The sequence below is a fragment of the Bos javanicus genome, chromosome 16 (genome assembly GCF_032452875.1).
Source record: "Bos javanicus breed banteng chromosome 16, ARS-OSU_banteng_1.0, whole genome shotgun sequence".
In the NCBI taxonomy this organism is placed as follows: Eukaryota; Metazoa; Chordata; class Mammalia; order Artiodactyla; family Bovidae; genus Bos; species Bos javanicus.
In genome coordinates this window covers 75,687,520-75,759,608 of record NC_083883.1, presented here as the reverse complement: position 1 = coordinate 75,759,608, position 72,089 = coordinate 75,687,520, and positions in this window count along the sequence as shown.

Below are 72,089 nucleotides of genomic sequence, written 5' to 3'. Positions count from 1 at the left end.
AACGTGGTTCAGTTGTGCTTGAGACCGAACCTTTGCCCTGCATTTCTCTCAAAATTTCTTCAGCACTAAAATCCAGTGGTGACTGAGCCTGGGGTCAAGACAGGCCTTGAACAAATGGCCAAGTGAGGGATGTGGTTGTTGCTGTTTACCTTTGCCTCCCCACCTCATCTACCAAGGCTCCTTTCCTGTTGCAACGCAAGACTCATCCTATGTCTTATCAGCTTTCCTCACCTGGGCACCCAGTACCTAAATAACCCTAGCTGTCGGTCCTGTTCCGCGTGCCTCAGGTTTGTTAGGTGGAAACCTGAGAGATCGGAGAAGGAAATGGCAACCCACTCCAGTGTTCTTGCCTGGAGAATCCCAGGGATGGGGGAGCCTGAAAGGCTGCCGTCTATGGGGTTGCACAGAGTCAGACACGACTGAAGCGACATAGCAGCAGCAGCAGCCGCAACCTGAGAGATTAGAGACTGATTAAAGCCCGAAACCAAATTCCTTCTTGTACTAGTTTATGTCTTTATATCAGACCATTGGGTAACAATATTATTACTCAAAGAGTGATGCTATTATGGTGGAAATTCAGACATCACAGAGAACTGGTCAGGATGTCCTTTTGACTTGGTTTAGCAGCAAAGAGAAGTTGGGAAGTTCTTCAAATCACTCCAGGTAAAGACTCACATCCTTCTGTCCGTGAGACCAGATCAAAGTGTCCAGTTGGGCAGCCTTTCCCTGCCCCACACCCTGGAACCCTCCTTTCCTTGGCAACACGCTGAGCACAGGACAAAGGTGATGCTGTGACACCTTGACCATGAAGAGGGGTGTGTTTAACATCCACACAAAACACAACTGTGTGTACTTCCAGCTATTTCCCCTGAAACAGGTGATGAGATGAAAGGTCTGTGTCCGAGTGGGATGACGCCTGGGCAGGCTTACAGCTGCCATTCTTACACCTGTTCTTGCCCACCATCTTCCAAAGAACAGAAAATGGTATCGCTAAGAAGTCCCGCCTGATCAGATAGGATTTCAAAGCGACACTGTCACAGACAGGCTTCGAGCAGGGGCTGGGATGTGTGACCGGGTGCCTTGGCTGATCGGGAGGCCTTGGGTGTTGCTGGAAACTCATGTGGATCCCATCTCAGGGTTCCACACTGGCCACTAAGGCCTTGAGCTAGTAGCCAGTCCCTGGGGACTTGGGAAGGCTCGTGAGTTACTCACAAGACAGAGGGACTCTTCCTAAAGCCGTGTAGACCTGATTCCGAACGCAAGTGTAGGTTGGGAAAGTGGAGAAAGGGATGCTGAGACTCTACCATTTATTAGACCCGTCTGCCTGTCCATCAGTGTTGTTTTTCCAAAAAAAAAAAAAACACATCCCAAAGATGATGAGTTGAAATGAATGGAGTTTCCTTGAATTTTCTCCCATTTTTCAATGGTCCGGCTGCTACCCTTTCCTCTCCTCATTGTTATAATAAGTTCAGTTGATTTTGGGTAGACTTGTTGCCTCAAAGCAGCTGACTCTCCAGGAGGAAGGAGAACAGATATCCTTGTCTTGTTCCCAGTGGGACTTAGGCATCTTTTGCAGTGACTATGGCCCTGAGGCGTGGGCTCCTGTTTGCTGCTGCTGTGGTATCATTAATGGGCTGAGTTCAGGACGTTTTGAAAAAAGTGCAGTGCTGAGCCCTGGTCGTACATTGTTTAAGACAAAAATATCATCATTTATAGGCTATGTTGGAGAAGAAAAGGGCAACCCACTCCACTATTCTTGCCTAGAGAATCCTGTGGACGGAGGAGCCTGGTGGGCTGCTGTCCATAGGGTTGCACAGAGTCGAACATGACTGAAGCGACTTAGCATGCATGCCTGCATTGGAGAAGGAAATGGCAACCCACTCCAGTATTCTTGCCTGGAGAATCCTGGGGATGGAGGAGCCTGGTGGGCTGCTGTCTATGGGGTTGCACAGAGTCGGACACGACGGAAGTGACTCAGCAGCAGCAGCAGCAGTATGGTCTGTGTTCGGGAAGGGGTGCAATAACTCTATGCATATTGTTTTCTGGCGACGCATAGACCCAAGTTCTGGGAAGTGACTGGTAGGCTCTGTGGGATGGAGAGAAAGACCTCCCTAAGCGTCTCGCCCTTTCAGTATGGGAGTCTTCTCTGGGCACACCACCTGATTCTTCAGAGTGGTTTTGACCACGCACGTTGTTCACGGCTGTTATTTATTTGAGGTGCCTCTGGGTGATGCTGAATTGGTCTCTTCGACACCATACACTTGATAACTTCTAGGGGAATGAGGTTGATAGGGTGCAGGGGGCGGGATCACCCATCAGCTTCACCCTCTCAGTGTCAGGGTTCTCAGCAAACCTTTTTTAATAGGAGGGACCCTGGAAGAAGCTACGTAGGGTGGTGTCCTACACTGGTCCAAAGGACTCTCGAGCCCATCTCTCTTCCTTCCCAAGCAACTGCTTTCCCCTCACAGCTGATTAGGGCTGTGTCAATGCCCACCTCTTCCTCAGCTCCCTAGATTCAGGATTTTCCCTGGATTATTGTAAGAACCCCCTGGCTGCTCCCCACCTCCGCCTCCAGTCCTGGACTTTTTCAGTCCGCCTCATAATTTAACCACGACGGTTGTTTTAAAATGTGGACCTAGCTCCACGTGCTGTACAGCATGTCCTTGTTATTTATTTTGCATACAGCACTGGCGTGTATCTGTAAATCCCAAATCCTCAATTTATCCTTCCACCTGTCCTTCCCCTTTGGTAACCGTGAGTCTGTTTTCTACGTCTGCAGTCTACTTCTGTTTTATAAACAAGTTCTATTTGTACCATTTTTTCAGATTCCACAAATACATGATATCATATGATATTTGTCTTTGTCTGACTTACTTCAATGTGTATGTATAATTGAATCACTTTTGTGTACATTTGAAACATTGTAAGTCACCTATACTTCAACAAAAAATTAAGTTAAAAAAACCTGAATCTGACCATTTTGGCTGCTGGCTTAAAATTATCTTCATTAATCTTGGGATAAAATACAAATTCTTTTGCAAACCCACCCTGAAGCCCTTTATAAAGTGTTCTTTTCAGTCTCACTTTTTATCACCATTCCCATCCTAACTTCATACTGTTTTACTTACAGCACCTCTTCGTTACCTGGGAATTCCTCAAATGCACTCCATCCTCCTTGGAATATTCTCTGTCAAACTGCTTTCCCGTTTTCTGGTTAGCTTCTATTTACCCTGTAGGACATATTCAGAGATTGCCTTCGCATTGATGTGCATAGTTGATTGCCATGGATCAAGTCTGAGATAGGTGTTTGTTCTTGGTGTGCCTGTAATGTTTGGACTTGCTTCTGACACAGCAGTATCTCCCTGATTTTATGTTTTCTCTTTACTTGCCTGTTTGCCTACAATAAATTAAGTTCTTGAGGCAAAGACTGTGTCTTAGTCATTTTTGTAACTTTAGTACTTGATCAATAGAGTAGTTTCTTAGCACATGGTAGATGAATAAATGTCTGACCTATGCCAGTATAAGCTAATCACTCATAAGAAAGCTGTCTCCTTTCCTCCTTCTTTTCGTCCTTCCACTCTCTTTCTAGTCTTTCTTTACTTCTTTATTTCTCTCCTAGTTTGGGAGGGTTTTTTTTTTTTTTTTCTTGGTGCTACGTATGGAACTTCACTGGGCTTAGCAGAGCATCATTTTCTGGATGGATATAATTTCCACAGTCTCCCCCAGGTAAATCTGTTAAGAGATTCTGAGCCCTTGCCCAGTTCCCTCCCAGATTTTATACTCTTATTGCCAACCAGACATGTATATGATTACCTGTAAGATAGCTATATCTACCTAGAGACCGCAGCACGGCCAAGATAGCCCCGTTCTCTCGCACATTCTCTAAGTATTTCAGTAGAAAGTTGGAAGGTTCTGCTTCTCCTTTCCTGAAAACAACAACATCAGAACCCTTTATTAAGTTCCTGTGGAGTGGAGCAATGGAGCAAATAGGGGATGGAGGCCTGGGAGTGAACCCGGGGTGCTGCTTTCACTGGGTAGAATCTGGTAGGGAACCATTCTTTCCTCTCTCCACCCCCATTCCTTTGGAGGCTGGGGAATGCACAGAATCTTTGGTAGTCACTCAGTTCAGTTCAGTCACTCAGTCATGTCCGACTCTTTGCAACCCCATAAATCGCAGCACGCCAGGCCTCCCTGTCCATCACCAACTCCAAGAGTTCACTCAAACGTCCATAGAGTTGGTGATGCCATCCAGCCATCTCATCCTCTGTCGTCCCCTTCTCCTCCTGCCCCCAATCCTTCCCAGCATCAGAGCCTTTTCCAATGAGTGAACTCTTCACACGAGGTGGCCAAAGTACTGGAGTTTCAGCTTTAGCATCATTCCCTCCAAAGAAATCCCAGGGCTGATCTCCTTCAGAATGGACTGGTTGGATCTCCTTGCAGTCCAAGGGACTCTCAAGAGTCTTCTCCAAAACCACAGTTCAAAAGCATCAATTCTTCAGTGCTCAGCTTTCTTCACAGTCCAACTCTCACATCCATACATGACCACTGGGAAAACCATAGCCTTGACTAGATGGACCTTGTTGGCAAAGTAATGTCTCTGCTTTTGAATATGCTATCTAGGTTGGTCATAACTTTCCTTCCAAGGAGTAAACGTCTTTTAATTTCATGGCTGCAGTCACCATCTGCAGTGATTTTGGAGCCCAAAAAAGTAAAGTCTGACACTGTTTCCACTGTTTCCCCATGTATTTGCCATGAAGTGATGGGACCAGATGCCATGATCTTCATTTTCTGAATGTTGAGCTTTAAGCCAACTTTTTCACTCTCCATTTTCACTTTCATCAAGAGGCTTTTTAGTTCCTCTTCACTTTCTGCCATAAGGGTGGTGTCATCTGCATATCTGAGGTGATTGATATTTCTCCCGGCAATCTTGATTCCAGCTTGTGTTTCTTCCAGTCCAGCGTTTCTCATGATGTACTCTGCATAGAAGTTAAATAAGCAGGGTGACAATATACAGCCTTGATGTACTCCTTTTCCTATTTGGAACCAGTCTGTTGTTCCATGTCCAGTTCTAACTGTTGCTGCCTGACCTGCATATAGTTTCTCAAGAGGTAGGTCAGGTGGTCTGGTGTTCCCATCTCTTGAAGAACTTTCCACAGTTTTTTGTGATCCACACAGTCAAAGGCTTTGGCATAGTCAATAAAGCAGAAATAGATGTTTTTCTGGAACTCTCTTGCTTTTTCGATGATCCAGCGGATGTTGGCAATTTGATCTCTGCTTCCTCTGCCTTTTCTAAAACCAGCTTGAACATCTGGAAATTCATGGTTCACGTATTGCTGAAGCCTGGCTTGGAGAATTTTGAGCATTACTTTACTAGCGTGTGAGATGAGTGCAGTTGTCCATTAAGTTCTTTCCAGACTTATGGCAGAATTTCACGTACTTGCCCAAACAGAAATGGAGGGTGACTTCCAGACCGAGGCTCCTAGAACTGAGGCATGAGCCGTCCTTCTCAGACCCTGGCCACTCCACCAGCCTGGTCTGAGGGCAGACAGTGACACTCAGATGCAACCTGCGCTGGGTGTGCCCAGCACTGAGGGTAAAGCTTCGTGTTAGTGCTGAGATCTGCAGGCTAGCGGTCCCACAGGGAAACCTGGTCTCCACTGGTTGATACAGTCACTGAAATAAAATGGTCTCCTCACTTAAAGTCTTCTGCTGGGGATTCCGTGGGAAGAGGGAGCTGAGCGTCGTGGACGCTAACACTTCTGCAGCTCTGCTTGATCTGACCCCCGTCATCCTTACCTGATCTTCCCACGGTGCTGCAGTCAGATGGGCCTTGAGCTGTTGTTTTGCCGCAGTTGACATTTCTTGTTTAATTTCTGCACCATCTGTCCCACCTTCCTGCTAAGATCAATTCCCACTTCCTTTCGGGAGGTGCTTCTGATCCACTTTATGATTACAATGGGCTGCTGATCATGACATTGAGTACCCCTGACTGCAGTAATGGACACAAGACATACTCGTCCTGACCATTCATCCTTCCACAAGTGATTGGGTCAAGAGGTGGAACTATGAACCGCATTGATTTAATCGGAAAACTTCTTAAAGCAGAAGTTTTAAAGTGCGTACATTAAAGTGCGCACGTAAGAGGCCTCTCTCTCCTTCAGATTCTAAGAGAGGCTGGTTTGAGTGCAGAGCATGCTTCCTGCTGCAGAGCGTTCGTGTGCGACACGTGCCGATGAGCATTGTCAGCACACACAGCAGCAGAGACGAGAGCTGTAGACAGAGAAGCCTGCCAGTTTTGTGAGCTAACAAATCCCCTCCTTGTTCTATCACTAATCCAAGTTGCTTATCTGACAGTCTTCACAGAAAAAAATTCTTACAGATTCACCCAGAAATAGTCAATCTCCTCTTTCTGAGTGATGCGTGTGTTTTCCACGTCCCTTCCCTCCACGCTCTGGTGGTAAATACATAAGTGACCCTAGGTCCTTGGTCCCATCTTTCTGGTAAGCAGGCCCTCCACTCTGAGAGCCTCAGGGCTCTGCAACCATTAACCTTGTTTAGCCAGAGGTCAGATGGATGTCCTCTCCAACTTCCTGACCCTGCTGGAAACAGAACTCTGAGCTGATAAACGTAACTCACCCTCAGTCTCCTGAATATCATTCCTGGGACCGTCTATTCAGAAACTCTCAGAGGTGATTTCCTCATGTTGTACTTCCAATTATCACCTTCTCAGTTTTCTTCCACCTTAGAATACTAGCAGTACATCATCAGAAAGGGCGAGGGAGGTGGTGCTTTGTGTCCTATTGGCAGGAAGTGACATTGGATAGTCAATTCAAAGAGAAGCTTGAAACACAATAAACAGCAAGAAAAGTGCCTGAGCCGGGTCCGGCAAAGGTCAGTGACAAAGACTGTTTCCTGGGAGCGGAGCCCAGAGCACATCACGATGCCTCCACTGCCCCTAGAGCTTCCTGCATAAGCAGATGCTCCTAGTGCAGACCCTGAGACAAGGCAATGATAAACTATGCTTGAGTTCCTTGGTTTTCTAAGGCAGGGACCTATAAAATTCATTAAAATAGTACTAGGATTAATTGTCTCAAATACTTGGCATTCAAAGAGTTAAGTTCCAGTTTTTTTTTCCTAGAAAATGTATTTATGTAGAACAGCCCTTTCTCTGATCTGGGTCGATAAGGTGTGCTGTGTTGTTTATCAATATAAATAATTTGCAGTGTGGATATCTCCGTTTTGTTTATATGCACACTCTTTAGTATGTGATAATGTTGGTGAAAGCATTTTGTAAACAGTAAACTGCAATGAAACTGTTCTTTATCGCTGTGCCTCATGGGCAGTCCTGAAGGGCACTATTTCTGGCTTCTCCCTGGAAATTCCTATACTAGAGCCAATCTCAAAGTTTAGTGCAATCAAACTCTTCTGGGAACCTGTTAAAAGTGCAGATTCCTAGGGCCCGTTCTCAGATAATTCTGATTTAATGGCTGTAATGTGGAACCCAGAAACCTGCATTTTAATAAAAGGGGCTCCCGTCGTCCCCCAGGGACTCTCACACAAGTAGTTCAAAACAAACCTTTTAAAAATAATGCTCTCTGCTTCTCTGGAGCCTCCAAGTGCCCTGGAATGCTTTCATTCCATTTCAATGGGTCTGAGAAGACATTTCTTCTGTGCTGTATCCAAAGTCAGAACCCAGACCTGAATCATTGCACAGAGGCTGGAATCATAAAATAAAAGAGGATCTGGTTGAGGTGACTGAAATAAGTTACAGGAAAAAATAAAGACTTCCTAAGTCAAGTTTTAGATGGTGGTATAATTAGAATTATTATCCATTATTTATGTGGCAGATGATGTTCATGACGTGCTTGATGACTCTGTGTTAATAGGCAGTGTCTTTGCTGAAGGAGAACGTGACATTGGTCTATCTTTTCTCTCTCCTGCTTCCCTCCCACTGTATCTCTGCTTCTGCTGAGCCCCAGCCAGTTCTGATGGCATTCCGGGTTTGCCACCGGGTAGGGATTTGTGATAAAGAAGCAAAGCCACGGCTAAGAGTCTGATGTAGAAACTGGACCTCCTCCTACAGGGCGTCAGTTGTTTGGTGATGGCTGCTACCATCACCAAAAGGTAGCTGCTACTGTTCCTTTCCCACCCTCTTCATGCTGGACATTTGGCAAATTGATTGCATCAAATTCTCACAACAGCCTTGCAAGTAGATGTTGTCTCTTTAAAGATGAAGAAGCTAAGGTTCAAAGAGATTAAATGACCAACTCGTGACAACACCACCAGCGAAGAGTGGACCTAGGTGACCCTGAGTGTAACTCCCAGGGCTTTGTCACTATTTTTCAGGGCATCAGGGCTCCCAAGGGCCCTCAGAGGGAAGCGGGCTGCCCAGCTTGTTACTTTGGTAGCTCCGCAGCGTCTGTTTGGTGTTCTGCCCTCCCTACGGTTAACAGCGATCTTTGCCAGGTCTTATTGACTTTAATTAATCTTCCTTGGGTTCTTCCAGCACCAGAGCCTGGACTACTTATTATTTCCTAAAAGAGCACTTTTGGTAGAGCGGGATCGATCTCAACCTGAAGGTTTCTGAGAATACAAAGTACCTGGTCCATGTGATCCTAGCTCTGCAGATAAACTGCATTAGCTCCATGATTGCCTTTGCTGTGCCAAATTACTATTTCTCTTTCCTTCACTTGGATATCGCATTTCAAGAAGTCAAGACCTATCACATGAAGTTGTATGTCCTAGGAGGAAGGGGAAATGCAAAGTTAAGCACGGCCTGTCAAGACAAGGGGCAATTGGGCTTGAAAAATCCCTGCTCTTCAGGGGCACTGATACCCTGCTTTATTGTAATGAAAGTTCTCGTGCCCAGTGTCCTCTGACAATCTGACTTTAATGGGGTTACTACAGCTGGGGTAAAGCATTTTATATGGAACCAGGTTTACATTATCCTACTCTTTAGAGATCTTGCTTGCAATGCTGTTCAAATCCTTTAATCCATAAATAGGATTCCAGACAGCGCTGGGCTTCCTTCCAAAACTGTAATCTTCCAGTATATGAATTATTACCAAAAGATTAGGGTGTTTCTAGTAATAACATTTCAAATAAATCAGCTTTCATGGAGGAACAACAAACTAATATTGGAAATAACAATATAAAGACATTTATATAGCCACTTGCTAGAATAACTTCCCTAACCAGGGGCTTCTTTTCTCATTTACATTCATTCTGTTTGAAAAGTCTTTTTTCATTTATCATCAGCTACTGGCTTTAGCCTTAAAGCATGCCACATGTTCCCAGGTCCTGGACTTTCTCAGTCCCTTCTTTGAAGCCTATGAAAGGACCAGATCTGTTTACCCAGGAATGGTCAGAGGTGTTGACTACTGTCCCTAGAAGCCCCAGATCCCTTTGGATTTTCCCTTTGGCTCTGAGTGAGGGTGTAGGAGGGAGGTATAAGTAAATTTCAAGCTGAGAAATACTCTTGGGGGGCTTGTATCAAAGTTCATGAATGAGACCATGGACTAGAAGAGAGGGTTCCTTGAAGGGTCTTAGAAACTGAGTCTTTTTTGGTGACACTAAGATCTCTGCTGACCCCACATGCAGGCACCATGGTGATGACTCCAGGCCTGTGTGAGATGAGGTAAGGGTACCTGGTTTAGACCTGGATGAATTCTGGCTTCATCATCGACAAGTCTGGAATCCTAGACAAATTCTTTTACCCTTCTGTTCCTCCATTTCTCATCTCCTAAATGGGGATACTTACTATCCCATGGGATTATTGAGAGGATTAAATGAGCTATCAGTGGTACCATTAGCTCAATATGAGTTCTATCTCTCCTTTCTATTGTTCTTTTTACCCGTTTGAATTCATGGCAAGTGGGCTGATGAGAAGCGCTCCCCTCTCTTAGCCACAAATGGCTGTTTTGAGAAATGCCTCCAGCCTAGAAGCTGGGATACCTGGTTCAACTTCCATTTCTGTGGCTAAGCCACTGTGACCTTGAGTGAGCTGTCATACTTCCAGGGCCCCGTTTCATCTTCTATTAGAAGAAAAGTGTCTGGCTTCTCCCTACCTTGTAGGGTGAGAAAGGAGTAAAGCCAATATACTTATATGAGATAACTTTTAAAGGAGACATTTAATAGTCATAGCACTATAATGTTAGAAGGGGTTATCTATCTAGGAAGGGAGGGAATTAACAGTCATTAAAAGTACTCACCATGTTCAAAGTGCTTTATACGCAGTGGCATATTTAATCCCAGCAAACCCATTAGAGAGGTGGGTTATGCCCAATTTACAGAAGTAGAAGCTGAGACTCAAGGAGTCGCATTTAGTGACTTAAACCCCTGGTGAACACAGATAAAATGTGGCAGAGGCAGAACACAAACCCAGTTCTGTAGGACTCCAAAGCCCACTGTGTCCCCGCTGAACCATGTTTCCCATCTGTAGTTCTCATTTTACAGGTGATAGAACTGGGAGTCAGTCGATGTCAAATCAGTCATCTATGGACTTAGCTGGTTAGTGAAAAATTCAGGACCAGAACCCAATTTTCCTGATTGCTATTCTTGAGACCTCTCCTGCCCCCAACAAAGTGATATGAATCATGAAACCTAAGCCTCTATCTTTCATTATTATTTCAAAGATGTTTTGTTTTCATTTCTGATAGATTTTCAGCAGACAGAGCCTCCTAACATTTTAGCTCTCAGAACTCCCTTCTTATATGAAAAGGTTGGAATAGTTGATATCTTTGGTTCCTTCTAGCTCAAAAATTCTATTATTCTTATGACCCTCCATTCCCCAGAGCAGTTAATGATCTGTAAAGAAACACTTAAATGCGCAGGTTTACTACCCTCTCACTCTGCAAGCTAGAGGGAAGCCAGCTATTATTTTTCTTCTTCAAAAGGGAGATCTGAGACCCACATTGCTTGAGCAACTAACTCAAGGACACCGCTGATCACCGGACTGAGCCAGGCCTGCAATGCTTGAGGGAGATTCATATTTTCTTCACCTTTTAACCTTGATCTTTAGCAGAGGGTCTTGACATAGTTTGTGTTGGTTTAGAGAACAAATAAACTCATGCCTTCACAGGTAAGTTGAACCCAGGCTTCCCTACTCCCAGTGTAGATTATTAGCAGCTCCATTTACCCACAAAAGCTTTTGTAATGGAGACAACTTGCCTATTTTCTGAGTGCTTCATATAGTGGGCTTTCCTGAAGCAAGGTAGACCTGACGGGGTGTGGGGAGGATTTCAACAGGAGGATGTCTTACTTACGGGTCCTGAGCGGCGGGTCTGAACACTGACCTGGGAGGGTGCATGGTGCAGTCTACTCCGACTCAATTTAAGGCTGCATTAGCGTCCTCTTAATGGAACGCGAAAGGGGAATGCCTGGGGAAGAGATGTTTGTGAATTGTCTCCTCAGATTAAAGGGCCTTTGGAGTAGAAAGCATTGGCCCTTTGATTAACTGAACCCTGCACTTTATATTTTTGGGCTTTTAAATGAACAGGGAAAAGAAAAGAGGAAAAACACCACTGTGTTTTTGGAAGCTCGTGTCATTTTTTTCTCTCTTTCTCGCCCTCCGCTTAGCTGCCCCCAAAGGCAATGATGAATGGCGTGAACTACAAAAGGGAGCCGCCGGGCACACAGGGCCCCGTCCTGTTTCCATCAGGGCTGCTCAAAGGGAAGTCTGCACCACACGTCGTGTCCCTCTTTCCTCCCTAAACAAATGTTGTTTTACTGAAGTGGTGACAGTCTGATTTAATTACAGGGAGAAAGAGAAAGTTCATTCTTCTCTGTGGACGGCGTGGGTAGGTTGGGAACCAGAATTTGCCAGTCTCCAGGGCCCCCTGCTCAATGGCACATTCTACCTTGGTTTCCCCATCTGTTTAAAAGGGAACAAAGCTTTCCTAGCTGTCTCAAGGGGAGGGAAAGGACTGCTGTTTACAAATTGATCTGATGGCCAAAAGTATGGGAAAGGGGAGAAAAGGGCAGGGGAGGGGCTGTGAACGCATAACTTTATACACTTGTTTCCTATTAGAAGGAGAGGTGGCGATGGGGCCAAATAAAGGAGATGGTTGGGACATATTTCTCCTTGGGGAGTTTTTGGAATATACCAGCTGCCTGTGGCCGCTTCCTCCAACATTTGCACAGATATTTTTGTTGAGATGATATTCAAAATCCTAAAAGCAGAGGGGTGGACTCTTTGACCTAGAGAAGATCATTTCAAACCATGATTCTGGGACACTGATCTTTGCTTTGGGAATTGAAGACAATGTATCTTCATTGAAAGGCTCTCGTCCTCCTCCCAGCCCACCGCACAGGGATGGTTCCACTCATTAGAGGGCAGGCCTGTTTCTCAGGGACCGGCCCGCGCTTCTTAAACAACCATTGTCTCCTGTCCTATTCAGCTGTCGGCTCTTTTCCCATGCTGCTGCTGACTTTCAGTCTGAAAAGAGCCCTCTCCCTGCTGGGCAGTGAAGCAAGTTTCATCCAAAAGCGCTGTGAGCCCCCCACCCCCACCCGCACTGTGGACCATGGCGAAAGAGCAGGCCTCCTCCTAATATCAGCTGGCCCCAGTCTTGTGAAAATAAGGAGACGGAGGACGAGTAAATGAATAACTCTTATCTCTATTTCTAGACATTCTTGGTACTGGGCAAAGAGATTATGTGGAGTCAAAATATGTTCAGCCTAGGAACTGAAAAAAAAGAAAAAGAAAAAAAAAAAAGATGAGAAATTGACCTAGGATAAATTGGACCATACGTTTATGTTTAGAAATTAGGCAAAACCCCAAAGATATCATGTCACATCACCTGGGGGAAGTGCTAGGACCAGGAGTCCAGATATTCAGGTTCTGGTTTCAACTCTGGAGCTAACAAATTAGCTTATCTGAATCCAACATGCTGCAAGGCTAGTGAATGACAGTGAATCAGTTGACCAGAGGGTGAGCTTAGCTGACTCTCTGTATCTGTATGAAAACAGATCTGTTCATAGGCACGGAGCATTCGATGGTACATAAAATAGCAGTAGACTTACACATGGAAGACTAGGTATTTCCTGCATTCTCTAGACATGTCCATCACAAGCGTGAAACGTCTTTACTCTTTTGCCTTTTGGACTCTAATTTATTTTGAACAGATTTAAAACAGAGACGAAGGAGAAAGAAAATTCTTTGATTTTGTACACAATAGAATTTTAATTATTATTAAGGAAGTACTCCTCAAATATGAAATATGATACACTAGAACCCCTACCCAACACCAGTCACTCTTTCCCTTTCTCCTGGGGTGTCTTAGGGTGAATCTCATTTGGAAAGTTCCAGAAAGGACAAGCTAGCACAGAATTGCTGTGGCTCCTGTCCCAGGGTTGCCAGTGGTGGAGGCAAGTAGAAATTCAGCTTTGGAAAAAAATGGAAAGGTGAAAAGTTCATGAGATGTTTGAAGCTAAAAAATGAAAATCGTATATCCACTAGAGGAAAGAAAAGAGGGAGTTTCTAAAATTGCTAATGGGATTAATTTGCCCACTCTCCCTTGAGAGGCTGGTTCATCCCACACTTCAGGATGTTGTGGATCTCTTGCATTTTCCTGCTGTCTTATGAGTTTTTTTGTCATGTGACTTCCCCTTTCTCCCTTGCTCTATTCTTTGGCATCCTTTCCCTTCACCTCGGGCTTCCAGATAATCAGCCCCATGACGCCAGGTGTCTTGCTCCCGTTCAGCATAATTGAGTTTTCACATTCACCTGAAATTTGGGCCCCTTCGGAGCCGGCCAAGCCTGGTAATTAAAATGTCCCCTTCATCTCTAATTGCTTCATTTAGCATCTAGTGCAATGGTTTAGGAGCACGTGTGCCCTCCACAGCGATCGGTTGTGCCCTGGATAACTGTGTGGCTCTTGCCCTGGCTATGGAAGGTTGGTCTATTCCGGGGTTGGGCAGTTTTGAATCTCAGCCCTCTTCTTTGACCCACTGTGCTCTTCTCACTTGTTGGAAAGCATATTTTTAATATCTCTGCCTTCCTGGGTGTCAAGAGGGGCCAGTCCATGCCTTCCTCAGAGACAAGCTATTACATCTCCCAGCAAACCTTATGGCAGAGGCCACATTCTCACCTGAGCCAGGTAAGGAGGTGGGGAGAAGCTCTGGTCTGGGAGGGGCAAAGTCAGAGTTTGAGTCCCAGCTCTTCAGGCCCTGGTCTGTAAGTATCTCATGGCGACCTTGGCAAAGTCTCTAGATTGAGCCCAATATGACCCTGATCTATCAGTGTCTCATCGCGACCCTGGGAAAGTCTCTAGATTGAGCCACAAGATGACCCTGATTTGTCAGCGTCTCATCGCGACCCTGGGAAAGTCTCTAGATTGAGCTGCAAGATGTCCCTGATCTGTCAGTGTCTCATTGCAACCTTGGCAAAGTCTCTAGATTGAGCCGCAAGATGACTGTGGCAACCGAATGAGGGAGGTTTTGGAATGTCTTAAATGATAAAGACTTTATGTTATGATTGTGACACGGAGGCTATCTGGGACCTCGAGTGTAACACACTTCTCTCACTTGCAGCCTCTGAGCATGGCTGTTGGGGAGGTGACCACACCCCCTAGACATGAGTTGTATTGGGCAGGAGGCGGCAATGATGGTTATGTGGATTTGGGAGTGGGCAACGCTGCTGTAAGAAGTGCCAAGGCTATGATTCTGTGCCTCTCTTCTCTATATTGCTCTTCCCAAAGAAAGTGTGGTTGGGAGGCAGGGGTAGGTACTTCCCACTAGAGGGATGCTGTGATGTCACCGCTGTCCTGCTCAGGAAGGGTGGGTAGCAGGAGCTTTTGCTCATAATTGGAAGACTTGGCCAAAGTAGCAGATTCCAGTTAGATTTGCTGGAAACACTTTCAGGTGTTGGGTGAAGTCTAGCAAAGTGGTCTTTTCTGCTCAGTGCTGGTGATATTAAGACTTCTCTCCACTGAAAGTGAAGGAAAAAAGGTCAAAGCATTGCCATTTCCACCCACATTTTTTCAGTGAACTGAACAATGCTTTGAATCTAGTAACTTGTATCTCGTGAGCATCACAAAGTAATAGGGCTTCCTTTCGTAGGATGTATGTGTGTGTGGATGTGTGTTTGTGTCCTTACATATGTGTGCCTGCGCACTTGTGGGTAGACGCAGTATGGAGTGGGGGGAAGTCATCATCTTCTCATGGGGTGAGATACTGTGAGAAGAAAAATCCCAGAACTGGACATCTGAAACTGGTTATTTAGGGGAAAGCATATCCTTGTTGAGTACCAGATTTATCAAATAAAAATACATGATGCTCAGTTAAATTTGAATTCCAGATAAACAATGAGTTCTTTCTTTTAGTATATATGTGTACAATGCGCTATTTGGAACATACATTATAAACAATTATCTGTTGTTTATCTACAGTTCAGATTTAGCTGGGCATCATGCATTTAATCTGGCAGTTCTACTTGTGGCGGTGTGGTAGGCAGTATCAGAGTCTCTTTGGGTCATGAAGAAAGCACACAGTTGTTATTGTTTTTCCAAACTTCACAGTGCCTGGGAGAGTCAGAACCTTGGGGGAGGAAGTTAAAGACTTTGTACCAAGTCAAGTGTTTGGCAACTTCTGCTGTGTAGCTTGAAACAGTGAGAAAATCACCCAGTTAGTTATTCAACATAGGGTCTCAGGACTCTGTGTTTATTCAGGATTAATCTTTTTTATCCTTTCATTTGAAAACCACTTTTTGAGCACCTACTGTGTTCCAGATACTGTGTCCCTGAGTAACCACAATGGAAAACTAATTATAATACTGTGTTGTTGGACTACCTGGATTTCAAGGGAAAAGAACAGATATATTCAAGAAAGCTCAAAATTGAAGAAGTAAGTTTTTCTATCAAACACTGCATGTTTATCTCAGATTTTCTGTAAGTTTCTGTTCTGTTCTCCATTTTACCAGCCACCTTTTTCTACTTACTAATTCCCCATATGCTACTAAATGGCTTCCCTGCCACCTAAAATTATATATCCTTTCAGTTCCAAAAGTGCTTCCCTGGTGGCTCAGACGGTAAAGCGTCTGCCTGCAATGCTGGGGGCCCGGGTTCAGTCCCTGGGTCAGGACGATCCTCTGCAGAAGGAAATGGCAACCTACTCCAGCACTCTTGCCTGGAAAATCCCATGGATGAAGGAATCTGGTGGGCATGGGGTCGCAAAGAGTCAGACGTGACTGAGCGAGTCCACTCACTTCAGTTCTAAAACTGTCCCTCAGTATTGTATCTCTGTGTATCTTAAACACTTGGGAAGAATTTGACTGGCTAGCTTGTCTTTCAGGCACTCATCAGTCTACGCCATGGCTGTTGCGTCAGATGTTCTCCTGAGGTTAAGTCAGCTATGGTAGGATTGGGGAAGAGGCAAGAAGGACTTGCAAAATACCTAGCATATTCTGTTCCTGGTTTTCTCTCTTTTTTTTTTTTCACATGCTTATTTCTCAAAGTATCTCTGACTAAATAAATTATTATTTGTAAAGCTTAGTAGTGAAGGGGCTTCCCTGGTGACTCAGATGGTAAAGAATCTGCCTGTAATGCAGGAGGCTTGGGTTCGATTCCTCAGTTGGGAAGATCTCCTGGAGAAGGGAATGGCAACCCACTCCAGTAGTCTTGCCTGAAGAATTCCATGGACAGAGGAGCCTGGCGGGCTACAGTCCACGGGGTCTCAAGAAGTCGGACATGACTGAGTGACTTTCACTTTCACAGTGGTGAAGAGTCTATCATCTGGAATCAGACAGATTGAGTTTGAATCTTGGCCCTACCATTTCAGTTTTATTATGTCCTCAAGACAGTCACTTAAAATTTTCTATTTCTTAGTGTTTCACCTCATAGAGCTGCTATGGATGAGAAGCCGAGCATTTAATGCATGCATGCTCAGTCGCTTCAGTCAAGTCTGACTCTGAGACCCCGTGAATTGTAGCCCGCCAGGTTCCTCTGTCCATGTGATTCTCCAGGCAAGAATGCTGGTGAGGGTTGCCATGCCCTCCCCCAGGGGATCTTCCTGACACAGGGATCAACTTCGAGTCTCTTACATCTCCTGCACTGGCAGGCGGGTTCCTTACCACCAGTGCCTCCTGGAAAGACTGGGCATTTAATAAATGGTAGCGATGATTGTTGGTGTCATCACACATGCAGACACGCATACCCAACCTCCCCCCTTCAGAAGGCAATACAATGTCATAACCCGCTATTCCATCCAGAGTTGATGTCAAAAGAGCCACCTTAAATGCTCTGTACAGGTTCCTGGTCACATCTGTTTCTTCTCTGGTTATATTCCAGTAGACTTAAATATAAAACTTAATATAAAGGTAGACATAAAAAACCAGAAAATTATGATAAAAATAAAAAAATACAATGCAAATTATAATGATGATTCCTACTCAAAATAGGAAGAAGAGGAACTTTGTAGAACATGCAGCCTATCTTGTAGGAAATCCCGTTAGCTATGTAACACGGGGTGCCCTTCCTGACCCTTTTCTAAGTATAGCCATTTGTATTTGTGGGTGACAAAATATCGGCGGAGGCCTGAGTAATCTATGCCTCTTTCTAAGACCCATTCAGTTTGTGTATGAAAATTACAGCAACTCTTAAAACGGGCCTGAGCCTTTTAAAAATAGCCTGGTACCTTTAACAGAAACCAGCCACTTGCCCATGAACACAGGCACAAAAAACTGCTCTGCCCTACAAAGGTTAAATCTCCTGTGACCCACACTTACCGAAAGACAGACTTGTGACACCTCTAAATCTCCCGTGACCCACACTTACCAAAGGACAGACTTGTGACACCTCCGCGCCTGCTGCATAGAAGCATCTCCAGCCTCTCCATGCGTTACTGTGATCTCTAAGTGTCTGCTGTGCCTATCTCAAGGTGGGGAAAAGAGGGCTTATTGACTTCCGTTGTAATGGCACAAATGCTTATCCTGGTGGGGCTGCTTGAGAGTCTATGGTTCTAAGACTTTTGGAGCGTCCTTGCCCTGGGTTTGGTACTGATGGGAAATGGCATTTATGTCCTGAGACAGAGGAGATGGTTACATTTCTGTAGCACTGGGAAAGGAAATGGCAGAGTCAAGGCTGGATATCAGGAAAAGGGAAGAGAGTTCCCAAGGTACTTCTTGCCCTTTCTGAGTCCCCTCTATCCCTGGGGCAAGGGGACATAAGAATACAGTATCTTCCAAAGTCCTAGGGTTCAATAGTAAACATAGTGGGAAGTGATCATAGCCACATGGGCGTGATCTAATGTTCACCTTTGGGTCAACTAACTTGTGTTGAGGTCTACCACAAGTTTGGTTCCCCTGGTGGCTCAGTGGTAAAGAATCTGCCTGCCAGTGCAGGAGACATGGGTTCAATCCCTGGGTCAGAAAGATCTTTTGGAGAAGGGAATGGTTACCCACTCCAGTATTCTTACCTGGAAAATCCTATGGACAGAGGTGCCTGGTGGGTCATAGTCCATGGGCTCACAAAGAGCTGGACGTGCCTGAGCGACTAACCAACAACACGACCACGTGTTGAAGGAGTTCTCCAGCCTAAACGTCAAGAAACTTTGGTTCCCGTCAGAGCAGCACACTTGTGTGCGCTCCACACTTGCACACATAACCCTCCCTGTCCCCTCTCCCACAGCATGCCTGTGCTAGGAACATGGAGCAGATTTCTAATGCAGAGACCCTTCAGAGAAGAGTTAATGCTGGTTTTGCCAAAGCCATCACCGAAGGTTTAATGAAAGTGACATCACTGCAGCACTACATTAAATGCTTGATGGCTTTTAAATAATTTGGGAGAAGAGAATGAGCATTACAGGCTGGGGGTGGGAACAATTTGGAGAGAGAGAGGCGCCAAACCATAACCTGTTAAGCTACTGAGGAAAGAATGAATAAAATGTGTGTGAGTGTGTGTGTGGGTGTGGGTGTGTGTGTGTGGGTGTGTGTGTATTTGGTGAAGGGGCAGTAACGGAGGAGGTGTGTAAAGACACCAGGGTAGAAACACGCGTATTTTTCCCGTAGTTATAAAAGAAAGGCTTTTCGTGCCTCTCCTATCTGACCTGTCCTGGGTGTCTGTGATGCTTGTAATCACATTTCCACACTTAGGGAGAACATACATTCCACAGATGCCTTTTCTTTGTACAGGCAGACTCTCCACACAAATTCCCAACCACAGAAAATGCTGCATTAATTTGATTCAGGAGCACCTTTCATGATAACATCTTTCCAAAACACACAGACCGGCTCCGTCTCCTCTTTCTGCCTTTGATGTATCAGCCTGGTGGGACTTCTGGGAAAGCAGACCCTTCCACAGGCTCAAGGGCCCCTTGCCACTCCTCTGCCTCCTTGCCACTTAACGCCTTCCTTCCCTTCTCCAACTGGCCACTTCAACCCCCTTCCCCGTGAGAAATACATCGGTTTGTCTTCATCTGCGGCATGGAGGTCCCTACCGCCTACGTTCAGGGAGGCTGCATACCCTGCGCCTCCCCCGCCTCCTCCTGACAGAGGCACTGGGCCCAGGCAGGCCTCTGTAGCAGTCTCACAGAGTCTCTGTGATTCTGGGCTCTGCTCTGAGAAGAAATCTGACTAGCGGAATGCTGGACTCTGTGATAGTGATGCTAAGTGAAAATAGATTTTGGAGAAAGGATATCCCGCCAGGGTGGGATACAGTGGCCAAGGAAAGCGACATGGGAGAAGTGGGGTCTGAATTGCCTTTTGCAGGCTGAGGAGAACTTGGGTTAGTTAGAGAAGAATGAGGGACTTCCCTGGTGGCCCAGTGGTTAAGACTCCAGTGCTTCTAATACAGGCGATGCAGGTTCAATCCCCGGTCAGGGAAGTAAGATCCTACCTGTGAGGATAACCAAAGAAACAAACCAAGCTGAACGTTAAAAATTAAACAAAATGTGTAAGAACATGGTACTACATTTTTTAAAAAGAGCAGAGTGGAAGGCATGATGGAAATTTTGATAATGCCCTGGCCATTGATGATACAATGCCAGATGAGATCAGTATAGGTTAGGAGTGCATTTCCCTGCAAAGTCCTTGGCTTGGATGCTTGGAGTTTGAAGGGCATCCTAGGCATGTTTCCACCTCTCATCGCCCATTCCCTACTGGACTAGCCATATCACCAACATTAAGCTATAAAGAGATTTCTTTCAGCAAGGAGAACTCTTTCCTAATTCCAGCCTTTTCTGAAAGGTCTGATCAGCTTCCCCTCTCCTCTCCTCCCCAGGGCTTTTTTTTTTTTTTTTCGCTCCAGGTTGATGGACTCCCCTGATATAAGAGGGAGAGGGAACTGCTAAAGAGTTGTTTGCTGTATATCTTCATCAATGTCTGGGCAGGCGAAAAGGGAGAGGCTGACTCAATTAAGTGGAACAGCGATGGGGAAAGGGGTGTGGTGGGTAGGGTTTTAGGAAAGGATGGTGCTAAATCAAGCACATAATTTCCGAAGTGCCATCAGTCAAAATCAGCTCTCAACAAATGTGTGGTCAATTTTTAAAAGGACATTTTAATGATGAAATGACCATCTTTGAGACTATTTTGTGAGTAATTGAGTAAAATTCCCTAGTGAAAAATGTTTGGCATCAAGTTCTTAAAAATGCTTCCTCTTCTTTGCTCCCTAATGGACAGAAGCACAACCAATCTCTAATCACATGAAACACAGCTCTCCTTTCCAGCCTGTGATTACGGAGGGGTCCCAGAGAGATGCTAGTTCAGGACTCTGTCAACTTGTCCATTAAAAGAGCTGGAGTTGTGTGTGTTTTCTTTCTTTAATTTTCCTTTATTGTTATTATTATTTTTTTTTTCTTTCCCCTGAAAGAGTTCAGATCACAACTGTTTCCAGTGAGGCTGAAGCTTTGACATAGATTGTCAGCAGGGGAGGAAATTATCCTCCACCAACTTTGCACTTAAAAAACAAAATGAATGCCGCTTTGATTGGAGGGGACCAATTGGTTCTCTGACCTTACTGTGTTCCAAGATTCCTGCTGATTTGGAGCCTGGGTTTAGGCTTGCTTTAGAGTTGCCAGGAAAAACAGAGGCACTTGGCATCTTGCTTTGAGGTGACAGGGAAACAGACTCCAGCGTTTCACGCCTGACTATAGTTAGTTTATCCCCACCCCCTTCCTTCACTGCGCTCCTAGCTCTCCTACTGGTTACCGACAGTCCTCGACTTGGGGACAATGCCAAGTTTACAACTGAAACGTTCCTCAGTTGAGGAAAAACTGAATGCCAAGGATTATTATTCAGAAGCATTTCTCCTTCTGTTCTTTTCCATTGGAACTGCTTCTGTTCTAGACCTAAATGGGAAACGTGGGCTCTTTAAGGAGAGAAGGATGGATGTAACGGCTAGAAAGGGCTTCAGAAACAGGCTAATCCGTGGTCACTCTGGGTCAAGTGTTACCAGATCAGGAAGGCAAAACCCGACAGGGAAGGTAAAACCCTGAAATTCTTTTTATACGGAAAAGAATTAGATCACTTATGATGAAATGGACGCAGAGCCAACTTGGGTCTTGTGGATTATGTGTTGCCCGATTTGCTCCCCTCCCCCAAACGGGAAGTCACCCCATGTGCACAGAGTAAAGAAGCTTCTCATCCTGGTGGGACTGAGGACAATGCAGGGCAGGGTGCCGCCTGCCTTTCCAGTGTCACTCGCTGCCACTGCCCTCATCACGCCCGCCCCAGCGATGCTTGCCCCCTCAGGTTTCCTGGCCCAGTCTGGCCCCCTCCATGTTCTTGCCCGTGCCCCTCCGCTGACTCAGAATGCTTTTGTCTCTCGACCCTGCTTCATCGCCTTGGGGATTAGGTTTTTCAATGTGTGAATTCTGGGGAGATACAAACATTCAGTTCATAGCAGATGGGTTAACAGACTTAGATGACTGAATGGAAGGGAGAGATGGAAGGTTTCAAGGTTTCAAGCTTAGAGAACAACTTAGAAACTAGTTCAGAAATCTGTGTTTTCCTAAGGGATACCGTCTCATTCTCCAAGACTCAGAGATTCTGAGTAGGTCTCCATGAGGAAATAAAACCCACCCAGATACCATCCTAGTGTTTATAAAGTACCCTCTCCCTCACGTACCCTCTCCTGATCTGACCAACTCTAACTCCCTCCCTCCTCTGAAGGCCTCCAGGTCTTTCTTCATGGACAATGTGTATCCTTGTGTATTTGCCATACTTCCTTCCTATACTGCGGGGTTTGACTTACATTTGTGATGACAAGACTTCGCCTGATATTTTAGTGTGGGAGGTCAGTTCTTTTTTGGCTCAGTTTGAGGAGTGTTCTGATTTCTTTTCACTTTCAGTGGGGTTTCCGTTGTAATGGAGGATCAGTTCTAATGGAACATCCCTGAGAAGTAGGGAGAACAAACTGCCTCCTTCTTTGTCCATTTTCAGGATTCAAATGAATCTCTTTCAGAGGAAAATCTTTCCATTCTTTTCCTGGTATTTTGAAATTCCTGGACCAGTGAATCAGGCTTCTGGTTCCCCAGTGAGAAGCACAGCTTACATACAAATACAACTAGGAGAAAGATTAGAGGTTATTTTGAATCATACTAAGGGTAAGTTACTGTTACAAATTACATGTTAAAAACATGTTTTGATGGTGACTGGCTCTGGAGAGGTCTACAAATGAGAGGAAAGTGCCGATATGAGAGCAAGTGCAGAATTTGGGGGTGACTGATGAATAAATTAGGTTCCTCACAGTTTAGCATCGAACTAGGTTGAAATCAGAGATTCCTTAAGTCACTAGGAACTACAAATCTATACTGCCCATTTCCCACATCCTCTCAAATCTGAATTCTCGGGCAGGGCTGGACAGAACGCTACACAAGCCTATGAGCTACTTTGCAGAAAAGGGCCTCTGATAACCTACCTCCTGCCTCGCTCAGTTACCGGGCGGCTTTGATCTATATTCAAATGAAAATGCCTCAATTGTCTTAACCTTCGTGAAAATAAGAAAGCAATACTTTTTTCTGGAAAGAGGTTAAAAAGGAGGGAAACGCTAAGGTTGTTAGGCTCCCAGAGGAAGAGAGGAAAGAAAACCTCATTTTGCCCTGGGCTGGGTGAATCCCTCTCCTCCCCACCCCTCCATACGCCGTATCCCCGTAACCGTGGCTCCACTGTTTGTCTTGTAGCCCTCATTGGCTATGCTCCCTTCCTTCTGTCAAGTTCCCACTCCCAATTCAATTTCAAATTAAACTCCCTCCCACTTTCTCTTATTCTAACCCAGAGGAGATGGAGAACAGCTGGTCACCATCTTCCTTATGATAACCCTTCAGATGGTGTAATTTTATTTCCTTAAATTAATGACAGTGTGTTGGGCGTCTTCCATCCCAGACACGTTTTAATAGATGCTTTTAACATACGGAGAGCCGAGGGACAGAAAACAATGCTTCTGTCGTGTTTGGGCACATCCTAGATCTGAACATGGCTGACTCTCAACAAAGCTAGTGCCTTCTGATTTGGAGACAGAATTTAGAGATGTTTACACATCCAAGAACCCCTGTGAACAGTCAGAACGGCACAACCCTGTTTGATGTGTCCTTGGGTGAGGTGTGATGGGCTGTATAACTCCAAAACCTCCGTATTCATCTGAGATCAATTATTTACTGACTTTATAATATTGTTGCTGTGACAGATGAGTCCTAGAGTGAAAGCAATCATTCCCTACTTCCCCCTTGCTAGCGTTCTTTTCTCACAAGTCAGGGGAAAATGGCAATGGGTGCATTTTGGTCCCTTATGGAGACCTGCTTATAATCTAGGGAAAGGGATGGTAGGCTTAGCAAAACGCAGATTTTTGAACTATTTTCTGTTTTCTAAGCTTGAAATCTCAGGATTCTAATCCCCTCCATCTCGTTCCATTTGATAATCAAAGCCTGTTAAATCATCTGCTATGGACTAAATGTTTCTGTCACCCCGGATTCACCTGTTGAAACCTGTTTCTCAAGGTGATGCTAATGGAAGGTGGGGCCTTTGGGAGGTGATTAGGTCATGACAGCGGAGGTCTCGTGGATAGGACTGTGTGTGTGCGCACTTGGTCGTGTCTGACACTTTGCGACTCCATGAACTGTAGCCCTGCAGGCTCCTCTGTCCATGGGATTTCCGAGGCAAGAATACTGGAGCAGGTTGCCATTTTCTTCTCCAGGGGGTCTTCCTGACTCAGGGATTGAATCTGTGTCTCTTGCATCTCCTGCATCAGCAGGGAGGTTCTTTACCAGTTGAGCCACCAGGGAAGCCCATGGATAGCATTAGTGCTCTTATAACGGAGAAGGCAATGGCACCCACTCCAGTGCTCTTGCCTGGAAAATCCCATGGATGGAGGAGCCTGGTAGGCTGCAGTCCATAGGGTTGCTAAGAGTTGGACACAACTGAGTGACTTCACTTTCACTTTTCACTTTCATGCATTGGAGAAGGAAATGGCAACCCACTCCAGTATTCTTGCCTGGAGAATCCCAGGGATTGGAGGAGCCTGGTGGGCTGCCGTCTATGGGGTCGCACAGAGTCGGACACGACTGCAGTGACTTAGCAGCAGCAGCAGCTCTTATAACAAAGAGCTGCAAGGACACAGAGAGAAGACAGTTGCCTGTGAAGCAGGGTGTGAGTTCTCTCCAAAAGCCAACTGTGCTGGTCACCTCATCTCAGACTTGCAGCCTCCAGAACTGGGAGAAACAAATTTTTGTTGCTTCTAAGCCACCTGGACTTACACTGTGTTACAGCAGCTCAAATGGACTAACACATCACCTTTCCAGAATTTCCATTTCTTCCTACCCCTGCAGTTACCACTTTGACCAGGCTTTAATTATTTTGCTTCTAGACTTTTGTAGTGGCTTCCTAAATGGTCTCCCATTCTCTGGGAATTTCAATTTTTTTTCTTTTAATTCTATCTCTCTCTCTTTTTCTTCCAAGCCCATCATTTTTTCTCATTTTTCTTGCCCTCTGTCTCTTTTGCTTTATGCCCTTTCTAGTATGCCATTTCTTTACCAAAGCGTGGGTTGCAGAATTTGTATCCCAGCCCTGCCAGTTACTAAGTGATCATGAATGAATTACTGAATCTCTCTTTGCCTTGATTTTCTCATCTGTACAATGAAGCTGAGGATTGACCCTCTAAGTAAAGTCATAATTCTGATTTTTCTGAGAATAATTATTATTATTTTTTTTTTGCACAATCCTTTCCTCATGAAATCTTTCAGTTCTTCATGATCAAACTCAAATGTCACCCGTTTCCTTCAGGCTTTTCTAATGGATCAGTTAATGAACGTTTGCCCTTCTCTGAATTGTGACGTCATTCTTTAGTGGATATTGTCCAACTCTTTTCACTTTCTGTTTATATTATGCTCTATTTTCTTAAGGGGAAAGACTCTATACCTTGCCCATTTTATATTTTAGCCCTTCTCTCTATGCCTGGTCCCATGCCCTCTTTGCTGTGGACACTCAAAATAGCGTTGATTTTCATGAATGGCAGACAATAACCCTGGGGTTTTGGTGTAGACGTTAGCAAGGGGAGACAAAGGCCATCAGGAGCACCTTCACTGGTTTGGGCCATAACCGGAGGCTCAGTACAGGGCTGGAGGGAATGAGGTAGTGAGTTTAGTGGGAGAAACTTCAAAAGTGCTTCTACCTGTACCAACAGAATGCTTAACACAGAAAGTGTGCTCAAAAATGTTGTATGAGTGAATGTGGAAAGCAGAGATGCGCAGTGCCTGACATTCATAATTTATTTATTGCTTTACATTTCCAAACACTCTTCAGTTTTGTTCTCATATTTGATCCCCAAATACCAAACTGGAACATATAATAGGACAGATATTATTACCCCTACTTTGGGGATTTGGACGTTGGGTACCTTAGAAACTTGACCAAGGTCCTGTGTAGCACCAAGATGCTGGATACTGAGGGTTGAAAGAACAGACATAGTCCTGGCCATCTGTGGGCTCATGGTCTTGAGAGGAAGGAAGATGGATGGGTAGATGAGAAGCAGTCATGACCTTGTAACATTATCTCACGGTACCTGTAATGGGAGCAGACCAGGAGGACAGTCTGCATGGATGAAGGAAAGATTCCAAGAGTGGAAATGCCTAAGAGAAGTCTTAAAGAAGGAGTAGAAGCCAAGAATAGGAACTCAGGAATCCTTAACTCCCAGCCTAGTTATCTTCCTTTTTGGGTAGAGAAAGGTCCAAGTTCAAAACTGTTTTCTAACTTGCAGCTGAGAGCCACCCTCCCAGCTGCAAAAGCCAGTAAGTCTCTTCTTTGTGTTATGGGAAAAGCAGTACCATACAGAAAAAAGGACAAACACACAGGTAGCATTTTCATGTAAAATTCATGGCAAAACTGCAGAGACAGAAAGGGCTCCCCAAGGCCCGTCCTCCTTTGTAACCCAGGCCACTGTGGCACTGCGGGCTGGGGAGACAGCCGGAACAGGCTGGGCTGCAGCTGGTACGTGTCTGTTTGCTGGGTCTGGTTGCTGCCGGCTGGGCTGCTCAGACAAAGGGATGAATGGCCTAAGGTCTGCAAAGGTGGGAAAAGGGAGGCAGGCAGAGGAGGGGCTGGGTGGCGGGGTGACTGACTAAGTGCTTTGTTTGGTGGCGGAGGCCTTTCAGCAACCACAACGGCTACTTGAGGCCCATTGCTTAAGTGCTTTTCATCATCATTACCTCCTGTCATTAGTCCCATAAGCTGCTCCCATCAGCTCATTGCTAGTCAGGGGCCATGCATGTCACCAACTCGCTCTTGTTTGCAGATCTCTTTCTGCCTTCATCCAGAGAGAGGCCCTGTTCCTCCAAAGTCTCTCTCTCTCTCTGGCCGCTGGGGCCCAACCTGTTCCCCTATTTCATGGGTCCATCTGTTAGGAGGCCCGCTGATGGCTGTCCATGGACGTCTGTGCTTCGCCTGTTGGACTGAGGGCAGAGCTAGGTCTGTGGCTGCCCAGCACCGACCCTGCGGCCCTCTCCTCAGCGGTGACTCTTATCCTGCTGTACAGCACTAAATCTCTGCTGTCACAGGTCCCTGCTGTGTCCTGGCCTCATGAGGAGCCAGGAGGGCGCTGCTTTCTCTAGGGACCCCAGAGCGAGTTTTTCTCTCTTCAGTCTAAGTTTGTATACCTAGTCTGTATGAGGATTGCCACTGATTATATGGGTCGTTAACTGAGGGCTGATACCTACCAGAGAGCATGCTGGGAACTCTATGTCTGTTTGAATCCTCTGAGGACACAGGAGATAATGCTATCTCCATTTTACAGATGAGAAAACCAAGCCTCAGGGAGGCTGAGTAGCTTAATTGAGATCACATTAGCATCACCCTACGTTTTATGGCTTCAGAGTTGTGGTTTATTCCTTGATTAGCCCTGTGGAAAAATGCTATGAAGGCAAGATTTGGAATCAAACAGAGTTAAGTTAGGTTCCCGCTTCTGGCACATAATAGGTGAATAACTCTTGGCAGATAACTTCATCTTTTTGGCTCTCAGTTTTCTTATCTAGAAAATGGAGATTTAACTTCACCTTATTACTGTTGTTAAAGGGATTAAATGAGAGAATATATGAAAAGATGTCTAGTATAGAGTCTTTGAAAAATGGCAGTATTACGTAGGCTGTAATTGCTAACAAGGATCGTGATTGGGAAATACCACTGGGCATAGCAGATTGTTTTACTTGAATCGTGGCTGTTCAGTTCATGTTTCTCTATACCTTGTATTTGTGTATTAGTCAGAATAAACTGCGTTACATTATGGTAACAAATGGCCCTTGGAGTTTACTGGCTTACAACAGCAAGGGTTTACTCCTCCCTCTCTGCTATGCATCCCTATCTTGAGTTGTCTGGGGCTCTGTTCCATGTTATCTTTACTCCACGTTCTTTACTTTGGACCTCTGGCTGATGGAGTATTCTCTGGCTAAGGTGGCTCAGTTGGTAAAGAATCCGCCTGCAATGCAGGAGACCCCAGTTCAATTCTTGGGTCAGGAAGATCCACTGGAGAAGAGATAGGCTACCCACTCCAGTATTCTTGGGCTTCCCTTGTGGCTCAGCTGGTAGAGAATCTGCCTGCAATGCAAGAGGCCTGGGTTTGATCCCTGGGTTGGGAAGATCCCCTGGAGAAGGGAAAGGCTCCCCACTCCAGTGTTCTGGCCTGGAGAATTCCATGGACGGTATAGTCCATGGGGTCGCAAAGAGTCAGACAGGACTGAGCAACTTTCACTTTCACTTTCTTTTTCAAGGTACTCTTGGTAGTGGTTGCAGAGGGAAAAGGACATGGTGGAGCTCTGAGAGCCTCTGCTTGGAAGCGATGTCTATCGTGTCTGCCTACATTTCATTGGCCAAAGCAAGTCACATGGTCGCTCAGGAGTTGAACAGAGCTGGTATGTATCATCGTCTCACAGGGAGGCGCACTGCCGGGAGTTGAAACTAGAATATTTAGCAATGAGTAAGGCTATCAGCCTTCCCTGGTGGCTCAGAGGTTAAAGCGTCTGCCTGCAATGCGGGAGACCTGGGTTTGATCCCTGGGTCGGGAAGATCCCCTGGAGAAGGAAATGGCAACCTACTCTAGTATTCTTGCCTGGAGAATCCCATGGACAGAAGAGTCTGGTGGGCTACAGTCCACTGGGTCGCAAAGAGTCGGACACGACTGAGCGACTTCACTTTCACTAAGGCAATCAGCCACAAATGGGGCTGCAACTGATTTTGACAGTCTCACAACTTACACGAGTGAGTGAGTGAAGCCACTCAGTCATGTCCGAATCTTTGCGACCCCGTGGACTGCAGCCTACCAGGCTCCTCTGTCCATGGGATTCTCCAGGCAAGGGTACAGGAGTGGGTTGCCATTGCCTTCTCCAGGGGATCTTCCCGAGCCAGGGATCGAACCCAGGTCTCCCGCATTGCAGGCAGACGCTTTAACCTCTGAGCCACCAGGGAAGCCAGAACTTCCATATTTTGGTCTTATTTCATGTACTGCTCAGATATGCCCAAGAGTGTTCAGGTTTGTTTTTGTCAGTTTTGATGAACCAAGATATTGCCTAAAATAACAAAATACACTTAGACCTAGTAAAAACATTTTCAATTGCTGAAATTTCTGGAGGAAAAATAACTATCATTATATCTAAAAGTGTCTAGCCTCAACTATCTTTTTCCTTCATTAGAATAATTTTTGTTACGCTACTTGTGATGATGTGATATTTCTTAAGAATGCAATCATTATTTGATAGTAGGAAACAATACTTTTCCCCCCTATTATTCCTTAATTTTAGCTGTAATAACTTTTGGTTGTCCATGTCCCAGAAAAGGTAAGTTTAGAAGATGCATCCGACGATGCGCCCAGCCAAATACATAGTTTTTCTTATTCACACATCTTTGCCTCCATCTCTCATGTAGCATTTATCCTGATTCTGCTTTATTCAGAATTATTTACTTATATATCAATTAATCATAGTTTGCTACTAGATTGTCAGTTTATGGAGGGTAGTGACTCTTTCTTTCTATCTCTGTGTCCCTTCTGGTACCTGTTTCTGCTTTCCATAAGGTTTCTTGAGCTGAACTGGGTGGAAGACAAGAATTATTTTCAAACATAATCTAAAAGGATAGGCTATTACAGTAAAAAGCTGTAAGATTGTTTTTTCCTCCAGAGAAAATAAAGTAGGGTCTTGCTAACTATTCCTAAGGGTTACCTCTAATTGGCCTTAAATTGTTCTTTCTAAGCCCAGTGCCAACTATGCAAGTGAGATGCTAATAGTTTTTCTTCTCTTATCACCCCATCTAATATTTGCGTATGCAGCCCACCTTTAGAGACATTCTAGCTATCTGTGTTGGTGAGTGGGAGGGAGGAGGTAGAGGGAGAGGGAGAAGGCAGGAGATTTGGAGCGAAGGCACAGGCAATTGTGAAACAAAGAAAGAATTGTATACCTTGCTGTTTGGGGAAAAAAAAAAAAAAAAGATAAGAAGCATGAAGTCCTGATAGAGTCTGTTGTATTAAATTGAGAGGAAAAAATTCTTGCCTCTGACTTTTTTTAGCTGAGACTTAGGTCAATAGAGCAGAATGTGATGTCGCTGGTAGCTGATTTAATATTCAGCTTTTGCCTATAAATACAAAAGCAAGAGAGGAAGAGTAAAAGACTGCTATACAGGGTGGTGCTGTGACCCAGCTCCAAACAGCAGGACCTGAACACGGAGGATCCCACTTACTTAGTTGATAATGAGTTTGTGAAAGCTCCTTAAAGAGACACGTCAACTGCCTTGTTTACCAAAGTGATGCGTGGAGTTCAGCACAGAATTCTAAGGACTAAGTCTTTTTGGGCGCGTGACCTGGGAGCTTGCTTCCCTCTGCTGCTTGGGATTCCTGGATTCTTTGCCCATGTGTCCAGACTACTACACCTTGCTCATTGGATACCCTGTTCCAGCCTTCTTGATACTTCCCCCCATCATGAACATATATTCACTCCTCTTTATAGTCTTGGGTTCCTGGGCTAGCTAAAGTAGACAAGAACTGCTTATAATTTTTTCAGTTCAGTTCAGTTCAGTCTCTCAGTCATGTCCGACTCTTTGCGACCCCATGAATCGCAGCACGCCAGGCCTCCCTGTCCATCACCAACTCCCGGAGTTCACTCAGACTCATGTCCATTGAGTCAGTGATGGCATCCAGCCATCTCATCCTCTGTCATCCCCTTCTCCTCCTGCCCCCAATCCCTCCCAGCATCAGAGTCTTTTCCAATGAGTCAACTCTGTGCATGAGGTGGCCAAAGTATTGGAGTTTCAGCTTTAGCATCAGTCCTTCCAAAGAACACCCAGGACTGATCTCCTTTAGGATGGAGTGGTTGGATCTCCTTGCAGTCCAAGGGACTCTCAAGAGTCTTTTCCAGCACCACAGTTTAAAAGCATCGATTCTTCAGTGCTCAGCATTCTTCACAGTCCAACTCTCACATCCATATATGACTACTGGAAAAACCACAGCCTTGACTAGACGGACTTTGTTGGCAAAGTAATGTCTCTGCTTTTCAATATGCTATCTAGATTGGTCATACCTTTCTTTCCAAGGAGTAAGCGTCTTTTAATTTCATGGCTGCAATCACCATCTGCAGTGATTTTGGAGCCCAAAAAAATAAAGTCTGACACTGTTTCCACTGTTTCCCCATCTATTTCCCATGAAGTGATGGGACCAGATGCCATGATCTTACTTTTCTGAATGTTGAGCTTTAAGCCAACTTCTTCACTCTCCTCTTTCACTTTCATCAAGAGGCTTTTTAGTTCCTCTTCACTTTCTGCCATAAGGGTCATCTGCATATCTGAGGTTATTGATATTTCTCCCGGCAATCTTGATTCCAGTTTGTGCTTCTTCTAGCCCACCATTTCTCATGATGTACTCTGCATATAAGTTAAATAAGCAGGGTGACAATATACAGCCTTGATGTACTCCTTTTCCTATTTGGAACCAGTCTGTTGTTCCATGTCCAGTTCTAACTGTTGCTTCCTGACCTGTATATAGGTTTCTCAAGAGGCAGGTCAGGTGGTCTGGTATTCCCATCTCTTTCAGAATTTTCCACAGTTTATTATGATCCACACAGTCAAAGGCCTTGGCATAGTCAATAAAGCAGAAGTAGATGTTTTTCTGGAACTCTCTTCCTTTTTCCATGATCATAATCTAAATACTTTTGGCAGCAAGAAGTAGGTGGGAAATAAGAAAGAACCTCAGACGGGGGAGATGAGTTAGTCTTCTGTAGCTTCTACTCATAAAGTATTCTGTAAGTCCACAAAGACTTTGGACATTCATTTTATTGTGATGGTATGCTGCTGCTGCTGCTGCTGCTAAGTCGCTTCAGCCGTGGCCGATGGTATGGCAGCATGCAATTCTGCAACGTGATCCATAGACCAGAATCCCAGCCCTACTTCTGACTCTTCTAACTCATTTATTAAATATATTTTGAGTGCCTTCTACACTATGCAAAGCTCTGGGGGATACAAAGATGAAAAAGCCATCATCTCTGCCTTTGAGAGATGCACCATTTAGTAGAGAAGCTTGTAAACATGCAAAAAGTGTGATAAAAATACATCGTGGTAATGCATGTAAAAAGGGACAGTACATGGCTTTAGATATACACCCAGAAAATGTGAGCAATCATCAGGACTATTGCTGTTATCATTATTAAGTGATAACAGTGGCATGTTCAATGTCTTACAGGATCATTAAGGAAAAATTATACATGGGGTGCTAAGTGGGAACACAGGGGAAGGCCTCACAGGAGAAATCACTTTTGACTTGCATCTTAAAGAAAGATCGGAAGATCATAACTGAGTGGGCTTGGGATGGCAAGCTGGGTGGGGGAGGGTAGGAGTAGGGAAAGGCAACGTGCATGGAGAGAACCATGTGCCCAGTGCGGGAATGCGGGGGACAGCGGCTGTGTGCACACGTGTGTGCATTTTGGCTTGGCTAGAGTGTAACAGGGAGGCCGCTTGAGGAGAACGGAAGGTCTCTTCTGGTTGAGGAATTAGATCTTATCTTCTGGGCTGCAGGAATGAAAAGCATTTCATAAACTTCAATCAGATTTTCATTTCAGAAAACTAACTCTGGCCCTGGTTAATCATCTATACACAGAATTGGGATTCATAAACAACATCTCTGCTGCTGCTGCTGCTGCTAAGTCGCTTCAGTTGTGTCCGACTCTGTGAGACCCCATAGACGGCAGCCCACCAGGCCCCCGTCCCTGGGATTCTCCAGGCAAGAACACTGGAGTGCTACATGCATCAAAATGAGGAATAAGGAGGTGAAGGTCTCTTTGTTCACAACATTATCTTTGGTGCATCCGACATGCGCCTGATTACTTCTGGGTCTTTGCTTATATTTCCTGCCTCTTCCTTTGCCCACAGCATAACTGCTTCCCACCCTCTTTAAACTTCTTGAAGTTGTCAGCATATTCTTCTGGGCTCTGCTCAAGTTATTTCTGGTTGAAAAAGACGTCTGCTTTCATCTTCTATTGCTGAATTAAAAATTCCCACAAACTTATTGGCTTAAAACAGCATTCATTCATTATTTCACATTCTCTGTAGATCAGGAATCCAGGCACAGCTTAGATAGGTTCTCGGTTGAGGGCCTTATCTTTCCAGAGTTCAGGTCCTCAGGCTCACAAGGTAGTTGGCATAATTCAGCTCCTTGAGGTTGTAGGATGGAGGTCCCTACTTTCTTGCAGGAGCCCCTCCCAGCTACTAAAGCCTGTCGGCCGTTTCTTGCCGTGTGACCCTCTCAACAACAGCAGTTTGCTTACTTGAGGCAAACAGGAGACCATCTGGTGCAGCTTGGAATTGCTGACTTCTTCTGTCTCTGACCTTTAGACTCTTCAAGAAAAGGATTCACTTGATTAGGTCCAGCCCACCCACACTCAAGGACAAGGGATTAAGCAGCAGCAGGCGTACCAGGGGATGAGGTTCCTGGGGCCTTGTTAGGAGTCCACCTACATACCTTCCCTTACTACCCTACGGAAGAGTTCACCTTCTTGAAATTCTTAAACTTCCCCTGTGGTCTGTTACCATCCCCTCCATGTAAATAAACACTCGATTGTGTTCTGCCTCTTATTGCACTTGAGCTGTTGCAGGACCAGTCCTTTCAGCTGCCAGAGCCAGAGAGATCCTTTCTTTTCTTTTCTTTTCTGCATCTATTTGCACCCCGACTCATTGCTGGGGAGACTAGAAACTTAAAAGATGCTGGTGTTTTTTGTTCATTTTTTTCCTCTTGTCCTAGACATTGTCAAGCCTGTGTTCTTCATCGGCATGCTAATAATACACAGAGCGATGACCTTGCTCAAGGCCTCAGGAGAACCCACTGAAATCCCACACCACTCAGTATCTTTGGGCAGGCTCTCAGTGCAGTCCTGCACATTGGGAGACCCTGAGTCTGGGAGTCTTAAGGTAAATGGAGAAACAGCCTTGTTTGTGAACAGAAGTAACTTCTCTGCTTAAAAATAATTGTATTCACTTTCGGTTAATGTCTAGCAGAAGCTTAGCTGAAGCCTAAGTTTGCTCTGATAGGAAATCTACCTTTGAACTCAGTCTCTGTTTTTACTTTGGAGACTGGGCTTTAAAGGAGAACAACTTGGTAAGCCCCAAATCAACCTCCAAACATTTCACCTCCTGGGATTAACCTTCCAAAGAACAGGTGTAGTGTGTTTGGAAAACAAATGCCTAGCAAATGCCGTTTGAGGCAATCCATGTCCACCCAACTAACTGAGCTTGACAGGCCCTAAGAGATGATAAAGCATATGAACTACTTTCCACAGAGTAAGTGAGAGCGTAGAGCTTTTTCTGTGGTTACCGCTACCTCTGGCTATTGCACAGCAAAATCACTCCATAACTTTTGATGTAGAGTTTGGTGGGGGGGAAAGTTCTGTCCCTGTTTATTTTTTTCACATTTGCTGTAATGGCAGATTGTCAAGACAGGACTATTAAATATGTATGGGTACATGGCCTGGTCAGGTCCAAACTCAACCCACCCACCTTGTACAGACAGACTGGTGTTTAAAGTTGGACGATGGCTGTGTATATCCAGGGCAGACAGATGTATTGTGTATATAGAGAAAATGTATACAACAGACTGCATTTCAATGTATACGCTGAGAAATGCGGGCTGCTTGGAAGAGCAGAGCCGAGAGTGGGAGGACGAAGGACTCCAGCCTTTTTGAGCCCTAGTTACTATTCTGAGAGGCAGAAAATGCTCGGCGGATGAAAACCTGTCAACACTTCTTCCTGAACGTAATAGCCTCATTATCTCCCTAGAGTCAGTCACAAGCATCTAGATAACCCAGGACAGTTGCGACCTGTCCCTGGCTGGTCCTAGTGGTGATGCTGACAGTCAGAGCCCCACAGTCAGTGCCAGCCAGGCGTGAGGTTGCCCACACTGAGTAAACGCGTGGATGGATTGGTTGGCCAGGGAGAGAGAGGTTAGATCATCGCTCTTTTCCCGTGAAGACCTTATTAGAATTCAGAGGAAATTAAAACTGAAAGCAATTCTAGAGATCGCCTCACCAAACCTCTCGTTTTGAAAATGAAAAAGCAACTGAGATTCAGAGAAACTGAAAATAGCTTGTACGAAGGTCCAACTGCTGAGAATAGCCCGGGACCCAGACCTTCTGGTTCCTCATAGTAATATTCTTCCATGATCACTCACACAGAAAGACCTTAGAGCCTTCAGCCTCACGTCACCCTTAAAGCTCTCACTAGGTGTTCACTGAGTGGCTGCTGGAGCAGGCTTTGTGCTCAGCGTGTAGAAAGTAACAAACAGAAGACTTTTCTTGTTCCACGTAGTGAAGCAACTTTCATGGGCTGCAGGAAGTTTCTCTTACTCCCTGTTGTTGCTAGAACTCCGCCACAGTGCTGCATTCCTTAGCTAAGACTTAGGTATCCACTGAAATACAGGTGTCTCTGGCAGAGCCATAACCTTCACCCACTCCCTTACTCCCAGGAGGAATGATTTTATGAGACTCTCTTCTGATGTAGAATGGAAGGTGGGGAATGTCTAAGAGCTGGAGAGAGAAGAGAGGCATTGAAAAGAAGGTTGTTTATAAGGATGGGGCTGAAGAACAAGTTTCATTGGATCATCATTTTCCCAGGGTCTCAACCTAACAGTGAAAATTGTATAATATGGTGGGATTCCCTGGGTGTAGGAGTAGGAAGGTTGCAAAAATGGCCCTTGGTTTTCTTATCCTTAGAATCTGGGCTGCTTTTGTGACTTGATTTGGCCAGTACAATGTGGCAGACATGATGTTCTGGTTTTGAACTCAAGCCTGGAGAGGCCCTGCATTCTTTATCCTTCTCTTCTGGGATGTCTGTAATCACTGTCTTGTGGACAAACTCAGGCTAGCCTTTTGGAGGATGAGACATCGAGTGGAACAGAGACCATGAGGCCAGCTGACACTTCTTAGGCTATCTGGCTGGTTGCCGACTGTTACGGGTTGAACTGTGTTCCACCCCAAATTTATATGCTGGGGTCTTGACCCCCAGAATCTTAGAATGTAACTGTATTTAGAGATAGGTCATTAAAGACATAATTAGATTAGAATTCAGTCTTTAGATTGGGCCCAATCCTATATGAATAATGTCCTTGTAAGAAGAGGACATCTATACACAAAGGTGTGTGCACAGAAGAAAGACCATGTGAAGATACAGGGAGAAGATGGCCATCTACAAAGCAAGGGGAAAGCCCTCAGGAGAAACCAAACCTGCTGATACTTTGATATCGGACTTCTAGCTTCCAACCTTGTGAGAAAACACACTTCTGTTCTTTATCCCAATCTGTGGTCCTTTGTTGTAGCAGCTCTAGTGAACCAGTACCTACCAGCCTAGCGGATATCCACAGATGCGTGCACACGTTTTAACAGCGTCAGCCAAGTCTGGCTCAGGTTATCAGCCCCCAGACCCATCCCAGCCAAAATTGCTCATCCCTAGAACTGTGATACAAACAAACGATTGTTCATTTAAGTCTCTAACTTGGCGTGGTGTTTCTAGCAGCCATGAATAACTGATACAATGGATAAGGACCCCCCCTGGTGTCTTGCTGCAAGTACTTACCTGCTGAGTTGGTCCCCAGAATCCACAGCATTTCCCCATTCATCCCTATGTGTGTGTGCACGTGTGTGTGAAAGCCCTTTATTAGGAAGGAGTTTACTCTTTATTGACTGAACCCTACCTATCCTCTCATCCCAAGCACCTACTCCATCAGTAACAAGAGCTGAGTTAATCACTGCTGCTCTCCTATTCTCTAGCCTTTCCCAACTGTGCCCACCATCCCTTGGCATAAAGAGCTTCTCAACCAAGAGTCAGACAGCTTATTTGAGTTGTGCCAGAACAACCACCAGAGGCCGAGTTATTATTCTCCAGTGAGACAGGAAGAGCAGCCTGACATGGTGGTGCGAGGAGCAAAGGTCTTGCATATTGGCGCTAAACGCCTCTGGGTTGGATTTCTAGGTTGGCCAAATTATGCGTCTTTTGGGAAGCTCTGCAAGCAGGTATTTCCTTATGGATACAGTGTGGATAATAGCACGTACTTACACGGTTGTTATATAACATTAATTCACGTAATTTCAGATAGCCCAGAATTCTGTATATAGTAGACAGTAAATACATGTGAACTTTATTTCTTCCCCACTGGACCACTATTAGGAGGCTCAGATCCACTTATTCACTAATGTTTTTGTTTAGCGCTGAGTGCCACATACTGTTCTAGCGGTAAGCCAGACAGATAATGTCCCTGCTCTTGTGAAGACTATGTTCTATTTGGGAATATGCAGACGTTAAAATCTGTCTATCCATCCTCTCTCTGTCTGCCTATCAGTCTACCTATCTACTAACTATTGATGAGTCTAGGAGAGATCACAGAGTGTTCACTACTTTTCTTCTATTCCTTTGTCTTTCCTCAGAGCAGCTTCTATTTATTTTAGAAATTGAGCTTCTGAGTAAGGTTTGGCTTGAAGAAAGGGTTATCCAGTTGGGGAAAGAAGTTTGGAAAAAACCTCCATTGGTTCATTTGCCTTTAGGGAATTCCACGTTTTTCTTCCCATAAATGATTTTAAAAGTTAACGCAAGCTTACTACTTTAACATGGAAACCTTGCAAGAGTACATAGATTATAAAAAGAACATTTTGTAAATATTGTAAAGCTCTCCCTGACAGAGTATGCTGAGGATAGAGTATGTGGAACATGGAGCAGTTTTCTTAGTGGTTTCAAATAATCAGCCTCTTTGAACCATTGGACAACACTGACACCCCACTCTTCAAAAGCTTCCTAGGTATTCATACACTGAATTTTTCAGTTTGGGGCCCACTTTTTGGGACCATTTTCTTCTCAGTTTCCTTAACCTACTCTTGTTATTCCTTCTACCCCTTAAATGTCACTGAAACTTTTCTCCTATTTTTATTCTTTCTCAAAATAATTCCTTCCCCATGTTTCCAACAATCTTCTCCTTGCAGATGGCAAATGACCCCAATTTCATATTTCTAAGGCCATTTCTTTTCAGAGAGCAAAACTTGTCAGGTTCTTATGGGGCAGCATGGCCAGCTAAGGTTTTAGGGGTTTTACAAACACAGGCCCCAATCCTGAATCACAGGTTTCTTAGAAGCAGCTCCTACCTTTTTATCTTTTATCTGAGCTGTGGCATGGCATTATCAAGCCTGTCAGTCACTGGCTTAGAACCTTGGAGTCTTCATCATTTAAAGTTGCCCCTTCACCCCTGACCTCCAGTAATTTTTAAGATCTGTTGATTGAGTCCCACAAATTATGACTTCTTTTTATTACCTTGGTTCAGCACCCAATTTTCTCTCACTTGTAGTGTTGAAACTGTCTCCTAACTGGATTCCCTAACTTTATTATCTGGCTTTCAAAGTTATCTTTATCTATTGCTTTTAAAGTACTCTTCCTACAGCAGAGCTTTGATTATATCAGTTGCCTATTGGAAATTTTTTATGACTTCCCACTGCATACAAAATAAATTCCAGATTTCTGAGTATATCACCCTCCTTGACCTGGATCTGAATTGCTTTCTTCATTATCGAAGTATAGTTGGTTTACAATATTGTATATGTCATTTCCACATGTACAACTTAGTGATTCAGTACTTTTATGAATTGTACTCCACCTACAGTTCCTACAAAATAATGCCCCTGTTTCCTTGTGCTGTAGACTGCCTGTTGCTCACTTATTTTTTCATAGTGGTTTGTATCTCTTAATCTCACACCCCTATCTTGCCCCTCTCCTTTTCTCTCTCCCAACTGGCAGCTATATCGCCACTGTTCTCTATATCTGTGAGACTATTTTCTTTTGTTAATACATTTATTTTATTTTTAGATTCCACATATAAATGTCACATAGAGCTTTAGTCTTTCTCTGACTTATTTCAACAAGCATAATACTCTCTAGGTCCATCCACATAGTTGCAAAAGGCAGAATTTCATTTTTTCAATCTATGAGTAATATTCCATTGTGTGTATATATATATATGGCGTGAGTGCTAAGTCGCTTCAGTCCTGTCTGACTCTTTGTGACCCTGTGAATTGTAGCCCACCAGGCTCCTCTGTCCATGGGATTCTCCAGACAAGATTACTGGAGTGGGTTGCCACGCCCTCCTCCAGGGGATCTTCCTGACCCAGGGTTTGAACCTGCATCTCTTATGTCTCCTTCATTGGCAGGCAGGTTCTTTACCACTTGTGCCTCCTGGGGAGCCCATGTATATTAGCACATCTTCTTTATTCAGCGCAGGAGATGCGGGTCTGATCCTGGGTTGGGAAGATCTCTTGCCTTCTCCTGGAGAAGGAAATGGCAATCCAGTCCCGTGTTCTTCCCTGGGAAATTCCATGGACAGCAGATCCTGGCAGGCTACTGTCTGTGGGGCTGCAAAAGAGTTGGTCATGACTTAGCAAGTAGACAACAACACCAACAACAGAGGCCCATCACAATTAATGTCTATTGAGCATCATATCAATGTATAAACCTGTGGTTGCCTGGGTGCCTGGGACTAACTTCAAAGGACATGAGGGACCATTCTGGGGTGATGGAATGATTCTCTTTTTTGGTTAGCACTTACAAGAAGGTATACTTTTGTCAAAGCTCATTGGGTACATTATATTGTTTCTAAATTACACCTTAATAGAATTGATTAATAAGTTAAAACATTGTTATACTTTATTTCTGCCATTTATGAATAGAGAACACTTTAGGTCCTCTGGCTTCCCTGGTAGCTCAGCTGGTAAAGAATCTGCCTGTAATACAGGAGATCCCAGTTGAATTCCTGGGTCGGGAAGATCCACTGGAAAAGGGATAAGCTACCTTATTCTTGGGCTTCCCTGGTGGCTCAGATGGTAAAGAATCTGCTTGCAAAAAACAACCTGGAGAGATGGGTATTATTAATTCCTCTTCAAATATAAGGATGGTAGCATCAGAGAGGTTAAATAACTTGCCCAAGGCCACACAGGTACAGAGAGAGGCTGGATCTCAACGCTGTCTTAGGGCTTTGTAGTTTTATAGACCTATTTGCTTCTATGCTAACAAGCCTGTTGTAGCTTTATTTTGTGTCTTCTTGAGTTTAATTTTTATGTTTTGCTGTTTTCTTTTCTATTCTACTTTTTAATGCTAGACTTTTCTCATTATCCACGTACCTGAGAATCTAGAATCCAGCAGTACCCCCTCCCTATATATAGTCACTTGCCTTTTTTGATAGCTGTTGAGGACCACAAAATTATATAAATGGCTTTGTTGTGAATTTTATCTAAAATAAGAATATATCTATTTGAGGGAAGGCAATAGGAGTTTTCTTATATATATATATAAATGTATAATTCTAGGGCAGGAACTTTTCTAAAAACTTAAAAAAAATTGAGGTATAACATACATCCAAGTGTACAAATCATAGGTGCATAGCTCCATGACTTTTTACAAAGTAAATATCCATACAACCGCCACTTAAATCAAGTTGTAGATAATTGCCAACAGCCCAGAATCTTCCTTTGTTTTGGGCAGGAATTTTTTCACAGATATTATGATTCAGTGTTCTTCTTTGCGTATGCCTCTGTTCTGGATGGTTGCACCTCTGAATAATAAGTTAATATTATTCGCTCACTTTAAGAGTCTTATTTTTCGACTGTACGCTATGCCTCTGAGGTACACAGACATGGAACCGTGGCTGGGCCCTCCCTCCATTTGGGTACTGCACTGAGGTAGGGGTGGGGGCGTGGAGGGTGGGTGGGCCTGATGAACTCAGCACTCCCAGCATCGGCTCTTTTCTGTGCATCCAACTCACTCCGGTTGTCACGAGTCCAACCTCTACACCGACTGAGCCCTGTGTGCAGATTTTTGCGTTTCCCGAAGCCGGTTTCTGGCCACGCTGTTTCCTAGCCTCCAAAACACCTCTGAAAGCAGCTGGTCTTTCTGTGCGGGCATCATGTCACCTGCACCAGCCCTGGGACTGTGTTTCTTTCGTGCTCACTCTGTCCCTCTGATCTGCTAAAAATGTCCTTCTGTAGACTTCTGATGAAGACGAAATTAAACCTGGGGATTAGGGCAGGAGAGGCTGGGCCAGAGCAAGAATGTGTTGCCTGAGGCCTTGGCTGGGCTGTCTTCCAGCGACTTTGGAGAAGTAGCCCCAGGAAAGGACTGGCTGATGAGCTCTGAGCAAACCCCAGCTCCCGGGGCAGTGGGGCCGGACGTCCGGGCTGCATTTTGAAGATCAGCTACCAACGCTGCAGGAACTGGGAGGCAGAGGAGCTAAGGAGGCCTCAGGGAGGCTTGAACCACCTGTCCCCTTCTGTAATTAATGACCTTGATGCTTTTTTCTCATTTTTGTTTTCATCTGATGATTCAGTGGTGAAACTAGGAGGCCCTGGCAAATTCAGGTGTGTTTTAAGGAAACTGTATCTATGAAAGGGTTAACTTTATGCAGAAGTCAAACCTCGATCCATGAAGATTAGCTCTGGAGAAGGAATCATTATGTGCGAGGGGCCACAGGTCAAGTACCATACACCTGGCCATACTTGGAGTTTTCTTGCTTTGAGATCTCCCAGACATTGGTCTACTTGGCTGGCTTGCTCTGTGTTTCTTATTTGGCCCCAAATGTCCAAGTGCCTTTGCTGGAACTCCTACCTCCTTACAGGCAAGATGAAATTTCAGCAAGGCTTTACAAAATACCGAGAGAGAATGAGACTGAAAGAAGCCTGGGAAATACAGGCTTATTTTTAATGTCCTGGCACTATTCTGAATGGGTACCTGATGCTGCCTTAACCTGCCTGAGGGCTGTGGCTTCTAGCCTCTAGTACCAAAGTCCTTGCAAACCTCAGATGGCCCTTTGCCTGGAATTCTGATTTCTTAGATCTCAGTCTGCATCAGCACGGATAGAGGGGATTTGCTGACCTTCCCAGCTGAGTGGTAAAGAACCCGCCTGCCAATGTGGAAGACTCAGGTTTGATCCCTGGGTTGGGAAGATCCCCTGGAGAAGGAAATGGCAACACACTCCAGTGTTCTTGCCTGAAGAATCCCATGGACAGAGGAGCCTGCTGAGCTACAGTCCATGGGGTTGCAAAGACTCAGACACAACTGAGTGACTGAGAATGCACCCAAGCACAGAGAATGAAACACTCATCTCTTATTAACCTCTGCTATGGGCCAGGCAGTTTGTAAAGATGTTTGCATGCATCATTTCATTTCCTCTTTTCAACTGTTCTATATGATGTGCATTATTAAGCCCATTTTTCAGGTGAAGAAACTGAGGCTCAAACAGATTGACTAGCTCGAGACCACACAAGCTAGTAAGTGGTGGAGTCAAGATTCAAATGCTGGTTTTGTAATGCATGATCCAGACCTCTTTCCTAAACAAGGTAATGCTTTCATGATCAAATCTGAGAGAAGACTGTTCTATTGTCTCACAAGACTCTCTCCTCTGCTCCAATCTCCAGGCCGAGGACTCTTCTCCTGGTAATTGCCCCATGAAGGACATGGACTCGTGTCACAGGTATATCATTTTGCATTTTGATGCCAACAGTATAGGCCCATTACTATGTATTATCATACCCCAGCATTCATAAAAGAACTGCATCAATTAATTAATCGGGGGTCACTACACCATTGAATGATTTTATGTTTTACAAAAGGCTTCAGCGTTAGATTCTTTTATCGAGCAAACACAGCAGTGCATTTCAAATATGGACTGATTTGCATTCAATCACTCAGGAATACAATTATGCAGCAGGAATAATCATTATTATGTAAGAACAGCTACAATTTATTGAATACCTACTACATACCATGTGCTTTCTATTTGTGAGTGTTTGTGTGCCAAGTTGCTTCAGTCGTGTCTGACTCTTTGTGATCCTGTGAACTGTAGTCCGCCAGGCCCCTCCATCCATGGGCTTCTCCAGGGAAGAATACCAGAGTGGGTTGCCATGCCCTTCTCCAAGGGATCTTCCTGACCCAGGGATTGAACCCGGGTCTCTTACATCTCCTGCATTGGCAGGCAGGTTCTTTACCACTAGCACAATCTGGTAAGCCCATGCTTTATATTCATACTTTATTTAGTCATCAAAAGTTGGCAAGAACATATATCTTCCTCATTTTAGAAATGAAGTTACTGAGGCACTTTCCTACACTTATAGAAGTAGAAAGGAGCAGGAATAGAAACCCACTAAAGACCGTGCTCCTCACCATTCCAGAAGGATGTGTTAATAAGAGTGTAAATGTATCCCAACAGCCCATCTCACCCTTCTATCATTAGCACAAGTAACTTTTTCTTTCTTTTTTGAATGAGGCATTCAATTTCACTTGCTGGCCTGCAATAAAATCTGTTATTTGAACCTGCTTCTTTCTACTTTTACTTTCTCTAAACTCTTCTCCCGAGTCACCAAGCTCCCTTCAAATCTCACTTTCTCTTTAATCTAGACCTCTTGGTACATCTTACCAATGACTCTCTTCCCCCTCAGTATTTTTGATCAAATAGTATTTTTGGTCAAATAGTGTGTGCATGCGTGCTCGGTCCTGTCTGACTCTGTGATCCTGTGGACTGTAGCCCCCCAGACACCTCTGTTCATGGGATTGTCAGACAATATTACCAGAGTGCATTGCCATTTTCTCCTCCAGGGGATCTTCCCAACCCAGGGATCGAACCTGCGTCTCCCAAGTCTCCTGTATTGCAGGCGGATTCTTTAGTCCTGAGCCAACAGAGATGCCCTAGTCTAATAGTATATTTGTTCAAATAAATCCAATTGACGCTTCATATATTCCTTGATGGCTTAGTTTCTGCTGATCCCTCAGAATATAATGAGGAGGCAAAAGACTGTTCCAGGTCCTCAAGGGTCTTATATTGAATTGGAATTGTCAGACGTTAAATAGTTAATCATATGATTATATATAAAATATAAATTGTGATAAATGCTACCATGGCAAAATACAGTAAAAAATAGATATAGCCTCCATCCATTTAATATTTATGGCTATTGGGAACTGTTCCGTGCACTTTAACTGATTTTATTTTCTCACTAATACTTTGGGCAAAGAGGCAATGTGTTCAAAGCCCTACAGCCAGTGAATGGTGGCCCCAGGTTTTGACTTCAAGAAATGAGGTTGCAGAGCTGGAATTATTCATCAAGGCACTGTAAGAAATGCATACTGGGAGTACTGACCCAAGGAAGTGATGTTTCAGTGGACATGGGGATGGATGAAAGGGAGGGACAGAAGAAAAACAGAGGGAGAGGCCATATGGACTCCGCTCGCACTCTTGATCTGTGCGCCTTCTCCGTTTTATGAACTTTGATGCACCGGCCTTCTTCTCCCACTTGTATATAGTCTTCCTCTGGGATCCACGGGGAAGTGGTCCCAAAACTGCCAAGAATGCAAAAATCTGAGTGTGCTCAAGTCCCTTATGTAAAATGGCACGGTATTTGCTATAACCCACACACGTCCTCCCATACACTTTATTTTTTAATTAATTTGGTTTTTATATTTATCTATTTGGCAGCCCCAGGTCTCAGCTGGGGCACTCAGGCTTGTCGATGTTCACTGTGGCGTGCAGGATCTGTGCTGATGGCCTGTGACCTCTTTGTTCTGCCACGTGGGCTCTAGTTCCCAGACCAGGGATGAAACCTAGGCCCCTGCATGGGGACTGGGAGGTCTTAGCCACTTGACCACCAGCCACCTTCCTGTAGACTGTCAATCATTTCTAGCTTCCTTATAATACCTAATGCAACCTAAATGCTATGTAAATAGTTGTAAATGTAGTGTAAATGCTATGTAAATAGTTTCCTTTGCACGGCAACTTCAAGTTGTGCTTTTTGGAACTTTCTGAAACTGTTTTGAAAAATACTTTGTATCTCTGGTGGGTTAAATTTGCAGATACAGAAACCCTGGATACAGAGAGCCAACTGCATTTCCAAAACTGTCCAGTCTTCTCGTCCGTTTCCCAGTGACTCTGAAAAAATTCTTAGGTGTCTCAGCTTTTAAAAGCAAACAGACAAGGCAGAAGCAAGGCAGCATGGTCCTGCGTCTCTTTCCATGCCCTCTGCTTCATGCTTCCTTCCCAGCCAACTTCTAGGAAGAATCCTCCACCCGCTCTCTCCACTTGCTCACCCCCTCCTTCAGCCCTCAGTCTCCTACCCTATTCTCGCTTCGCACAAATCTCACCAGGGACCTCCCATTTCCAAACAACAGAGTCTTCACGTCTCCACTTTTCAGGCCTTTGTGTGGCAGGTGAGGTTATCACCCCCTTTTCCCTGAATCCCTGCCCTCCCCTGGCCTTGGAGGTGATGTTCTTGTTGGGTTGTCTTCACTGTCTTGACTGTTTCTCCTGAAGCTTGTCTTTCGTGTCCTCTTCTTTCATCTACTTCTTAAACGTGGGTGTCTTAGGTTCTTACTTGATAGAAAATTACATGTATGTCCAAGTTTCCACTTGCTTCCTCTGTCTTGGTTTCTGGCACATCTATGTCTCCAGCCTGGGTCTTCATTCCGAGCAGTCCTGTGCACTAGACGTAACACCCCGATGCCTCACGCGTCCCTCAAATCCATTGTGTTCCAAACCAACCAAGTGGTCTTTCCTCTTAAACTGCATTGTTCCTTTTAATTTCCCCTTTGAGTAAATCCCTCCACTATCTTCTCTTTGGTTTCAAAATCTAGGATTCACCCTCTCCTCTTTCTTCTCTGTTACCGTGTCACTATCTAAATAGATGCGGACTTTTGGAGACCCCATCCGCAGCCTCACTTATTTTTCTCTTTCTCCTCTCCTGACGTTTTAAGCAGTTCTTGCCCCAGTTCGGGCTGCTATTCTCCCTTATCTGGTCTTCTGCAACAGACCCCTGATTGGTCTCCCTACCTCTGTCTTTCCCCTCCATCCATCACACGCCCGGCTGGTTCCATGGTGACTTTTCTAAAGGGCAAACCATGTTGTTTCCTTGCTTAAAACTCCAGAAATCACTGCTACAGAATGAGGTGCAAACTCCTCTGTATGCCATCCATGACCTTTTACATTCTGGTCCTTACTTATCCTCATCATGGCCCCCTCACCTTAAGTAAACTCTTTGAAGTTCTCTGAATATGCTGGATTCTTTTAGATCCTTGGATTGGCTCATACCATTCTCTCTGCATGATGAGTACCTCCTCAGTCTAGAGTCTGGTCTTCTCCTCCTTTCCTACGTGGGCTTCTGTGTTAGCATCTGTAACACTTTGCGTTTTGCACTTATTTATCAGCCTCCTTCAGCCCCATTCATTAGAGGAAGGTCCCTCCCCTAGTTTTCCCCCACTTTCTTCTGCATGTGCCAATAAAATATATATTTATGAATGAATGAAAACATCTTGCATGAGTAGAGAAGACATAATTTCATCATGTTACAACAGGCATTCTGATGTGGGAAGCAGGAGGCTGTGACTTTGGGTGAGTTAATGAACTTCCCTGAGGTCAGTTTTCTCGTCAAGCAAATGGATTTGTAGGAACTTCAAGACTCAGAGACGGGTTAGATAGTATTTTGAGGTCTTCCTAAGATGTAAGTTCCTTTTAGTGTGCTGTTCACTAAAAGGTTTAAACGCTGAGCAGTGTTCCCTGTTCAGGATGTATTAGTTCTGATTTTCCTTCCTGCCTGAAAGTGCATGTATGAAATGAATTTTAAACATTATTGGAATTTATTGAGAGCCAGTTCTATTACATGATGGTCTATGCAGAACCTTAAAAGGGTGAATGTTGTATCATCCTCACAACAATGTACCCAAGGGCATATCTTCGTTACTCCATCCTGCAGATAAAGAGACTGAGGCTCAGGGTGATTAGCTAGTAGGTGGTGAAGCCAGGATTCAAACTCAGTCACTTCCACTATTATTAATCTATGATTCAACCCTTACCCTACACTAGCTCCATTTTTGCAACTGTGGTGGGGGCGTCAAGCTTCATTTTGTTATAGTATCAGCCAAGAGTTGCAAGCTTTCGCTGTGAGGGGCTGGATGGTAAACATTTTATGCTTTTCTGTTTCCTATTCTTCACGTTGCTGCAGTGGAGAGGTTTCTTGGTTTTGTTTTTCTTTAAAGATAATGTAAAAGCTCAAACAAAACAAGTCAAATGACTTTGTCTTCAGTCAGGTCTGCCTTTTTTCTACCTGAGCGTACCAAGTCAGGACAATTTTTCTCTTAGACCATGGAAACAATACATAGAATTAACCAGCGTTTTATTAATTCCTGTTAGATAAAGATCAAGCCATGCAGTTCCACAGCAAACAGATTGACAGTCCCAGTCTCCCTTGCAGCAGCCTACAAAGGTTCCAGAAAATGCTGACCAGCCAGACCAAAAATGTCAATTGTCTGCTCCGTGAACTCTCTGTGTTATAGAATGTCAGGCGCTGTAGGGAGTAAACAGCTTAACTTGACCATTCGTATCTCAATCGTTAACATCAGGGTTCTCCCCCCAAAAATCTGTGGTGAAGCAGAGGAGGGGACTTCAGTTCTTTGATGTCTGGCCTTAAATTTAAATCAGTCAAAAGTGAAGAGTTTATTCAACCTCTCCTCCCTAATCACTAATGTTATATCTGGAGCAGAAGCTCCCTTGAGAAATTTTAAATGCTTAGCCTTCTGAGGATGAGACACCCCTCTGGGTATTGAAAAACCCCATAGAACCTGTGCTGTCCTGAATGCCCAGGCGAATACACACAACAGTTGGCCTTTGTGTTCAGGGGAGTCTTACTTATCCAGAACGCGATTTAAAACGTCCTGTTTCAACACTTGAAAAACGAAATCCCTAAGTGTGTGTTATCGATCGAAGAACCAGCCCTCTCCTGAGCCAGCCCGCCCACCTGCTCCTCGGTCAGCACCATCGCTCAGGCACCAGTGGAAGAGATTCCACCTGCTCCTCGGTCAGCACCATCGCTCAGGCACCAGTGGAAGAGATTCGTTTCCTCCGCGCTTCTTCTGCCTGTGTCCTCCGGGCTGATGAGAGCCGAGCCTGGCGCCCCCGAGGCGCGCGCCCCTCCGTCCCCTGCTCCTATCGCCACGTGTCACGTTTCCCAGCCAGCGCATCTAATGGGAGGTCACGGTTCCCTAGCTCCCGGTTCCCTCGGAGTGTTTACCGCAAGTGGAGGACGGCCCTTTGGGAAGACGGGAAGTGCAAGCTGTTGCCTCAGACTGCTGCCCGGCGCAGCATCTGTCCAAACTAAATTTTAGTCTCCCTTCCACGTGCGACCTTTGGAATGCAACCACCTGACTCCCGGTGAGAGGGGGCGAAGCTGGCAGAACGGAACCCGGAACCCGGGGTGAGAGGATTCTGCGGGCTGTCAGCGGTTACGCCTGGCGTCAAGGACGTGGTTGCAGAGACGGCTACTGATGTGTGGCTCTTTCGTGTTTAGCCTGATGGCTGCTGTAGTGGGTTGGATGGTGTTCTCTAAATCTTCATGTCTACCTGGGACCTTAGAATCTCACTGATTGGCAAATAGGGCCTTTGTGGATGAAATCATCTTGGATTTAGGGGTAGCCCCTAAATCCGGCGGCTGTGTCCTCATAAGAAGAGGAGCAGGCCCTGAGACGGAAGGAAGATTGCTGTGTGAAGACAGAGGCAGAGATTGGAGAGACGTTGCCGGGAGCCTGGAGCCACCTGGAGTCACCGGGAGATCGAAGGGACAAGGATGGATTCTTCTTTAGAGCCTTTGCGGGGGAGCCGGCCCTAGTGACACCTTGATCTCCAGCATCAGTCCTCTAGAGCTGTGAGAGAAGACTTTACTGTTTTTCTAAGCCACCCCGTTTGCGGTACTTTGTTATAGCAGCCTTAGGAAATGGACACGCTGAGTTCTAACTGCTGTGAATGACTGATGGGCCAACCTCTTCACGGTTGGAAATCCTGATTCCTGGTGATTCCTGGTGTAACCCGAATGATGCTCGTGGGGAAATGACAGGGGTCTGGAGCCTCTGATTCAAGGGACCTACAGTTATTGGATGTGTGATTGATTGTTATTGGATGTGTGATTGACAGATTCAGCAAATCGGAGGACATGTCTCTGTGCTCCTTTCTGTAATTTGGTATGGAACCAAACTCTCCTTACTTCTGCCTTCCCACTTGAATTTCTACCAGAACTTTAGAAATCCTGACAACTTTGTGAAGAGATTCACTGTCCACCCAAACATAACCCACTCTTTTCTTTCTTTTATTCACTGTCTTAGCTTAAATTGCTTTTCCATCTGGGGTAATCCTTCTCATATTCATCATACCAAACGTTAAACCAATAAAATATTGAACATTCATTGGTGTGTCATATCTCCTTTAGGAGCCTCTAAGTTACTTGAGGTGGAATCATTCATGCCTACTGGACAGCCAGCCCTGTATCCAGCATTTGATGAGTCCTCGTTTGTAATTCCTGCCACATGTTATCCAATACAAGGGCTTCCTTGGTGGCTCAGACAGTAAAGAATCTGCTTGCAGTGCAGGAGACCAGAGTTTGATCTCTGGGTTGAGAAAATCCCCTGGAGGAAGAAATGAACACCCACTCTAGTATTCTAGCTTGAAAAATTCCATGGACAGAGGAGCTTGGCAGGCTACCGCCCAAAGGATTTCAAAGATTCGGACACAACCGAGCGACTGAACGCACAGGCATGCCAAGGTCTTCTCGGTTAATTTGAGGTGATGTCAGGACTTGAATTCAGGCAGTCTGACTCTAGAGTCTAAGATCTTAATCGGTACATCTACTGCATTGAAGTTATTGAAATAAACAAGCAGAGAAACACATGGACCTCCTGAGTGGCCCAGTTGGAACCCAAATCTGTTTCTTAAAAACTCTCACCAGTGGCAAAATCTTTATAGCTGACCTCACCGAGCCTTCTATTTTGATAATGAGAGCAGTGGCAAAAATAAAGTAATTTAGCAGTGGTCAAAATTCCATTTCCTTTAGGACTGCTCTAGAAAAACAGATAATCAAGAAACATGGTGAACTGCAAGGGTTTTGGTAACAAAACTAAGTTTTAAACCACTTACAAACCCTAAAATTTGAAGCTGGATATTTAGCGTTCCTCTGTCCCAATTTCCTTTCTGGGAAAAGCTCCTTACCTCAATGACTAACTGAGACAATGTACATAAACTGCCTGGCAAAAGTAGCACCTGATCTTTATCTTTTATACTGTTTTAAACTACATAAAACTATCTATCCAGTGGTTTCTGGTCTATTGTCACGGTATCCTGGTGTGCTGCAATCACTTGAGAAGTATAAAATTCCTTTGAAATAATAATGAAAATGCCAATACTTGTAAATAATAAATCCGTTATTTTCTATAGATTAAATTACTGTAATTTAGGTGATCTCTGCTTTAATGCCACACTTGCTGGCATTTTTACATGGTTTCCCAAGGAAAGAGAGAGAAAAGGGCAAAGTGAATTGGCGAGGAGGAAACTGTTTACACCTGGGAATATGCAGGGAATTGTCAGATGTCAAGTGTAAGATGGTTGAAAGAAAATTTGAAGATCGCCATGCATCTGATTCCCCGCCTTGCTGTGCTGTGCTCAGTCACTCAGGTGTGCCTGACTCTTTGCAACCCTAATGGACCATAGCCCGCCAGGCTCCTTTGTCCATGGGAATTCTCCAGGCAAGAATACTGGGGTGGGTTGCCATGACCTCCTCCAGGGGATCTTCCCAACCCAGGCATCAAACCTAGATCTCCCACATTGCAGGCAGACTCTTTACCATCTGAGCCAACAGGGAAGCCACCTTAGAAGTAAAGAATCTACTGCGAGCTGTGGCAACATGGTGGAGGCAAAGATTAATCTAGATTCAGTATGCTAAGAATTGTTTATCTGTTGCTGTTTAGTTGCTAAGTCATGTTCAACTCTTTTGTGACCCTATAGACTGTAGCCCACTAGGCTCCTCTGTCCATGGGATTTCCCAGGCAAGAATGCTAGAGTGGGTAGCCATTTTCTTCTCCAGTGCATCTTCCCAACCCAGGGGTCAAACTCAGATCTCCTACATCGCAGACAGATTCTTTGCCATCTGGGCCACCTGGGAAGTCCAATGCTATTGGGATTAATGAAGTAAAAATCATTTAAAGACATAATACAATTCATAGTAACTTCTTGTCACTCTGTATTTTTTAATCAGCAGAATACTCAAGCACTATCGTGTGGATGTTAATTTTAGATATTGAAAAGGGTGCAATACACTCAAACAGATTGAGAAGCCCCAACTCATTGATGAAAGTGTTTGCACGATGTCTTGCATGTTCAGCTGCTCAACAGCCCTCTGCTCGCAGTGGAGGAGCACGCTGTTGGTCTTGTCAGGAAAGGATGGGAGCAGAGACCACAGGCCAGGACGTAGAAGAATCAGAACGCTGGGTGGATCTAGGCTGGATTCAACTCCAAACATGGGGACATGCAGTGGTACAATGGCCTAAGGCAATATTTTTTTGTATTTGAGATATTTACATTGTTTTCAAGATCTATCCAAGTTCCTATTGGGGGTGAAAAGTTAAGTCTATCTCTAGGGAAACTGCTAAACTAAGGGGTTAGAATATTTGGGAAGCTGGGCTAAGAACTGAGCTTCGAGGGGGAGTTGGAAATGACATAAAGAAACAGTGACAAGGGCACTTTGGTGGTGTCTGCACTTAGTAGGGGCAGTCTGAAGGCTACAGCCCAGTGCCCAGGGGATCCTCGGCAGCAAAGTCTACACAGACACAGCAGACACCATTTACATAAGGAGTGGGCGCCTACAGAATTCCAGAGTGGCTCTCTGTTTCAGAGACTAGTAGTGCTGGGTCTGCAGGAAGCAAGAGGTCATTCTCACAGCTGGGCAGATCAAAGGCAGTCAGGAAAAATGTATGATTTTCCCTCTCCCAACATCCTGCATGAGTGGTCATCCAGGCTCTGCATATAAGTCTTTAGTGATAGCAGTCTCTTCAAGGGTGAGGTGGGGTCACATTCCGCCTTGGGGGAAATAGACCTGTTTTCTATTAAAGAAGGAATCCCCCTGGGGTATTGCGAACTGTCCCAAATGGCTATTTGGAAAGAGGCAGCATGTCGAATTGCGACTTTGTGGCATTCCAACTTGGGGCCAGTTATTTGTGCAGAATATTTCAATTGCACATTTGAATCCAAATAAAATTGTTGTAAGGGGAGCAAGTGTGTATTTCTGTGTGAGAGAAAGGAAGATAGAGACAGAGAGACAGAGACATAAAAAGGCAGGTAGACTAGAGAGGAGAGAATTTTCTTCTCAAGTGTTGAAAAATACAACATCCTTTCAAGAGGTAGAGATGACCTTATAGACGTTTCCTTTCAACTCCACCCTTGATGTGTTCTCTCAGACTTCCCTCTGTGTTGATTTTACTGATTGTTTCAGCTGCTAATCATCACACAGCAAGTATGCAGTGTCAGGCACTGGACTAAGTGATCTGTAGGCTCTACGGGACCTAGTCATTGCAGCAAAGGTAGTATCCCTCCATTTAAGGTGAGGAAAATGGGGCTCAAATTCATTAGTGACTTTCTCAAGGTCACAGGTTCACAGGAGGCTGAGAAAAAGTCAAGACACGTGTTGACTGAACTGCAAGCCTCGTTGTGAAGCCTTTATGCACTTCTTCCTCTGAGCTCCTCGTCCCCAAGTCTTACTTTCACTTACTGGAATTGCAGAAGCTAGAATTAGAATCTTAGAATTATTGTTCAAACCGTTCTCCCAAATTGTTCGTAATGGGATCGCAAATTTAACTTCCAGCCTAATGCAAATGTGCAAAAGAATAAAGTCTGAAATTTTACTTTTGTCCGTAATTAACTTGGTCTTTCTCTTGAGCGTCCACTTAGTAGGAGAATAAATTAATGCAATGTCCAGTCTAATATAACCTTAGTCAATTTTAAAAGTTAAAAAGTTAAATAATGTCTTGAGGTAATGTTCTATCTCTCTCTAAGGGGAAAAAAAAATGTGTGATATCTCATAGAATCTCTTTCTTTGGCCTTTGGCCATACAGGAAGGGGTGGGTGGTTTAGCATTGGGTATATGTATTAGTCAGAATAAATAATGCTAACTTCTATAACAAACATCCCTCTAAAATCTCAGTGGCATAACATGAAAAAAGGCGTACTTCTCGTTCATGTCATGGTGCCATGGAGGGAGTGTGGCTTTTTTCTAAGTGATGACCTAAGAATCCAGGCTCCTTTCATCTATTTTTATGTTCAAGACATCTCTCTCTCTCTCTCTGTCAATCTCTCTCTCAATTTCTCAATGACTGCAGTGCTTTTCTGGGGAAGAGAATATATAAAGGGATTCTGCATGGTAGACATTGATACCATGCGCATTCCATTTACCAGAACCTCGTCAACAGTGTTTCAGCCTAACTGCAAGGGAGGCTAGTGAATGCTATTTTTTCCCATGTGCTCAAGAAGCAGAAACAAGACGGACAGGATCTAACCGAAGTCCACAGCAGGGAGGAATGGTTCCCCCGCCCTCCTGCGAGCTCCTCCTGCCGGTGCTGGCTGCCAGCCCCTCTGTCTGCCGAGTCATCGGGTTAGCATCCCTCATCTGCTTCCGATGCTGAAGTGGGTGCTGATGCCCCGGGGAGTCATTTGTCGTGGCCTAGCCGCCACTTCGAACAGAGCTCCCACCGGCGTGGTGCCGCTGAGCTCCGTGCTGTGTCTCTAGCTGGCCTGCTGGACAGAAGGTTCACTGCCAAGGCCCACTGTGGGGTCATGTTGTAATACCCTGGTGGACCCAGTGACTCTCAACTCAGCAACCAGACCACCCAGGAACATGTGCCGGTTCTGTCGACCTAATCATCAAGGCTGCCCTCTGTCTGACCATACTCCAGGAATTCTCTCTGCTCAGGCCCGAGCTGGACTTCTGTGGTGGCTCAGTGATAAAGAATATGCATGCTAATGCAGGAGATGTTGGTTTGATCTATGGGTCTAGAAGATCCCTTGGAGAAGGAAATAGCAACCCAGTCCAGTATTCTTGCTTGGGAAATCCCATGGACAGAGGAGCCTGGAGGGCTTCAGTCTATAGGGTCACAAAGAGTTGAACATGACGAAAGACAACAAAAAGGCCCAGATTGATGGGAGGCTGCCTGTTAGTGAGATTCTTCCAAGAGTCCCCAAAAGTATCAGGATGAATGGCTCTTCAGAGAGCGGTTGTGAGGTGTCGGTGCGGTTCTCCGTGCCCCACCCGCTCCCTTCCCACTGTCCCCAGGAGGCCCCCGGGGAGGGGTCTTGGACTTTTCTTCCTCCTCATCTGCCATTGCTTCTCCTTCCCAGAACAGGCCCCCACACCTAGGGAAAACGCCTCTACTGATTGAGACCCTCTGGTGTGCTGGGGGGATACAGAGATGCCATGGACCCTCCTTCCTCAAGACAATGACTGGCTTGCCAGCTCTTGTAGAGCCCCAGCAATCTACATTTTGCCTTTCAAAGTTTATATTGCCTCAGTGTTTTTCCTTTACATTCATTCTATAGCAACTTTTAATCTTTCCCAGGCAGGTAGAGGCTGAGGGTGGTGGAAAGTGAGTAAAGAGATGTATACTTGGACAAAAGAGAAACCCCATTTAATTGAGAATGCCTCCATTTATTGAGGAACTTCTTAGGGTTATGAGCCAGGATGCGTTCATTTAACAAATATTTATTGATTATATTCTGAACAGTGTTCTGGGCCATGGGGATGCATTTGCTCACCCAGTAAGCAAAGCTAACTGCCCTTGAGAAGCCTGTGTTTTAGAGTGTGCAGGACGCAGCAATAGATACCAAGTAAGTGCTTGCATATGTAATGCTTGGGAGTGGTAAGCGCTAAGCAGAAGAGGAGGTATGAGATGCCAGGTAACATGCCAGTGGAGACTTTACTGAGAGGTTGCCTGTGAGTAAAGATCTGAAGGAAGTGAGCAAGTGAGCTATGTAAATTTTTGGATAAAGAACATTCCAGGAAGAGGGGGCTACAAGTGTGAAGATCCTAAGCAGAAGCCTTCCTGCTTCCCGGAAGAATCAGAGGCCAGTGGCTGGAAGAATAAGCAGGGAGAGCAGAGGAAATGACATCAGAGAGTTGATGGGACGGTATAGATGCTGGTGACCCTTCTTATCTTTTCCTCTAAGTGAGTCGCGGTTCTGAGCACGGAAGTGATTTGAGCGGACTTCAGTTGTAACAGAACTGCTCGGGGTCAGCTTTGTCTTTATGGTTAGAGTTTGAGTGGCTGTCTATCTCTGCTTGAATTCTCATCGTGGCAGGGGACGTGTTCCTTTATGTGAAAGTCCACAGCGGTCGTACAGGCTTAACCGTCAGGGGAATCTTCTTTCTCATTCAGTTCCCACAGGACAGAGATTGGCATACTACCGCCTACAAGCCAAGTCTGCACCCACCTCTTTTTATAAATAAAGATTAACTGAAACCAGGCCATGTTTATTTTGTTGATGTATTGTCTATGGCTGCTTTTATGCTACGATGGCAGAGCTGAGTAGCTGCCACAGAAATCATATGATCTGCCAAGTCTAAAATATTTACTAACTGGCCTGTTTGAGAAAATGTCTGCAGATCCTTATTATGGGAAACAAAAACTAGAAAGACAACTAGAAAAAAAAACCGAAGACGTATGAGCTACAGAGATAAAACAAATGTCAAAACATGATGCAAGTTTATGTATACCAAAACTATGCCATAAAATGTATAGGAAGTAGGAATTCAGTTAAAACATAGTCTCCTAGAGGTTTGGAGATGTGGGGAAGTCAAGAGTAAATGTAGTAAGATTACTACATTGGTAATAGCATTGCAGGGGAGTTTACCTATTCAACACCTGCTTTCTCCACTAGGGAACCTAGTAGATCCTAAACTAGGCTGACAAATTCCAGCATGGCTTAGACTGGAGACCTCTGCTTTTGACCTGATTTGCTAATTGCCTTTAAGTGTCTTGCTTAAATATGTGCTGATTTAGTCCAAGAGATCATCAACCCTTTCCCATTATCAGCCTCTGTATATTAATGTCAGATAGTAGTTAGCAAGAGCCTTAATACTCTTAGAACTGTGCTTAATTTTGCAAAAATGATGGGGGCTTTCTTCTTCTCTCAGCCTCTGTTACTAGCTCAGCTCCAGGCAGCCTCAGGGAAAGGCTGCTTGCTCATGCAGGTACTGGCTGTGCAGATCCCAGGTCCTTTCTCAATTGAGCCCTCTGCAAAGCAGTAGCTTGGTCTCTTAAGCGCCTGGCTTCCCCAGTTTAATTGGTTCCACTCAATGCATGCACAGTCACCAAGACATTTTCCAAATTATTTACAATTAATACTCGAGTCATTGCCAACGAGCTGTCTCAGGCCAGTTCCAATTTCCTATTCAACGGCCTGAGCAGGCAGCGTAGTCAGACCTGGGGTCACAAGTACCAGTCACCCTCAAGGAGGAAGCTATTGCCTAGAATCACATCTGTGGCTGCTCATAAAGTCATGTTGGTAAATGGTTTGGTATGAAAGGCAGTTACTTAAGGTTATCTTCTGCAATTTTGCAGAGATGAGGACTGAACAAGATACTATTCACATTAGGGCCATTAACACTGTTCCAAAACTAGGCACTTCCATTGCCATAGCTCATACACCTATGCCCTAGAGTCTCTAGGCCTCTGGAAAGTTAACATCATCATCTATTCACCCATGCACTTAAAGACTGTCTATTGCCAGGGCTGGACCAGGTCCATGCCGCTACTTTGTAGAACTGTCTTAGCCCTGTGAAATTTGAAGATGCAGGGCCCATCGCTGGCCTTGACCTAATCAGTCTTGTGAAGCTTACAGTGATATAATTTAAGAATCCCCTGTCTAGAGCTGACATAGATGAGAAACAGGGTGTATTTGCTTTTGTTTTCTTCTTTTAGAGGCTTTATGTTGGTGTCAAGGGAATAGGTTTCTGCTTCCCGCTCTGCCCCCTGGTCTTACCTTGTCTATATCCACACAGATTGGTTGAAGCTGGCGTTCAAGGGGAGGCTCTAGGTCCTGGCGTATTTGTATACTTGGAACCCAGGGAGAATAGAAGGACATTTGTATCAGTTCAGTTCAGTTGCTCAGTCATGTTCAACTCTTTACGACCCCATGGACCGCAGCACGCCAGGCCTCCCTATTCATCATCAACTCCCAGAGTTTACTCAAACTCATGTCCATTGAGTCAGTGATGCCATCCAACCATCTCATCCTCTGTCGTCCCCTTCTCCTCCTGCCTTCAATCTTTCCCAGCATCAGGGTCTTTTCAAATGAGTCGGTTCTTCATATCAGGTGGCCAAAGTATTGGAGCTTCAGCTTCAACATCAGTCCTTCCAATGAATACTCAAGACTGATTTCCTTTAGGATGGATTGGTTGGATCTCCTTGAAGTCCAAGGGACTCTCAAGAGTCTTCTCCAACATTTGTATACCTAAGACTAATAGACTAATCAGGCAGAGAGGAATACAAAGTCTTCAGGATTGCAATCTAGCTCACACAGCCCAGTGTGAGAGACTAAATCTTATCCAGGGCACCACTAATCCTCAATAGTGAAGCTGCCACTACAGTTTGATAGCGTCCTATTGCACCACTGTGTTAATCAGGGTGCTCAAGAAACAGAACCAAGAGGATGTACATAGACAGCTATGTAGCAAGAGGTAGTGTGAGGGGCTGGATCACATGATCAGGGAAGCTCAGAAGTTCCACCGTCTGCTGTCTGCAAGCTGGAGGCCCAAAAGAGCCAGGGGTGTCGTTCCAGTCGAAGACTGAAGGCCTGAGCACGAGGGTCCTCGGTGGAAGTCTCAGTCTGAGTGTAAAGGCCCCGAGAACCAGGAGCTCCGATGTCCAGTGGCAGGAAAAGACGGCTGTTCCGACCCAAGCAGAGAGTATTCATCGTTTCTCTGCTTTTTTGTTCTATTGTGTCCTCGACAAATCGGATGATGCTCACCCACACTGGTGAGATCGATTTTCATTCAGTCTACTGATTCAAATGCTAATCTCGTCTGAAAACACCTTCAGGGTCACACCCAGAGATAATGTTTTACCCACTATCCAGGCATCCCTTTGCTCAGTCAAGCTGACACCTAAAATTAACTATCACTACCATTGGGCTGGTGGCTCACAGGATGAACTTAAATAGACTTCATTATAGCTACCAGGTGGGCTTTCCAGGTGGCTCAGTGGTAAAGAATCTGCCTGCAAACTCAGGAAATGAAGGCGACAGGGTTTCAATCCCTGGGTCGGGAAGATCCGCTGGACTAGAAAATGGCAAACTGCTTCGGTATTCTTGCCTGGAAAATGTCATGGGCTGAGGAACCTGGTGGGCTCCAGTCCAGGGGGTCGCAGAGTTGGACACGACTGAGCAACTGAGTGTGCACACACACACACACACACACGCACATAATCAGCAGGTGGCATTTTGGCTGGTTTTTGAAAGAAAAGAACTGAGGAGGACATTCAAGGCCCAGGGAAGAACTAGGGGAAAAGCAAGACATAAAAGTAAGAGAAGTGCCTGAGAAACAGCTAGGGGTAGCTTGGTTGTAGTGCTGGGGTCATGAAAAGGAGGATGAACGTTAGGTTTAAAAACAGCGCCTCTTGTGTGTCAGCCTCTTTCTGGGTGCTCTGAAAGGCATAAAGAGAAATGGGACAATATAAAGATGAAAGAGACACGGCCCCTACTTTCAAAGGGCATACCCATTGAAGAGAGAATCCATATAGCACTGCGGCATCAACAAGGGTTTACTGAGGGGTAGGCTTGCACCCTTAGTGACGTTCTAGAGGAGATGCTATGAGCACTGTAGCTAGGAGAGTTCTACACCTCCGGGTCTTGGGATGCCCACCCATGATATACCCCATTGGTAGGGGGGCTAGAAGGAGAGAGCTGTAGCCTGCGATGTTAATTTTGTTCATCAAGTTGATTGGACCATGGGCTGTGCAGACATTTGGTATTTATTGTGCATGTCTGTGAGGGTGTTTATGGATGAAATTCACATTTGAGTTGGTAGACTTAATAACGCAGTTTGCCTTCCCTAAGGTTGGGTGGGCTTCCTCCTCTCAGCTGAACTCCTGCATAGAATAAGAAGACTGAATAGGAGGGAATTTCTCCTGACGAGGAGCTGGGACATTGGTCTTTTTAGCTTTCAGACTCAAACTGAAACACGGGCTCTTCCTGGGTCTTGAGCTAGCTGGGTTTTGAATTGGAGTTTATACCGTGAGTTCTCCTGGTTCTCAGGACTTCAGACCTAGACTGGAACTACACTGTCATCCTACACCCGCTATTCTAGGTGTTCAGCTCGCCAACTGGAGATATTGGGGTGTCTCAGTCTCCATAGTTATGGAAGCCAGTTCCTTAAAGTCGCTCTTATATATATGTATATATGTGTGTGCATGTGTGCATACATGCACACACACATCCTATTGATCCTATTTTTTTTTCCCCCAAAGGCTCTAATATGTAAGCTCTGCTGATGTTCAAGAAGGACCTTAGTCTCTCCTTTTCAAATTCCATGGTGTGGTGCATTCTTAGCTCTGCAAGTTCAGTGTGTATCTCTTTTTGTCCTCTCTCTGGCCTGGCAGTTAGAAGAGGGGAAGAGGTGGGGTCCAGAGGACAGGAAGCTCTCCATCCCTGATTCCTCCACTCAGGCCCCCTCGTTGGAGGCTCCTTTCTCCAGGCTCCTTCCAGGGAAACTCTTTGGCCTCAATTCCCAGGGCACAGTGGACGGTCCGGAAAGTGAGGCTTTACTTCGTGGTGGTCGTGGAGGTGCATGTCCCTCCAAGAGCAGCACTAGTGAAGGGGAAGAATGACTACCCTTCATTATTTTTCTCGTCTTCTCTGTCTTATCAAAAGTGTTTTTTTAACCATTAATTTTAAGTTTTTCCTTAAAGATATTCACTTTGTGCCAACCACAGTGAATGAAGCTAAAGGGAAAGAAAACTCTGCAGGCACCAGACTACCATCGGTTACTCCCACAGCTCTGGCTCTTTCTGCTGAGTCACACTGGATTTGTTTGTTCTCAGCACCATCAGTGCGTGTACACAGGTGCACACAGGGAGCTGTGGAATCACACCGAAGGATATTTTTATCCGAGACCAAAAAGATGTGCTGTCTATCCAGGGCAACATGGAGATAAAAATCCTTTGTACTTATAATGCTTTCATCTTAGCCCAAAGTGCTGTCTTATATCCACTTTATCTCCTTTATCTACCTCCCAGCCCACGAAGTCAGAAGCAGTAAGGAAGATCCCCGCATCTCGTCTATGAAGACATTTAGGACTAGGTGGATTATATGGTTTGTTGCTGGTTACATTGCAGAGTTTGAATTAGAAAGCTGCTTCTTTCCTCTCTCCCATCTTCTTCTACCAGCCCTCCCTCCCTCCTTTCTTTCTTTCCTCCCTTCATTCCATTCTCCCATCTTCCTCCCTTTCTTCTTTCATCAGATGTTGGTGAACCAAGAGGTTCTCTTCTGGGTGCTGATGACGTGGAACACACAGCTCTCGCCTCTGAGGCATTCTCAGCGCGACAGGAAACAGAGACATGTCAACACATCAGTAGAATGCAATGCTGGGAGGCCGACGGACCCCAGTAAGGCACTGGGGCACATCGAGGCGGGGGAGGCTAGGCCCTGGGAGGCCGACGGACCCCCAGTAAGGCACTGGGGTACATTGAGGCGGGGGAGGCTAGGCCCTCCTGGAAGATTTATAGCGAAGGTTCTCTGGAAGTAATATTTGAGTTAGGCATAAAAGGAAGTATAGGAATTTTATAGATGAAAGAAATGTGGGCAGAGGGAACAGCTTGGGCAAAAACAGAGCCTTGTGTAAGGTCATCCTGTGGTCAGAGAATTGCAAAACTGTCAGTATTGTTGAAGTGTGGGGAGCTCTCCTCTGAACAACCCTTGCTGACTTCCAGCAAGAAATACAACCCCTCTAATCATAACTCGGCCCATTCCTGAGACCACAAGAACGGAGTCTCGGCGATGTGTCGGAAACACTGCCTGACCAGGATTAATCCCGCCTGTCCACTGCCAGCCTCTGATGGCTGTTCCTCTTTCTTCAACAATGAAGAGAGCCGTGTCAGTCTAATGACTGTCATATTACCTCCCATTAACTTCATTATTGGACACTAACTGTTTCCAGTAATAATTCTTTCACTGGTAATGACTCGATGTCTGATTCCTGGGTAATTACTGTCACGAATGTGATCAGACGGGTGTGCGGGGTAGCTTTTCTCCACCTGGGATCGGAGCACGAATCAACTGAAAGCTCAGCGCTTGTAGTATTTTCCTGGAACTGACAGAGGAAAGTGATCTTACGAGTGACAGGGAAGGAGATTTCTCCTGGGAAGTCTGGAAACCCGAAACAGAATTCTCTCCTCCCTTGGGCTTTTGGATAGCCATGGTGGGTCTGGGCATATATATTTGTGTGCATGTGCTCATATGCTCGTGTGCAAAGCTGTGGTTCAGGAAACATCAGGTCCTTTTCTCACTGTAGGGACAGTAATTGATATCTTGCTAGAAGCTTCTGGCAGATTAAATTTTATAAGCCATGACACACAGAGGCCTTGACTCTAAGTTACTCAAAACCCAGTCTAATTATCCACATTTATTTGTACGCAGAGATAGGCTGCCTATTTGTAAGTCCAAGAAAGGGGTTTCTCACATCGCACATGGTTGAGGGTAATGCTAGAAAAAGAAACGAAGTTGGTAGTAGAATTAATGAGGTAGGCTGATGTGAAATTCAAAGTGCAGAAAGAAGGAGCCAGAATGAAACTGGAGAACCAGAGAAGATGGGCAGAGGTCAGTGAGGAAAACTCTCCATGGGCCTGAGACCTCAGATCTGCCTCCTTGGCTTTCCCCCAACATGGTTGGGTAAGACCACTTCTGATAGAAGCAAACCCCTATATCCTAAAGATTGAGAAGGTCAGGCCTGTCCAGACAGTGTTGTGCAGCTTGCCTCTTCCATGCAGAATTGCGGCTTGCCTAGAACAGAGACTATGCTTGAAATGTTCTGAACAAAGAGTTACCAAGTGTTTCTTCTGCAGAGGGATTTTTGACCTCAGGTTCACAGAATTGTATCCAACAGCATCCTCAGTGCACAGCACAGTATTAAAATCAGTCCACATAGAAGACTCTATCATTTGATTTTTGATTGTTGCTGCTCTGTCCCCCCTCTTTATGTCTCTATCCTTCATTCTACAGGCTCCAGCTCTTGTGGGTTTCATATATATTCTCAGTGAATTAGTTTTCTATTGCTGCCTTAACAAGTTATGCAAGCATAGGGTTTTAAATAAGACAAGCTTATTTTATTTATTCTTAAATTAAAAACAATTTGTGTTGGCATATAGTTGGTTTGTAATGCTGTGTCAGTTTCAGGCGTACAGCACAGTGTTTCAGTTATACATATACTTCTCCGCCTTCTTTTTCAGATTCTTTTTCCATATAGAGTTCCCTATGCTATACAGCAGGTGCTTGTTGATTTTCTATTTTATATATATAGGGCATATATGCTGATACCAAACTCTTAATTTATTCCCCTCCCCCTTCACCTTTCCCTTTTGGTCGCTTTAAGTAAACACAAACTTCATATCTCAGTTTCTGTAGGTCAAAATCCAGCAGTCTCAGCTGGGTTCTCTGTTCAGGGTTTCATGTGGTTGAAATCAAGGTATTGCTTGGTCTTGGTTCTTATCTGGGGGCTCCAAGGTGAGGGGGGATCTGTTTTTTAGCTCATTCGGGTGTTGAGTGCATAGAGTTCTTTGCTGGCTGTTGATGAGGTCATTCTCTGCATCTAGAAACCATCTGTACTCCTTGGCTCATAGTCTCCTTGGTCTTCAGAGCTAGCAGTGGTGTGTTGAATCCTCCTTGTACTTAGAATTTTTCCATTGGAATCTCTCCAACTTCCTCTTCCGTTTTCCCTTCTGCTCTTTGGGGTCATTGACCCACCCTAACCATGCAGGATAATCTCCTTATTTTAAGGTTAAATGCTTACTAACTACTTCTACCTGTAAAGTCCCTTTTGCCATGTAAATTAACATATTCGAAGATCTGGAAATTAGGGGGTAAAATTTTCCTGGAGGTAATAATTTTGCCTGGCATTGTGACCCAATTTCATTTGCTTATTTACAAGCAATAGCCTTAAAAGTGTGTTGTTTGATTATACTAAAAAGATTACATAAACAGTTTTGTGCTATAAATCTTACTTTTGTTTGCTTAAAATCATATTTTGAAATCTATCCTGCTCATTACCATGGTGGTAATGACCAAGGTGTACCATTCTGTTATGCACTTATATTAAGTATATTACATATATCCATTTCCTTAGCTATGAATACCCACAAACAGAGCTGCAATGAATGTCTAATATGTCTGTATCTCATGGTGGACCTGTGTGAAGGTCTCTGTGGAGTACACATCTAGGAGTGGAATTGCTAGGTGATAGGGTGAAGCATCCTTAACTCTACTATGCATTTCTAGATTACGTTCTAGAATGTCTGCACCAACTTCATTTCCATTCAGATCAGATCAGATCAGATCAGTCCCTCAGTCGTGTCCGACTCTTTGCGACCCCATGAATCGCAGCACAACAGGCCTCCCTGTCCATCACCAACTCCCGGAGTTCACTCAGACTCATGTCCATCGAGTCAGTGATGCCATCCAGCCATCTCATCCTCTGTCATCCCCTTCTCCTCTTGCCCCCAATCCCTCCCAGCGTCAGAGTCTTTTCCAATGAGTCAACTCTTTGCATGAGGTGGCCAAAGTACTGGAGTTTCAGCTTTAGCATCATTCCTTCCAAAGAAATCCCAGGGCTGCTCTCCTTATTAGCAGTATGTAAATATCCCGTTTCCCCACATCCTTGCCAGTGTTTGGTATTCAGTCCTGGCTCCAACACTTCCTTGCTATGTCAGCTATGGTTGTTAGTGTTAATTGCTCAGTCATGTATGACTCTTTGCAACCCCATGGGCTGTAGCCCTCCAGGCTCCTCTCTCCATGGGATTTCCCAGGGAAGAATACTAGAGTGAGTTGCCATTCCTTTCTCCAGGGAATTTTCTTGACCCAGAGATGATACGTTGACCTCCTGTATTGCAGGCAGATTCTTTCCCATCTGAGCCACCAGGAAAGCCCTAGCTATGGTTAAGAAATGTAAAATCTGTTTTCCTCAGTTTTCTCAACTGTAAAATGTACTGAAACTAGCATCTGATTCATAAGGTATTGTGAGGATTACGAGTTTTGATCAGAATGGGGCCTAACACATAGTAGGTGCTTTAATAATTATTGTTATTTTCAAATATTTACAATATAATAGACATAAAGTAGCTTTTTTGTTTCATTTTGCATTGTTTCATTAATAGGGAGGTCAAGTATGACTTCCTATATTTACCAGCTGTTCAGATTTTTCTTTGCTTTTTTTGTGATTTGTCTTTTGTGTCGTTGATGAATAATATTTTATATGGTTTTATGTTCTATGTCCATTTCTACAGCATTAAATCCAGGTGCCCTAATATGTCTAACATTTAAGCATGCCTACATGCTGCAACTGCTCATGGAAAAGCCTTGCTGAGAAATAACAGTTCTTGTTACATATTGGTGGGTCCCACAAACACACTTGTTATGCACTGGTGGGTGCCGCAAACACACTTGCCATGAAGTCATACCCCATCTAGGTCTAGTTTTGTTCATCCCTGCCAGTGGTTAGCTCTGCTGCTTAGAGATATCACTCGTCATTATGGTTGTGGACTTGGTTCTAGTCTGGTATGTTCTAGTCTGCCTCCTCAGGGAAGGCATAAGTCTATGGCTTCACTGTCTATTACTCTCTAAAAGGAAGTTCCCGAGAGGTGAGGGTCTGTCTCCCAATCATTCCATCTCAGCCACCAGAAAAACAATGGAAGGCATGACTGAGCCACAGGAGTCTTTTTTGTATAGGGCAAGGACCATTATAGACGGGCTAGTCCATCTGCAAATTGGCAAACAGAACTTTTTTTATATGTAGAAAAAGCAATGATTCATAACTTAAAAACAAAAGGGATTTGATTTAGTAAAGCATCTTAGGCGTTTGGAAATCAGTGAATTCAAACACCACTAAAATAATGAAACAGCCTCACATTTTAACTCAGTTGGAATTTTACTCTTCATTTCTTAGTTTTTAACCTTGTTAATTATAAAGGTGGTTGAAATATCATTTTGAAAAGTTGCAAATGATCTGTTATCTCAGCATGATTTTCAAAATACCCAAAGGGCTGTATACTGTGTTGTTGTTCAACCTTCTTTTTCTGTAAAGATCTTAGAGTTACTGTTTATTGCTTTAGAAATCTTTAATTAAAAATGATCACATGGCCTAAGAGGGAACCTCCCTTGAGGCAGGCCCTGCAGGTGAGACTGGCTGGTGTTGGGGCAGGTAGTCAGAAGTGGTCTTCTGGGATGGCAAGTCAGGTTTCATGGCCTGAAAGGCCAGAATAAAAACAATCTCTTGTGCTTGAGAGTGAAGACAGCCCTGCCAGACAAATTGGTCTTTAAAGCCAGAGTTTTAGCTGGTTCTGGGTAACTGATAAACAGACTTCCTCCTTATTGAGTTTGGACAGCACAACACCCTGCTTAGACTTTGGATGGCCTTCATGAAATGACCTAGGATTTGAAGTTCAAAAAATAAACAAACAGAATTTTGGGGATTATTATTTTCTAAACCCATGATGTATGAAAAGGGTTTTCTTCCCAGACTACAGTAACCAGGGGGAAATGTTGGCATCTGTTGATATATGGACACAGCTATAAATACAGTAGTAGGTAGGAACCCAGCGCCATGGAGTGGTGGATTTTCGCCCATGTCTCCCCAGAATGCCACAGTGAATTGTGAGAAGTTTACAGGCAGCCCTTGAACAACTCAGGTTGGACTGTGCAAGTCCACTTATACATGGACTTTTCCCACTGTATATACTCTGGTTCTACACACTCTGAGGTTGGTTTAGTCCTTGGAATGGAGAACTGGGGTACGAAAGCTCACTGAACTTATCCTTGGATTAACCCTGGAATTGTTCAACTCTAGTCTGTTTTAGCCCAAACAAAGAGGAAAAGCATCTGTCCAGGGCCTGCCCCAGGATCCCCCTGAAGGCTTCCGCCTGTGAGTAGCTCACTGGGCCGACGAGTTGTCTCAGCTCTTTCACACATATCTGGAATCTATAGGCGTGGACCTTATAATCTATGTAATGGATTTTTTAGTTCACTGGGGCAACAGCTAGAAACCAGAAGCCCTGCTCAGGAGTTCTCGATCACTTCTGTTCTGATGAGGTATTTGTCTCACTACTTTGTCTTGGGGAATTTCATTATGTCATCATTTTACTAACATTTCCCAGAGATGTTCCTCTAACCGAATGTGCCAAAACATGGTAACAGAAAACGTCTGCCTTTATTTTCCATAATCCAATACTAGATACCAGAAATCCTAGAGTGAAATTACTGCTGTGCCATAGAAATGTCCAGTTAAAAGGGCTGTGGGTGGGAGGACACAGCTCAGCAAAGGGAGTGCCAATGCATTATAAATGATAATAATAGCAGTTAACACTAAGAGTTACAGAAGCTGGTGAACACTGGGCTAAATCCTTTAAATGCACTTCACTTAATCCTCTCAATGACCCACTGTTGCTGTTGTTTAGTCACTAAGTTGTGTCTGACTCTTTGCAACTCCAAGGTCTGTAGCAGGCCAGGCTCCTCTGTCCATGGGATTTCTCAGGCAAGAATACTGGAGTGGGTTGCCATTTCTTTCTCTAAGTTATCTTCCTGACTCAGATCGAACACATGTCTCCTGCACTGGCAGTAGGATTCTTTACCACTGAGCCTGACCCTATGGAGGTAGATATTATAATCATGATTTCTACCTTACAATGAAGAAATACAAATATGGAGGGGATCACTAAATGTGCCCAGGTTAGTGACTAAGCGTGTTGGGGTTGAACCCAGCTTTGTGATTCCTGGGCCCAAGCTCTTAACCATCCAGAGATTGACTACTGTTTTAGCTGAGAGAATTTTGGTTTTGATCACTTACTATGTATAAAATGCCGTGAAGAATACAAGGAGGATAGCATGTGTTTATAGCAAAGGCTAAGAGACTTTGATTCAGACCAAACTCTATATTTTTGTATACTGGTTCAGACCAAACCAGTATTTCTGGTTCAGACCAGAAATACTCAGACTTTCTTTGGCAGAAGAAAAATCTTTGCAGGCAGAAGTTGTCAGGGGAGTCCTTATGGAGCAAGTGGATCTGGAAAAATGAGAAAAAGGATTCAGGCCTGCCTGTTTGAGAAGAGGATGCGTTCTAGAAAGTGAGGAAAACTAAATAACTCCTCCCTTCCCAGATTACAAAAATTTATTATTATTATCAGTTATTCAAGGAGACAAGGAAAGATCTATATCTGAAAGACTTGCCCCAAAGACCTCATTCCAAAGCCTGCTATAATGAAGCTTGTCAGATATGAAGGTTCTTGTTACTTTTCAACACTTGGGAGAATTCCAAAATGGCAGCCGCTTTGACAAACCCATGAAGTGTTCATGGGACTTTCTCTGGAAGGGATACCAACTTAGAAGCGAGGCTAGAGGAGAACTTGGGTCACTGATAGAAGCATAGCTTCCCCTCCTCAATGAACACGTGTTATCACAGAAAAAGAGCTTTCCCTTTGATGGTGCGTCCTCTGGTCCATGGCTGGTCTTCTCCATCTGGAAATATTGGGTGATACAATGTTCACTCCAGCAGAACACATTATTATTATTCAGGAGCAAGTGACTTGAAATTGAAATGCTCACACAGTTGTGAACTCCAACAGAGTTAAAAATAAATCCCTTTATCTGTTCTACATTCCTAGGTACTCTTTTCCATTGGAGCCCCCCTTTAAAAGATGTGTGGACTGCACGTTGAACAAGATCGAATGTGACTTTGCAAAAATAGAATGCCTGGTCTCTCCTCTTTCCCTTTCCACTTGACAATGCAAGATAAATTCACTCCACGGGAACCTTTTGTGGGCTGTACTGCTCAGGCAATTTGCAGTTTGCTGGGGGAAAGGCAGCTCACGCTACATTTATCACCCCCTGCCGCCGGCTACAATTCAACCCACTTCGAACCACTGAGCAGAGGTGCTGATGGGGGCTTTGGCATTAGAATTTCACATCATAATAGAAGTTCAGGGAAGCAAAAGACAAATGTATCAGGGCCATTCCAGGTCTTCACTAAGGAAGAGGTCAAGAGTATGACATGGGGTGATAGGGACCAAAGATGAGCATTTGCAGTAATGAAAAATATGGTTGCTTTTCTCGATTCTTTCATATATTTCCTTTTGGTAATCTTAGCTTGAATAGTGAGTTTCCTATTGTTATCCGAATCATCAACTCATGTTGTGAGGGGTACTCTACAGTAACTGCACAAAGCATCATGGCCAGAACTAATACATAATGAAAGGCATGACTAGCTTTCATTTCATTCTGTTTTACTTAGGGGCCTGTTCTCAAAAAACAAAAGAGCAAACAAGAACAACACCATAAAATTAACGTAGTGGGTAATTGGGTGGAGTTAATGTATTGGTCAAGACAGGCTAGATAATGCTATGAACAACCCCCAAATCTCCCAAAGCCAAAGTGTTACTTCTCATGAAAATCAGTGGAGGAGTCTGCTTCACAAGTTTACTCAGGGACCCAAGCTAGTGGAACATGATATTGTTGCTATACTATCTCTAATTCTGGAAGCAGAAGAGTATGCTGAAGAGTCTTATCTGGCATTGAAATTCTGACTTAGGAGTGAAACACATCTCTTACACTCACAGTCCATTGGCCAGAACCAGTCACATGACCTGCCTAACTGTAATGGGCCAAGGAAATATAACCCTCTTGTGCAGCTAGAAGGAGAGGGTGGTTATTTATGGGTGAGAGCTGGGAGTCTCTACTACCATTGTATTATGTCCCTTCTATTGGTCGACTTCTGCTCTGGAGAAGGAAATGGCAAGGAACTGGCTTAGCTAATCTCCAGTTGTCTGCCTGGGGAATCCCACGGACAGAGGAGCCTGGAGGGCTACAGTCCATGGGGTCGCACAGAGTCAGACATGACTGAGCTACTAAGCATGCATTGGTTGGCTTAGTGAAGTGGGTCTGAATAGAATGGTAGTGGTTTTTGGTATTTAAATAAGCCAGGTACACTTGCCATTTCTTTTTGTTTCGTGTACAGTGATGTTCACAAATGTCATAGCAGTGGTAAGAAGATTTTGGCAGTAGAAAGACTCCAACAACTCCCTAATTGAAGGGATAAGAAAACTAGAGAGGCTGGAAAAGTTATCCACAATTTCCTCATTGTTGGCAGAGACAGGGTGCTTTCCAGATTAGTCCTCTTTCCTCTATGCAACTTGCCTGTCCTATAGATACCTTCCCTGGAGTCAAGAGAGAGTATGAGCTCAGAAGGTAATGTTGTGCAAGTCTGACCAACAATGAAAGTGAGTCTGTATGAGGATTAATATCACAGTGGACAGCATGTGATTTATTTTTAGTGTCAACACTCAAGGTATTCATTACTCTGTTTAGAATGGATGTGTTTTTATATTATTCATTCATTTCTCTACCAGTTAGTATTATTAATATTTTTGACTTGTTAATCATAGTACTAATGACAAATGTTTTCCTCTGAATTCACCCGAAGGTTCATATTTGATCCTAGGGCTATGTGTTGATACATGGTGGTACTTCCTAATGATTTTATGCCATGGCACACGTAGAAAATGTTAATAGTATAGTGGAGTAAAAACACTGAAGCTGCTCAACCCCTGAGATAATTGCATGTGAATTCCAGCTGCTCCAAGACCCAGCCTGGCCACCAGATGAGCTGAGGACTGACCTCGGAACACTAGTACCCCAGGGATAAAGCACAGGCTGGGAAGCCCTGGCATTCACAGAAGAGCAGTGAGCTAGGTGTTGCTTTCTCTTTCAGACTGGTTGGGTTTGGGGTCAGAACTATGTCCCGATTTATCGTGCTGACTTTGATACTTGTGTTGGTTAGAAGTGGTTGTTAAGAGGAAAAAAAGTCACCTCACCTTGACCCTTCTTGATCAGGGAAGGTTTCTTGGAAGAATTAGATTTTTCAGCAATGTTTAGGGAGTGAGTATGAATACCCATAGAAATCATAGATAAGCTGGTGACCCTGGAGTGCTCTATGGAGCCATTCTGGCAGGATAATGAAGTCATTTTAAATAAGGGGTATTTTCAGCATAAAATGTTTAACAGATCAAATGCATCTGGGCTTCTGCAGGTTTCAGAGGAAACAGAATGGAAAGCCACACTGATGAAACACTGCTAAAAGGCAAATGTTCCCTTTTTCCATGAGGTAAGCAGCTCTCGGGGCTTCGTTTAGGTGAGAACCCTTTGGTGGTTGGCTTAGGTAATGAGCATCTGCTGGGAAGACCTTGTGAGCATTATTTGTGCCAGTGTCTGTGCAAAAAATATCTCTTCCCTTTATGGTGTGGATTTGAAAGAAAAATGGCATCCCGTTGGAGGAAAAGGATTTGATCACTGTAGGGCCCTATCTTTTTGGTCCTTTATAATTCTTTTCTATGTCACTGCTTGACATCTATCATTAGAATGCTGCCAGACAATTTCCTCCCTCTTTTTTTTACTACATGGAGGTCTCTTTGTTAAAAACAAGGATGCTAATGTTGCTTCAACTGTTGAGTGCGTGAGTGTGTGTGTGTGTGTGTGTGTGTGTTGAGTATAAACATACTTGTCTATGGGGCATGGATGGAAGGCTGGAATTTCATTCTAACACATTCACTGACTCTCTGCCCAGCAACCCAAATGCTGTGGAACAGACAGAAGTAGGTCAGGATGGGAATTGTCCTATCTCAGCATATTACAAGGTGGGTGTGACAAGTGAGTGAGCTGTCAGTTCAGAGACAGAAGTAGGGAAAACCAGAGATGGGTAGGGTAACCATATAATTCATCATCCGCACCATGACACTTATGAGAATGAAAGGGGGTGCTATTAATAATTACGCTGGGACAACATGTGTAAATTGGGACTGCCTCAGGCAATCTGAGATGAATACTAAGCCTGGGGATGGGCTAAGTGTCAAAATGCCAGGAGAGGAACAGCCACAAAATAGAGCCTAGTCTTTCCATTGGAATGGAGTCAGAAGTGTGGACAATTCCCCACATACTGGAATAACGTAATGAAAAATGCAAAAACTGAACGGGCAGGTGAGAGCACCACGGCACTTCATGGTTAACAAGAATAAGAATTATTCCTGGTGAGTGTAAGTCATGTGGACCCGGCATAATCCAAGCAAGTGGGTGGTTTGCTCCTTTTGAAGGCCAGCAGCTGCCTGTCTTCCCTTATGAAAATTGTTTCTGTCCATCTAAAAGGTGGAGTTCTTGCACTCGACATCTGTCAGGAATGGGCATTTCACTTTGGTAGAAGCCTAAGTCAGATCATGTGTAAGGTTGAAGGGCAAGAGTGCAAGGGATTTCTGGGAGAGGATTGTCAGCAGTTGATGGGGCATTCCACTGGGGAGAACCCCCTATATTTGCCTCTGCTTTGTATTCTACACATAAGACTCTCATTGGATGCAAAAAACTGAAGCTTAAATAAGACTGTCTTTACCTGGTAACTTTTTATTAAAAAAAATTATACATTTGATGTGGAGAAGGAAATGGCAACCCACTCCGGTATTCTTGCCTGGGAAAGCCCATGGACAGAGGAACCTGGCAGGCTACAGCCCATGGGGTTGTAAAGAGTCGGACATAACTTAGCGACTAAACAACATACATTGGGTGAGAAAGGGTATGTTCAGAATCCTAGGAGCAGTGAGCCTGTAGAGGAAAATACCGGACACTCAGCCGACCGCAGACCCCTTCTTCTCTTGCTTCCTTCTATCACTTACTTTTTCGTTAATTGCCTACTAACAGTTAGGCCCCATACTTGGAACACGAGCTACAGATAAATGAAACATAGTCCCTACCTTGGAGGAGCACTTGTTTTAGTAAGAATGAGTGTAATTCTAAGAAATTAAACCTAAATAGTAAAGTACTAAAACAGGAAGGGATAATGTGTTAAGAAGGGCTCATGCTTAAGAAGTGTGATGGAGTATGACAGTTATATAAGATGCAGAAAGAATTTCCAGGCAGAAGCCGTGGAATGAAGAAAGAAAGTCAGATATTACAAGGAATGCGGAGTGTTTGGGGAAGGGATAAACACTTACCTGCCCTAAAGGGCTCAGAGTAGGGAGGGAAAGAGCGAGTGGCAAAAATTTAAACCTGAGTTGG